The sequence below is a fragment of the Gordionus sp. m RMFG-2023 genome, chromosome 1 (genome assembly GCF_954871325.1).
Source record: "Gordionus sp. m RMFG-2023 chromosome 1, tfGorSpeb1-WG-v2, whole genome shotgun sequence".
Classification (NCBI taxonomy): domain Eukaryota; kingdom Metazoa; phylum Nematomorpha; class Gordioida; order Chordodea; family Parachordodidae; genus Gordionus; species Gordionus sp. m RMFG-2023.
The window spans coordinates 14,968,777-15,040,865 of NC_088775.1; the positions used below are offsets into that span (position 1 = coordinate 14,968,777).

Genomic DNA, 72,089 nt, shown 5'->3' on the forward strand with positions numbered 1-72,089 from the left:
TCTTTAATTTATAATACCCCTAAAATTTCTATTTATTAAATGTAATACAACCCTACCATCCTCTACTCCAATTGAAAGCTAGCAGATAAGCACTAAGCGCTCTTTGTTTAACTGATCAAAATTTTGGAAATCAATTGTTAAAAATAAATAAAAATTATTACAAAAATAATACATTATTGTTGTATTATTTTTTTTATATTATATTTAAAAATAAATATAAATAAAAAGATCTTATCATATAATATTTTTTACATAATTTTATTTATATTATATATCGGAGACATCAAGAGGTACCATTTGCACAGCCCTGTCTGGCCTGAATTTTTTTTAAAAATTTATTTTGGCCCGGTCAAGGTTTTATATTTACAGACCTGGCCCGGATTTTTTTTGAAATATTATATTTATTTTTAATTTTTATTGCTAATAATGGCGATTTAAAATATTTAGTTTTAAAATATATGATCCAGGCAGAGTATTTTTTTAAAAAATATTAAGCCTGGCATGGCCTCGGTATTTTAAAAACAATTAAAATGCCTACAGGTCTATGTTATATAAAAAAACAAATTTATATTTTAAGTAATGAGTAACGAGTTTCTTTTTTGAATAGTCAGTAACGTGTGTTCCTTTTTTGTTCCAAATCTATTGTTTTTAAATTTGAATTCCACATTATTTTTTAAATTTTAAAATCATAAACATTCCTTCAAAAATAAATGATGTATATTAATATATTTTTAGCATATTTTCAAATATTTAGTTTATTTCTAAATAATCAATTAAATATATTTTCTTAAATAGTAATAAATTTTAATTTTATTAATTATTATAGAATAATCGGTATAATAATATCTGGTGATAACCTATTTCAAAAAAGATGAATGGCAATTTGATAAAAAATATGCGTACATCCCTAGAATAAATTATTGATATTCTTGAACATAATTTTAAAATAAATATAATATTCGATTGGATTAGTAAGATGGAAGTAATATATATCAGTTCTCAACCTTATAAAATTTGATAATTAAAAAAATGGTTTGTTTAAACATAAAACGATATTTGCCAAATGAGTAATATTAATTAAGTATTTATAAAGATAATTTTAAAAAACGAATATAAGAGTGATAAATATTTCGTGTTTTTTTGTTTTTTTACCATATACTAATAAAAAATATTTTATTTAAAATTCTATCAAGTACAGTAAAATTTTCAAAAATATATCGAATGTAAATTTACAATAATTTATATTACGTTATATTTATATCAATAAATAATAAAGGTGCCTGAAAGTTCAAACTTTTCATCTGTAAATGTAAATAAGTTAATTTTAACTTTAGAGAAACATGTGTTAAAAAATGAAAATAATCTTTAAATGATAACATTATATATGAAGTATATATTATTTTATAAATTATGTTGTAAAAACTATATAATGAATTTGGATGACATTTCACTTTTCTTGCTTCTTTTTGTAGTCCAGTAAAGCTGCCCTTATTGCATCTTCCGCAAGCACTTTATTGTATTTTTTTAAAAAATAATATTTATAAATAATAATAATACTTCCTTTATAATGACAAATCATTTAATAATATATATTAATGCAATTTAAAAATATTTAAACCAATATTTTAAATGTAATTATTTGGAGAATAAAAAATAAAATTCACTTAACAATTCATAAAAGTTATTTGGTTTTTTTGAAAAGAAAAACAATTTTCTTAAATATTCATTCAAGGATATAAGTAAAATAAAATAAAAATATCAGATTGGTATATAATTAAGTAAGTAATAATATCACCATATATTGGATCAGAGAAAAATTTGTGGATTGGCATAGCACATAAATTCATAATTAAATTTGAAATTATAGTGAATTGAAATAAAATTTATAATTTAGAAAAGTAATTTTAATTGTATATTTTGATTTTTTTTGTATTATAAATGCAGTCAACCATAAGTATATAAAAATATTTCTAATGAGATAAGAAGGAAGAAAAAAAGTGTTGTCAATTTTTTTTCCTATTACTTTTTACTTTTAAAATTCAGCTAGAGAATTAACTTTATGATGAATGATAATCATATAAATTATGAGTACAAGTTTCATTAATATTGCATTTTTATGCCTTAAATGAATAATCAAAAAATATTTTTGTGGAAATTGGGAATTTTCAAATAGAAACATTTTTTATTTGGTTTATTGGCTAAAATTATATTATTTGATTTAAATATAATTGAAAATTGCATTATAAATAGTTAAAATTCAAAAGTAAGGAATGTAAATATAAACAATAAACCAGACAAATAATTAAAAAAATTTTTAAGTAGGTATTGTATTTTAATTATTTTTGATAAATAAATATTAGATAGCTAATAGATAATAAACAAAAATTAAATATAGCTGAATGTATAATTGTATATGATTGCTTATCATTAAACAAAAGTATAGTGCTTATATTATTTTATAAAAAAATCTTTATAAGTTTTTCAAGGTTTTAAAATCAGTATATTCTAAATTTAAGGCATTTGATATAATTCTTATCGCAAAGTTCTGTAACAAAATATAATAGAAAAAAATATATGTGATGTCACATTATTTATATTTTGAGGTATAGTATATTTAAGTGAATTTTTAAATTTAACTACTTGAGCAATGTAGTTTCACAGGTGGAAGACATAATTCTTTTGCAATATCAGAATTTTTAATTGTTCCAGCTTCATTAACAGATTTACCTTTAATCCATTCTGTGGCTAAAGAGCTTGATGCTATAGCTGATCCACACCCAAATGTTTTAAATTTTGCATCAACAATTTTTCCATTTTCATCTACTTTGATCTAAAATTAAATTATGAAAGATAATTTTTATGCTATTACTTGTAATTTCATAACATCTCCACAAGCTGGAGCTCCAACTAAACCTGTCCCAACATTTTTTTCACTTTTATCAAGTGAACCCACATTTCTTGGATTTTCATAATGATCAATTACCTACAATAAAAATGTTTAGCAAGTAAAATTAATATTTATACATTTTTATGATATAAATTAGCTATTATCCTAGAAGTATTAATTATATTTAAAGAAGAAGATCTTGAAATTTTTTTCAGCATTTTACATTAAAAAATGGGTAATGAATGAATGAAAATAAATTCGAGTGCCAAAAATTGTTTTGATAAGCTGCTATTTAAATTAATTGATATTATTCTTGTATTGGTGTCATTATAATTGTTTAATCTAATATTCTTGCTTTAGATTTCTTCTAATCAGCATTTACAATGATAATATAATTTAATTTTAACCTTACCAACACCTTTCTACATTATTACCTTTATCTAATCAGGTATGAACCTTTACCTAATTTTTTCATTTCATGGGCGCTTAAATAAATAGCTTTGCCTCTTACGCACCCAGGTAACTGCAATCTGCCTAATAATATATGGATGCTTTTTCTCTTAAGTTATCCCCAATTACTTAACGTAATTAGATGGGATTTGAGGATTCTAAGCGTAGCTCTGCTATTTCACACAGCGAAAATGGCGATGCGCTTAATATCACGTAATTTTGACTATGCGATATTTAACATAAATCTATTATGATAGTTGGAAATATATTATTCTTTTTTAAATTTATTAAGGGAGTACCAATTGCAATTACTAAACAACGGCCAATTTTTATTAAAATGTAATAAGACCTATTTTTTAAATATTAATGGAATCACGTGGTCAAGCACGATACACTATATATCATCCTTCCAAGGACGGAACCATGGATTTAGAAAAAAACATGATCCAAATAGGATTCAAACCCGGAACCTTCGGATCGAGATACACGTCTTCATCCAAAGCTTTAGTTTTCATATAGTCAACATATTGCAATTACTAAACAACGACCATATTTTTTTAAAAATGTAATAAGGCCATTTATTTTTTATGAAATTACGTGATCGAATCCAATCAAGACGCTCTTCGAAAATGACTATATTTTAAATAAAAATATTATAAATAAACATTGGTTATTCGGTCGTATCACATTTTGGTTCGCCATACGATATTTAAAATTAACCCTTATAATAGGCTTTTATACTTTAAGACTTGATGATTATCGGTTTTCAACACACTCGCATTTATAGCCATATAAATAATTTAATAAAATTTTAGATATTTCTAAAACTAAGGCTACATTAGTTTCATTATGAACTTCTTATTACCAAAATCAAATCTTAGACTTGATTTCCTTTTTGGGGATATTTCTATGACATTTCCTATATTCTTGTTTTTTTTCCCAATACATTTTTTGATTAATATTTTTGTAGTTATAGGGAGGGATGTGTACCCTTCGAGAAAAAAGTGTCCAGGTCCGGGTACAGTAAATTTAAAAAGGGTCCGGGTTCAGAGAACTAAAAAAATGAATTAAAATAAGACTTTTTTTTCATTCATTTATTATTATACTGCAATATATATACATTCATAATTTACAAATAAAAAATTTGAAAATAAAATAAATTATATTTTAAATGCTTTATTCAATCGCACAATCATAATATCTTCTAATAAATCATCCTTGAGATTTCCACGTAAATTAGAAAATATATATTTCAAAGAAGAAAATTTACGTTCTACGCTTACTTAAAATAGATAGTTTTCTTAATAATACATAAAATATTGTACTCATGTCACCGGTACAACCATGACGATTTTAGATAAGATTTATAATTCTGGATATATTGAAGAATTTTTATCCCAGAATTTTAAAATATTTGTATCCTTATTTATTCTCTTAACTTCTGAGAACTTTCTATTAAAGATGTAATGGGCATTTTTTGATCCTCCTTTCTATCTGATGATTATTTTTTTTTCTCTATCTAAAAGTAAAATTTTAAGATCATCAATGTTGCTACAATTATTATTATTATAACTACAACCAATAGGTATTGTCGTAGCCTCCGATATATTGTAAATAATGGAGTTTTGCTTATGCCATAAATCCTTAAGATGGTCTTTAGCCATTTGTTTTTGCTCAATACTCAATAAAACTTGATATCGAGGGTCTAAATATATAGAAACGTATACACCACTATTTTGCAAATATTGTTGCTCTCGAATCTTCATGTTTTCTAATATTTCATATGAAAAGGACTAGTAAATCTTTCTAAATCTTATCGGCATCTAATCCATATGCCATAAAAATCAGATAAACATAATTGTTCTGATTGTAATCATAATGTTGTTATTTATAAAGGAACTAATAAACTAGTGAGATCCTTTAATGGCACCAATCTCTTCCCAGAAAATGACTTCACATGCTCCTATAATAAAATCATTACAGAAATGTTTCAAACTAATCTTCTAGCATCATACAAATTGAGGACCAACGTGTTGTGCAATCTAATATTGCCATTGACCTTTTCATTGATTTTAATATTCTTACAATTCTGGGAGTTCTTAATATTTTACAATATTCATTGCTTTATCAATGTAAAGATTTATAAGAATAAATCAATGTTACGAGTTAAATTTTATTTAATTTATTTTTTAAAATTTTACATCTATTTTAAAACTAAAAATATAATGCTTATATAGCATGTTACAAACAAAAAAATCAATTTACATATTAATATAATAATTTATATACAAAAATCAATCACAATTTATAAAAAAAAATCAATTTATATAAACACAAAAAAACAATTTAAAGGTTAGTATTAATCGGTCATATCAACACAATGATAGCTTTAAAATATTATTTTTTAGGCTTTTATAATATTTTTAAAAATATAATTTTTATATTATTTTTTTTAAATAAATTTGTAAAAATTTTTTATGACACCTAGAACCCTTAAACCCTCCACTTTAAAAAAGGTTCAGGGTTCAGGTACAGCCAAAATACGAGGCTTTAGGGTCCGGGTTCACATCCCTGGTTATAGGTTTAAATGTAAAAAATTTATGCTTTTAAAAGCAAATAAAATATTATAATCATTTTCTTTGATTCAAATATATAAATTTTTAAAAAAATATAATTTTGTTTTGTGTACTTTATATTAAAAAAATTAAAATCAAAGAAAAGGCTAAGAAGTGGTCTTATTTTATAAATTTGGATAGGGGAGTCAACTCATGAGGTCGGTTGTAAAATCTTTTGACCCAAAAATTTTTTTAAAAAAATTCCCGGGCCGTATATTTTAAAACCAAATATTTAAATCGCCATTATTAGGTATAAAAATTAATATAGTATATTTTAAAAATACTCTGCAACTCTCTGATATATATACGTGAAATCTTTAATCTATTTCTTATAATTAATTTTTGCCATAATTAAAATAATGGGTTGACCACAATTTAGTACTTTTCTTACCCTCAAATATATAGAAAATTAATTTTAATAATCTAATTTTACAAAGTGTCAAATTTCTTTTTTAATACAATTTTAAGAATATTATTTGATTATAATTAAAATAATATGTTGATAGAAAGTAGGTCTACATCGAAGAAATGCCTTTATTCTCATAATTATGTTAACTGGTAAAATTTAACAGACCATATATTTTACCCGTGAGATAGCGTTATATTTATTATCTTTATTTATTTTATTTTTTTAAAATAATTTATTCTTTTTTTCAATTAAACGTTATAAGAATGTTTTTTTTAGATTAATTTTTTTATGATAAATTTATTTTATACTAAATGTGTGATGTTAATTAGAAGGCAAAAAAAAATAAAAATGAATAATTACTATTATTATCAAGGAAGTATTATGTTGTTGTATTGATTATATTAAATGATAATACACGTGCCATAACGATAAAGGGCATTTCGAAATAGGCATATTTAAATTTGTTTTAATTAGAATTTATATAAAATGAACAATAACTAAAATCTCCATATTTTCATCATGATGTTGGGTGTAGCATAAATTAATAAAAAATTTCAATTTTATTTTGGAGCTTGATGTATATGGGAAAACTGGAAAGGTATGACATAAATTAGACGTTGTATCAGCCCTTCTTTTCTTTCTCTATTATCTGGGGCCTTGAATTTAACCCCATTCAAGCTTGAAAAATGGGTAGAGGAGCCTGGTAATTATTACATACTCCTTATCATGCATTGATTCTCAGCTTCATTATCATAAATATCAAAAGTTGCAAAGGAGTAAGAAATTATTTTCTTCATCCGAAGTTTCATCTTCATCTCTTGTTTCATTCTTATCACTGAAAACTCTAAAAGGATTTATTTTATACATTAAAATGGAATGATAAAAAAAATACTTAAAAAGCTAAAGGAAGATGGACACATAGTCTGTTATTATATTGGTTATTTTGTTTCAAAAAGCTATAAAAACTTCAATTCTTTAGCTATCTTATGAAAGGCACGTCTTCCTTTAATTTCGTAATGGGTCGCGAAATAATTCTTTTCAAAATGAAAATTACGAAGAAAATAATTTGTAAAAATAACTGATGATTGTTATGTATAATATAAACATAAATATTTTTCCATTCCTTATGTTGCCTAGTAGAAAAGATTGCTAAACTAATATATCAAAACAAAAATAATAATAAAGTAAAAAAAAAAGATATTTATTTCTTAATATCTTCCTTCAAATAAGTCACCTTTAAACTTGACAATTTCAGTCTAGGGACCTATCTCAAACGTTATAGAAATGAAATTGACAATACTGGAGGTGGTTCAAAAGAATATTTTTACCCCTGTGGGCTGGAAGATATATAGATATAATTTACTCCTAATTCACGGATTCATGCTATTCCCTACCTCTTAGATAATTTTTTTTATCCTATATGTTAAAACAAATTAAAAATGTAAATAAAGATTAAAATAAATTACTGATAAAATTACTATTATAAATGATGGATAATAAGCAGCATGGAGCCATGAATTGATAAGAAATTTGAACAACAAATTTCTAAGCCAGTATTCTGGAGAATATAGATATATTCTTTAGAATCACATGTTTTCTTTATTAATTATATTGTGCTTATTTCATATTGAATTAAGTGAATCTTGTATTATAAAAATAATTCGCGAAATATGGAATTCATTTCTAAGCCCCCTCCCCCTTCTGAAATTTGTCTTTTCTAGTATATATAAATATATATTAATTTAAGCTAATAAATATATCACCCCTCCCCCTCCCACCCTCCTCTCTCCAAAAATATATACAATATATCACTATAAACAAGAATAAGAATACTATTTTGTCTAATATAAGAGAGAACATATCAACCTTTGACAAAAATGGTGCTAACACTTTATAAAATGAAAAACCGTTCTTCCATCACATATTTTATCAAAATCCAAAATGATCTCTCATAAAATAACCAGGTGATAAGAAAGTAACTCTTCGCATCTTGACTTCAAACAAAACCTTAACTCCTTACAATGAATCAACTTTCAATGCATTGGTTGATAAAATATTGTCACCTTTCTGTATTTTAGTTGACTAAAAAAATAAATATTAGTGGATTCGGAATCTCTCGATTTTAAATCATTTACTAAGGGCGATTGATCAAAAATGTATTGCAGCATGTAGAGTACGCATATGGTGAATTTCAAACAATTTCGCTATGAACTTAAGAATTCCTCTTAGTTTTATGGATTTTTTATGTAAATTACAAAATACACAATAGAATTAAGGAAAAAGAACTATCTGAAATTCATGGAAACTTTACACATGCTGGGTTAAATCAAATTTAAATTTTTTTTAAAAAATCTTCCTCTACAAAATGATTTAAAAGAGAATCCAAATTTCCATGAATTCCATATCCCAAAAAGACATTATATATAATTTATTTATAAAGATAGTGTCAAAAAATATTAGCTTGATATAATCACTTATACTGTTTATTTATTTACTATATAAATATTTAAAAAATGTATAAAACAAAAATAAAGTAATATAAAAATACAATATTATATATGGTATGTAATTAAAACGTAATAAACGGAATAGTAAAAAATAAAATTATATTTGAGCAGCTATATTAAATATAAATAATAATTAATTGTGTGCTTTGAAATTTAATTTATTGTTAAAAAAGTGAGATAGTATAACAAATATAGAACTAAATGAGGGTTTATTTAGGATAAACAAATTTAAATCAACTTAATATTTGTAATAAGCAATGATTAAACTATTTACATAAAAATATATCTAATTTAAATTACTTATGTTAAATGTATTAAATGCAATAATAATAATACTGTATATCAAAAGTATTAATTCTTTTGTTAATTGTTGAATGGATTAACCTGCAAAAACACGACGCCTGGCTTTGAGATTTTTAGCATTTTGTGGTTATTAGGCTGCATAACCCATTTGTCTTTCCCCGTAATATCTAAATTATAAATAAATAACATAAATAGCAGAAAAAAAATTTGTATCTAAATAACCATTCAAACTATGGCGTAAGCCACTGAAGCGTGATATTAAAAACAAATCTTCTGCCTCGTGAGACCTAAGCTTTGATCAACAAAATCAACTAACTTATAGGCTCACTCGGCTAATTCTCTAGTAGTTTTATTTTTTTAAATTTCGTAATAATATAGTTAATAAATAAAAAAAGCATTTTAAACGTGATTTGATATTCAGTGATAAATTTAATTCAAAAAAATGATATTGTCAAGTGATAATCTTTTAAAAAGTAATAGCTAAAAAAATATATAGCATATATAGACCCGGTCGCAAATGCAAAAAAAATAAAAGGTATTGTAAAAAATATTCCAAAAAAGAAACAGTCAATTTTTTGATGAGCCTACCCAATGCAATAAATCGATATAAAGGATTCTGATAATTATTTAAGTGTTCAGATTAAAGATTTTATCCCTATATTAATAATCTTCATTTAAACAAATCCAGTGCATAAATTAATGCATAAAAATATTTTTATTACTAATAGAAGAATGCCCTTTTAGCAAAATCTTTGAAAATGTATTTAAAAACAGATAAAAATGGTATTAAATTTAAAATGTGTTTTTCGAGTAAATATATATTAAGGCCGTTCCGATCTATAAATATAACTAATACCGATGCGATATTTATTGATTTTTATTTACCATTGATCTTTAAAACAATGTCATACATATAAATCAATATTTTCTTTTTTTTTAAAAAGGTCAACTAACTTTCAAGCATGAATGAGGATATTTTATTGTTATTATTTTAAAGTTAATCATCTTATTTAAAATGTTTGTGGCTGAATGTAATTTTGTTAAAAAGTTTGAGCCAATTTTAAAAAAAGGACTAAATCAACATTTTAGTCGAAATATACAACGATTTGACCAATAAATGTCCAGAGCTTTCTGTCATCTTCCGAACTTGGGTTAATTACTTTTGGCTAAAATCTTGAGTTAGCTGTTTTCACGGCATGTGACTCGTTAGATATTATTTAAATTATTTTCTTGTTGCAGATAATGTAACAAAAAAAATACAGCCTCAATTTTAGCTACCCTGTCTTTTAAAATGATTTAATTTTTTAAATATTACAAAAAAAATTGATTTTGGTTTCATTTTATTAATTGGTTATTATTGAAATTATGTATAAAATAGAAATATATTATATAATTTCATATTATAAAACCATAAAATAACCAAAAACAATAAAAAATACCGAACCATATCGGTTTCTTAAAAAAACCCGATCCATAGGCGTGATGAGGGGGGGGGGCAAGAGAAAATTCCCCACCTTCGGAGTTCTCGTGAATGTAATTTTAAGTTAATAAAAATTTTACCCTTACACACCCCCATCTCCCCCAAAATTGTATACAATATATTACTATATATAATAATTTGAAAGAAAAATAAGTAAAAGTTAATAATTTTTTTTTAAAATAATGACAATAATTTATAATTTACAGGAAAAAAAGCATTTTTACTAAAAAAAGTGACAAGCCAAAATTATTTTCATAAATATATGGTGGAAAAAAGTAACCTAATAGAAAAATCCTGATTACACCTAAGGCACCGATGTTTTTTAAAAGTGCTAAATATCGGCCCCGATTTATTAATAATAACGGCGTAGCGCAAATATATGTCGTATTGGGATATATGATTCATGGGAATTTGAAATCTCTCTATTTTAAATCATTTATGGCAGGGTGATTTTTCTAACGATAGTCTTTCGTAATTTACATATCATCTTAGCTTCATTGTTAGTTCTCCCATGGATTACCTTTATCTCTTTTGTTTGTGCGCAAGTTATATTCAATATTGGCCTCATATAGCTTATGTGTTATGTCATTATCTACCATTAGCCCTTAATCTACATATCATCACTCTCTCTTTCTCCCTTGTCTTCCATTTTTTCTTTATTTTCATCTATCTTTTAAAATATATTTTATATTCGAAATTATATAACCCTTTTTTATGATTTCTATTAGTTACTGTTACCGCAAATCGGAATTTTTTTTTGTTAATAAACATTTCTGTATACCTCCGAATATTTCATCATCTTTAAATTGACATCATCTCTACATAATCTACTAAGTTCGTTATTATATTGTTATATTCGAGCTAAAAAATGGCCCTCAGTAAATGATTCAAAATTAAAGATTACGAATCCCCAAGGATTCCATATCCCAAAACGATGTATATATAGTTTTTATAATATGTCTTTGTATGAAATCGGTCTAGTTACTTTTAAAATGTTTCGTCGACACAGCCCTGATGATGTTATGCATTCTAACACTCATAATTAATATCAAAAATACAGTTTAGGTGTTCATATGTCATATCCTGCTTTTCCTAAATTCACATCTGATTCTAATTGTTAAAATTAAAAGTCATTTTTATTAAATTAATAAAAGGGCAAAATTTATATTTTTCTCAATGAAATCTCAAATTCGGCCAATGATGGTAAATTGGCCGAGAAAAATTACCGTAGACATTGTAGAACACGTAACCAGATTCGTTGTTCAGCCCTAAAAGAATGGGCTGAAGATCGAAATTATGCATTTTAGGTATCAAGCCATCGCCATTTTCGCTCGGACCAGTTATTATATCGTTATTCACAGCGAATTCGTCCTGAAATGGGTAAAGCAATGCTAAAGCGTAAGAACCTCGGGGCAATATGGGTCGAATCCAAACTTGGACCAAATTTTTCTGTGATTTTAAAATTATAAAAAAACTTACAAGGAGTTATTGCGAAATATATATATTTGGGTGGAATTAACAAAAAACAAATTAATAACCTGAAAAAGTAATCTGCCCTGCTTACCGAGAGGATCCTGATTTATGGCGATTAGTCGTTTATTGAGTAATATTTCGTGTTTTATCCGGTGAGGAATGCGAGTTAAATCGTTCGACATTATGAGAGGAGCGGCAAGAATGGCCCATATAGCCATGTGTGCTTTGCTTTGCTCAAAAGAAAGACCGGGGGCTCCAACCATCACCTTTTTATATGTTGTGTGAAGAGGTTAATTGGAACCAGAACCCTTTCTTATAAAATTTATAGGGAAAATTGGTTCTACCAAAAGTGCAAGTAATTTAATTATTTGATTCTTTTGTTTTTATTTGATTTGGAACCAGAAACAGATGCTGAAACCCTCAAAAGCGCGTCTAAAAAACAGGAAATAATCCCACTTTTCATAATTTTAGGAACAAAATCAGGTTCCAATTAATGTTATTAATACATGTATATTATCGGCAATGCGTTATTTTTTCAACTCTAAATCTTTTTTGAGATTTTTTAAAATTTAAAAATCTGATTTTACCGAAAAGTATTCTATCATGTTTGGAATATCTACCCTCTAAATTTCGAGGATTTTGCCATCAATTTTATTAGTTTTTTCAAAGAATTTTTAAATATAAATTATAAATGAATGACTCAAAGATTAACGGTAAAAGCGTCTACAATTCATAGTTGGAATATATTTCTAATCAGATTTTTAAATATAAGCACTCAAGTTGAAAAATAGCATATTGCGGTTAACATATACATATTTTTAAATAGATTAAAAAATTTATTCGATTTATAATAAGCAAAAAATTTAATTTATGTTTTTAAAAACTTACCCCGTTCATATCTAATAAAAAAATATTTAATGTTACTTGATCCGGATCATTCCAGGCGCCAGGAGATGCGCTCGATATCAACGATTCTTGTTTATAGGCGTAGTAGGATATTATGTCTTTGATTAAATTCCAATCATCTCTTATATCCCAATAATTTCTCCACAAGTTGCAATGCTTGGCGATGTATCTGTAATTTGGCTAAAGATACGTATTTTTAAAAATAAAAATTAAGCATCCTTTATTTTGTAACTGAGAGTCGGGGGGGGGGGCAACTATGGGTATAATAAATACTCATTTTAAAAAATCGAATAAATTAAAATTAATTAAATAACAAGAGAACCTTTAAATATTGAATTTGGAAATAAAAAAATAACAAAATTTTATACAAATTGATTAGTTCGCAATAAATCCATTTTGGATGACATTGAAAATAGCATCGTCGCCAGATATTAAAAAATAGAATATAAATTATGATGATGTTAATAATTATCAATCAATTATTATTTTTTCTATTATACTAGTTCTTTATTCGATTTCTAATTTCAAAAAAAAAATAGTCCTAAACAGTGATACCGATCAAACGGTTTCCTTAGGTACTTTATCATAATGTCGCTAACCACCAAACTTAACTTTGGTCCAACGGTCAAGCTTTTAGACTACATTTGACTTGACTAAGCTCAGTCTCAGCTTAAAGAGTGAGAGTTGGCCAAAGTTAGGAGATTTAAAAACGTAACCCAATTGTGGAACCTAAGAAATCCCGTAGCCACTGGGAATGGGATTTATCATGACATTTAGCTATGACTAAGAAAAAGATATCCGAAATGCCAGTGTCCACTCAGAGAAACCTAGATTTTGCAATATATCCAAATTAGTGATGCAAAATAGCTCCAATTTGTGTCGATTTTTAAAAACGACTAATTCAGTATTTTATATAGAAAAATATTAAGCAAGCCTGAAAATCTTTCCCAAAAATGGCACAAAGGTTTGGACAGCTATTAGCGTCATTTCAATGCTTAGGCAATATTATTCTGGCTAAAAAATTGAGATGGTCGTTTTAAAAAATTGGCTCAAATGAAGCGATTTTCCATCAAAAATCCGAATAATTTTTTTTTAATATTATGAATGTGATCACGTTAGTAATTGGTAATAAATCACCTCACCAATATTATAACCCTCGTTTATTTTGCCTGTACATTTAAAATTAAAAATTGCAATTTATATTTTTCCATAATGTTTCTGAATAAAATCAAAATATTATTGGAAAAATTTCGGTTTTTTTTCTCGAAATTTTCCTTAGATTACCTCCGTGTTAAACTATACTTTCATATTTTGTATTTCGAGAGATAATTAGATACGAAAATGAAATAGAAATTTAATAACAATATATATCGTCACTTGAGAATTAGGTAATTCCATATCCATTTTATGTCAAAAATGACTTCTTTTTTTTACATAAATCAATTTTTTATAATTATAATATACTATTTACACAAAAAAAATCCGAAAAATATTTATAAAATAAGTTAAATTATAGACAATATAATGTAACAGGATCCTTGAAAACAATAGTTAATTTTAAAAAATTGCACTCTTCTGTAAAATTAAAGTGAGATGGAATAATCCAATTCTCAGGGGACGATATTAAAAGATATTTCGTTTCAATAAAGGATGAATAATCATTATTTCCTTACATATGATGCGATTATAAGTTATAAAGAGTTTGATTTTAAACCTCGATACCGATGTATCTTTGGTAATAAGGCCAACTGCACGAATATATCATGGCTCTATTGGTCTTGTTTAAGAAGTATCCGAACATAGGATAACCTTTAAAAGAAAAAAAATATATATCATGTCAGGAGAAGAAAAAAACTAATAAGAAAAATTTAGGTTTTACCTACCTAATATATTTATCATTAGAAAAATAAACTAGCACCAAAAAATTTTCGCGTTTCTCTTTCAATTAAATTAACCCATCCCCTACTCCCCCCCCCCCTCTCAAAAAAATGTTTCCCTTGTTTTTATTAAGAGTTTTTGGAACGTTTCGGAAAGTTGTAGTCCTAGCTCGACTAAATTATTTACGAATTGTAATAATTTTATTAAGTATAAGTGTCCAAGTCGCATAAATAATATCAGTAACAAATTTTTAAAATAAATTTTTGAAATCAAGTTATTCGTATAGTGTAATATTTTAAATGAACATGTATTAGTTATGGACATTATGATTATTTAGTTTATTAATATTCGTGACTAATATAGTCGAGCTTAAGATAGGTATTTTTGATCAATCAGCAAAGTGTATATCTGTCTTCTAAATTTAGTGGTTTAATTCTGTTTTTTTAATACACTGAGCAGTCAAATTATAATATTTTTAAACATCTAGGATATTTTTTCGCACACGAACTTAACTATAAAAACTAAAAGACAAATAATTTTGGGTTAAAACTTCCAGCAGGATGTTGCGTAAGTCTGCAGTCGAAATTTGGTATAAACTTCTAAAGAAACTAGAAAAGGCATAAATCAAGAATTTAGCCAATAATATAATATCTTAGAAGTTTTGATATATCCACAAAATAGAGCCAAGCAATTCTCCCATCTTTTGGTTAAATTTTTTGGTTAAAGTCTTGATTAGACATATTTTTTAAAAAAATTGACTAAACAGCAATAATAACATGAAAAATCGTATTTTATAAAATATTAAATTTCTTATAAAACGGTAGAAATCAGTTAAAATTTGATCTTAAAATATTTGCTTTTATAATCTTAATCACATAAATGGTATGATAAATGGAATGGTACTGGTGTTGTTAAACGGCCTGATTATGCCGATTCTTAAAAGCGAAGTCAAAATTAAAGCCAAAATAATATTGCCTAACCCCCGAGATAAATATCTAAATCTTTTCTGCCATCTATGATGCAATCTCCAAGCGTGGGTAATATTTTTTTGGCTAAAATCCTGAGTTAGCCGTTTTTATAAAATCAGAAATATGGTACATAGATTTTTGAAAAAATGATCAATTAAATCGAGGGCTGTGCCGATATTAAAAATCGGATCGGAGCCGATATTTTTAAAAACCAATATTTTTATTGTTTTACCATGACTTTTCTGATTTTCATTTTATTCCAATAATTATTTCTACCAATGGGTCCCTAGGCCCCCTAGGCTATAATTTTTTAAGATTATTGGTAAAAAAAATTTCAAAAATCTATAGTGATGATGGATCCTCTTTTAAAATGTTACAATCAACTCAAATCGCCGTGTTCTGGGGCAATATCTTAGTTTCCTCGGATCTCAATGAGAGGCTTTTGCTCCCGCTCTTTTATGATTTTTTTTAAAATTGTTTACATAATTTTTTTTACATGTTATTTTAGTATAGTTTCAGTGATCCAAACTAACACGAATATCGGCTCGGTTCAGGTTCGGATAAAAATAACGGTTCAAGGTTGTTCGGTTCGTAAAAAATAAAAATATCAGTTCTTCGAACCTCTAAAACCCGGTTTGAACACTTTTGTATTCATACATTCAAATTCTATAAGGGAAGAATTTTTTTTTTATTTCATCAAAATAAAAAACACATACATAAAATAAATATCAATGATTAATTTTAATATGAACAATATTTCATTTTATTTAATTAAAATTTTTTTATTAAGTCGCACAATTAATATATTTTCATGATTCGTCTCACTCAAATTACATCTATAAGGAGATAGTATAAATTTAACTGTTGAAAAATATCTTTCCACGCTAACTTGGGTAGCCGGCACTGCCAGTATGATATCAGACAATTTACATAATTCTGGGTATAGATTACTCTGATTTCTCCAATAGTCTAAAATATTCATATTTTAACCTAGGTTCTTTAGAAAAATTAACTAAAATATTTCTACTATTCTCCGATTTTTGTAACAGGTAATGTTTGTTACCATCTTTTTTTAAAGAAGACTATCTACTAAATCCTCTTCAGATGAAGATACATTAACCGGCGTTGATTCACTTCCACTAAAATACTCCCCTCTTATAACAAAGTATAATTCCATGTTATACTATATTTTAATAATATGCTTTCTAGCCTTGGTTTTTTCTTTTTCAGTCAGAAGCATTTGATATCTATATAATAAAAATTAAAAATATCATTAAAAAAATCATATTATTTTTTATGAATAGATAGAAAAATATAAAGTAAAATAAAATTATTAATTAAATTTATATAAGATATAATATAATATTTTTAAAACATACCTTAAATCTAGATATAGGCATGACAAAAAGGCATTGTTGTTTAAAAGTTGCTTCTCTCGAAAATTCATAACATCTATTATTGAGCCAGCAAAGGGTGAAGGAAAAATAGAAATTTCTTTAGCTTTTAGCCAAATGCCATAAAAATCCCCTAGTTAGATCAAGTTGTAAATTCTTGGTAGCTATTTTAATTGGTTTTAGGATATTTATCAACCCTATAATTACTTCCCACTCCAAAGCTGTAAAATAAAGTTCACTGAATACTGAAAATTTCTCAAACATATCCTTTAATTCATTCAATCTCTCTATCATGCCATAGGTTGATAGCCATCTGTGACATTCCAATATAGATCTTTTTAAGTTTAATTTATTTTGGTATGATTGATATCGATTTTGTTAGTTTCTTGCAGGAAGTACGAGCTAGGCTGATTTCAAAGTGGTGACGGATCCGTTTTTTACATCCGTTCCGTCAAAAGTCAATCTCATTAAAAATGATATATATGTTCAAAGTGCGTCCGTTCCGATACATTCAGTCTTAAAAACGGATCCGGCAAATTTTGAAGTCAAAACATTTTGACTTTTTGATACGGCAAATTTTATAGAGCATCATAACATTATTTATAATTTTTTAAAAATGAAAATCAATATATATATATCATTTTTAATGAGATTGACTTTTGACGGAACGGATGTAAAAAAAACGGATCCGCCTCCAGAATGCAGCCTTAATTATAATATTAATTAACTGAGCAATTTTTTATTGCATGATCTACCACAAGTTGTAAGGTATGAGAAGCACATTTTATATTATAATTGTTAGCTTTGGTAAGACTCTACACTGGTTTCTAAACCAGGGGCCAACATTTGGTTAGATTGGAAAATAATTGTATATTGAGAATCATTAAGATTGATTGTTAATTCATCAGGTATATATTGTGAAACTAATAGAAACATTATTTAAAATATCTATATTTTGTATTTTTTTTCCTCATCATTTTCAGACATTTGATCGTCATCATCACTATCCTCCATAAATAATTTTACTATCTTAATAAGATATGCCCCATTGTCAGTTGTTATAGTGTATATTTGTGATGATTTGATTTCATAATTATTTAATACTTCTTTTAAAAGGAGTTTTAAATTCTGCAGTGGGCCGTTCAAAAATTTCTTTCATTGCTAGTCTCAGAACAATTTTTACTTTCTGAATATTCTGAAGATTAATTAATCCCAATAATGGACCTGTCTAGACGAGTAACATAATCAATTTTTAAAGATAATAACTTACCATTTATTTCTTTGATTATATTTTGCCGAATACTTAAGGCTAATTCTGCAACATTAGATTGATTATTTTGAGAATTAACCTTAATATTACCCATGCCTTCTAATATAGGATCAATAATTTTTTTAAAACCGCTATCATTAATTTGAATGGTCTGCCATTATGTTTTACTGATATTGTTTGTTCTTTTAATGCTTCTTCTAGTCTGTTGGCTTGATGACATCTTAAACTTTTTTATTTTATTAGGCTTTTGTTGTAATATTTTGTTAATTTTATCGAATTCTAGAGGGTGGTTTCTTTTTATGTGACGCTCAAGATTTGCACCATGATGGCCTTTCACTTATATTTGACAATATATTACATTTTGATGTGACATTTATCCCATAAGGTCTTAAATCCAGATTAATTTTTACCATACTATATATAAATAATTAATATATTGGATTTAATTTTTCTATAGGCATTATAATTTATAAGCTTAAAATATTTAAAAAATGTTGAAAGATGGCAATATACTAAAGTTTATAAAAATTATGACTGACTCTTATCAATCAAATGTGATTGATATTTAAAACATTTCGAATATAATTAAAAATTTTGCAATATACTAGTAATAACTTACACATTATTTTATAAGCATAAAATCATGAGGCTCGAACCGGTTCAGAGGCATTTTAGCGGTTCGGTGCAGGTTCGGCTAGAATTTTTTAGTGGTTTAGGTTTGGTTTAGTTTCGATAAAAAAATACCGGTTTTTAGCGATTTAATGGTTTGATTTGGATTTTTGAATATAATATATATAATTACATAATATTTTTTATTAATATTAATAACAAAATAAAAGTCACCAAATAATTTAAGTAATTTATTTGTAATGTTTAAAAAAAGTCGAATTATTTTTAAAAGATAGAGTAGCTAAAAATATGATGTTATATTATCTGTATCATTAAAATGATTTACAAACATTTAACAAGTAATATTCAAAATAGTGTTCTTAAATAACTATATCTAGTGGATCATTAAAAACGTCTAGCTCAAGATTTTGGCCAAATTAAATGACCCATTAGAAATTTTGCACAAAAAGGGTAGGTTTGGTCATTTATTGGTGAAATTTCAAGAGACAAATGATATTTTGGCTAAAATTTTGATTTAATCATTTTTAAAAATCGGCTAAAGTGGCTTAGCAACACTACTCAACCAAACATGCCCACATTTTAAGTGAGATGTTTAACTTTTGCAGAATTTAAAAAAAAAACTTAATCATTCATGAAAGTTAGTTAGTTTGTTTTTAAAATAGAAAATATTGATATTTTATGACATTTGTTCAAAGATAGATGGTAAATAAAAATTAACATAAATATCGGATATCATCAGATTAAGTATAGAATTCATGATAATTTTGTGTGGGCGTATAATTTTTTATACAAATTCCCTTTTACAAATTATTATTTTTATATATAATAAACTAGTTTGAGTATATTAAATATTTATTTTTCATAATTTTATCCCGTTTCGCGAATGTTACAAAAATAACTTTTATAGTGCGTTCAAATTGCGCAATATTGACATTGCATTTATTTGCAAATGATAAATTTCAAATGATATCGTTCACATCGGTGCGGTTCCATCGTTGCGTCAAATATCAAAAAATCGTAAACGTTCGATTTGCAAACATTACTATTCTAGTTCCATAATTTCCCTCTCAAGTTCCTAGGTCTCTGATTTCAATTTTAATCATCTTTAAAAATAATATTAATTACGACGAAATGTTGAATTTATTATAAGCGTGAAAATAGGGCGCGAAATCTTCCTCTAAGCAAATTCTAGATATAAAAATCATATATAAGAGTCATTCCATTTATTTTAATTTTTTTTCTTCAAAAAACGAATTCCTCTTTTATTGCTAACCTACATCCATATCTTCGGGTTGAGCAAAACAACCGTCCATTTTAACGTAATCCACCCCCCATTGAGCAAAAGTGTAGGCGTCGGCTTCTAAATTATTGATGGATCCAGGGTTATAACCCGTACAACTCCTATTACCGAAATCTGCGTATATCCCTAATTTCATCCCCTTTTTGTGAGCCTTTTATAAAAGATGAGAGTAATAGCATACTCAAGTTTAATATTTCACAGAAGCATATAAAAGGTATCTGATATAGCCTCTATTTTCTAGTCATTTTAAACCTAAATTAATTCTTATTAATCGAAATTTTATGTCATCATATAATAATACATATTTTTTTGGGGTATATCGTTACATGATCTAAAAAAATGAATATGCAGATAATCATGAACTTACATAATCGGTCAAATATTTAATGCCACTAGGAAAACGTTTACGATCAGCCACTAACGAATAATAAAAATTTGTGGAGTCCTTAGAATCTATATAAACCTTTTCCCTATCGAACTCAGCCCAGCAATCGTCTATTATCACGTATTCGTATCCGGCATCTTTATAGCCTTCGTCGACCAATATATCGATAGTCATTTTAATAAGATTTTCACTAATGTAAAAAAATATTCGTAAATTCAATAAATAATATAATATAAAATACTATTTTATGTTTATAAATGTCAAAATTTTTGAGACTTTCTCTGTCTTAGACTCGGTGGCGTAGAAGGGATAGGAAATAGGGAAGTGGGGATTGCACCATGCAATTTTTTTAAAAATGCATCCCCATAAGGATATTTGGGAAAATGTAGACTGATTTGGGAACCAATAGTAAAAACCCAATATTAACAAAATATTGTATTGGTATTGGGTTTAAAATATTGGTATTGGTTTAAACAATATTTTCTATTTCTTGTATTGGTATTGCTATTGGTTTATATTGGTAACTATTGGTTTATATTGGTATTGGTTTAAAATTCAAATTACTAATTAAAAGAATAGATATAGTGATTTTAAAACCCTTAATTTCTAATTTTAAATAAACATGGGAAAAAAAATCATGATACCATAAAATCAGGGCTAAGAGCCAACTCTCAAAATTTTACTGAATTCAAATTCTTTTTTTAAACTAGGAATTTATTAGGTGATGTGAGTGAATATAAAAAATTTTGATTTAATCAGGTATTTTTTGTATCAACAATAATAAACGTATTGATTTTGAACCATTTTATTTATCACAAAGAACATAGCAAAATAAGTAAACTAAAAATGATAACTGTCTATTTATACAAAATATAATGCAAAAGAATGATATAATTTTAATATAAGAAGAGGAAATAATTTTATGTATTTAAGAAGAATCTTGCATGTGCATCCAACTTTTTAGGCACAGGCAAGCTTGTATAGTATGCTCATCTAGTGAACAACCTTGGTCTGTTATAACATACCGTCCTTCTGAAAAAGCCCTTTCAGAGCTAGATGAGGTGGCCGGAATTGCTAGATAATCTCTGGCAATTTTTGATAATACTGGATATCTATTTTTATTTAATTTCCACCAATCTAATGGATTTGTATCATTGGAAATTGTGGCTTCATCTACGTATTTACTTATTTCTAAGTTGTTATTATTATGAGGTTTCACCTGATAAATTTTGTCATAAAAGGATAATTTTTTGTTATTTTGTGCTTCATTTGTAAGTTCCGCTGAATTGTTATTATTTATTTTATAAATATTGTATTCATTAGTAAGATATTCAATAAGAGTTTCCATATTATTATGCTTTAATAAATGACTTGATAGTTTAAATCTTGGGCCAATCATTGTTAAGAGGTGTTTATTATTATTATAGTATTTATTAAGTTTTGTTAAGGCAGCTAAAGAAGCTGTCTTTAAAATAGCATTAGGATTATTATTATAACTCTCCACATGCTCAAAAATACTATAAAGGATTAATTGTTGAAATTGTTGGAGTATTAGCACATGAGGCCATCTCTGTAGCAAAATTAAATGGTTCCAGAAATTCTCGGTATATTTCTATATTATTCCAGGCTAAGGCACTAATATAATTTTCTTGATTGGTATTTTTGTAAATGATTGGTATATGTTGTCAAATAGGGTTTGAGCAATATTGTTCTTTCAAGCATTTGGTATGTTGAATTCCAACGTGTTGGTATATCCAAAATTGGGTGAGGAAATTTTAAGTGTGGATTTTTTTAAAGATATATTTTTTCGAGTTTATTAAATTTAGATATAGAAAGTTTAAAAATTTTTTAAAAATTTTTTATTTTTTTTAAAGTTGTATTTAAGGGTTCCAATGCAGCCATGACAGCCAAATGTATAATATGGCAAAAGCATTTGCACACATTATCAAAATTTTTGTTTTAAAATTTTTAGAAATGCTAAATTATTACTTGCATTGTCTAATGTAATGCAAAAAAAATCAATTTCAAATTTTACTTTTAATACAGAATTAAAAATATTAATAGAATTATGTGCTGATTTAAAAGGAATAAAATCTAATAAATGATTATTTAATTTAAAATCATTATCAATATAATGAATTGTTATGCCCATAAAGGGTATTTTATTTGGAGGACCAAATGTCCATTGCTAAATTTAGATGTAATGTTAGAAAGTACAGATTTTAAATTGATAAAAGAACTATGATAATGTTTCATAATTTCTATTTTTAGTATTTTTCTAGAAACTAATGTTAGTGAAGGGTTAAAATATGCTATTAAATTTTTAAAAGTGATATCCTCAACTATTGAAAAGGCTAAATTATTTTGAATGAAGAAGTTTATAATTAAATTATTTAAATTAGCTTTATTATTTATATTATTAAGTAAAAATGATTTTGCTTAATTTTATTACTGCCAATATTTATTTGCTCACATTTCTTATATAATGTTGGGTGGATGGATTTAAGATGTGTCCATAATCCTGAGGTTCCAAAATTGGGAAGTGATATTTTTTTTTACATTTATTACAAATTGCTTTTTTTTATTATCACAAGTAGTATAAAATTCCCAGATTTTTGCTGAATTTCGTCTTTTATTAGATATTGATAATTCTTGTTCCTTTTCGCTATTATTATTAGTACCAACAGCATCTATATTTATTAACTCTATTTGGTCTTCATTTATTATAATATCCTAAATAAATAGATATAATTGATAGATATCATGTAAAAAATTTACTTCCATAATAAAAATAAACTATAATTATAAATAACAGAAATATTGATATCACAGTAGTATTTGGAAGAAATAACAGATGTAATCAGTTTTTGCAATGAAAGTAAAAAAAATACCACGATATAATTATCCACGATAAACCCAAATAATTATGTTATTTTTAATATTGGTATTGGTATTGGTTAAAATTGTATTTAAACAATATATCAAAACCAATATAGTTAGGTAATTGGTATTGGTTGTAAAAGCAATACCAATATTTAAATATATATTGGTTTATATTGGTATTGGTATTGTAAACCAATATTATATTGGTATTGGTCCCACCCCTACTAATAACTTAAAGGCGCTAATTTTACCTTGAGGGTAAAGTATAAAGGCGTGTATCTAGTGTTGCTAGAAAGTTCGATTTGAGTCCGATTAAAAATATTAAGCAAGCCTGACAATTTGCTCATAGATGGCATAAAGGTTTGGACATCTATTAATGAAATTTAGAGGCTTAGGTAATATCTCTCTGGCTAAAATATTTAGTTGGCCCTTTTTATAAATCGACTCAAATCGAGCCATTTAATAACACTACTTATATATCACTATTTTCATGTTTTAATATTAGTCTGCTATTATTGTAAATTTATATATATTTTATTCTTTCATTCATTTATCAAGTTGGTCTACGCCCCGTCCTGAAATGAAAGCACGTTGGTCTAAGTCCTGTACTGAAATGAAAGCACGTTGGTCTAAGCCCTGTACTGAAATGAAAGAACGTGAATTTGGATGTCGGTTTTTTATTAGCAAGAAAGGAGACAAGGCCTTATTACCCAAAATATCAGGGGTGGTATTCATTTTATTGATTGATTACGTGACGTTATCCAACTCCTAAGAATCAAAAATTCCAAATCCTCGGATTTGCTAAAGATTTAAGAGATCCAAAAATATTTCTATCTAAAAATTCTCAGCGAAAATGAGGTTTAGTAATGTCACAACTCCAAGAGATTTGAGAGAATAATTATGAAAAATAGACATTCATGCCACCAGTCATATCATATCCAAATAAAATTAATCGCTCGAAAAGTATAATTTTATTAGTAACGCAATAGAAAGATCTATTTTATTGATTTTAAAAGGTACCTTTAATATTAAAAAATTCTTTATATAATTCCCATTTTTAAGGCTTCTTTTTTTGGCATATTAGCAAAAGCAAAAACTAAATGTGCGAAAGAACACCAGTCATGGGATTAGTTTAAATAGATGGTGATAATTTTTACTCATATGAAAGCAGATTTGAGCATGAGTACTCAAATATGAAGAATTTTACGATACGTATTCCAGATAAATCTTTAAATCTGACTGTCTGAACTCTCAAAATCCTCAAAATGGGTTATGTTGAGGAGTTGTATGGCGGGAAAGTCTAGGAAATATGTGTTTTGCTGAAGAAATGTGAATTAACTCAAATATGAGAAAGAAAGAGCGAATAGTTAGTTCCCGTTTCCGCAAATGGATTTTTTTAAAGACAATGCGTCATGTCACACATTTTTATGACCAAGAATTTTTTTAAACTCTAGTTTTACTGGATGGGAGACTACATTACCTTGTATTCATAGGTAGCACGAATTCATGGCGAAATATGCTAAATATGCTGTATTTTTGTTTACATCGCTGCGAATTCGAGGTAACTGTGAATGAGCCTCGATTTAAATCCAATAGAAAAAGTCTAGACTTTAGGCAAATATACATTTTATAAAATGCGTCTTTATGAATAGTATCATGTAATTGTGGTTTGCGAGTAAAACCTTGATTTGAACTATGTTTGACAGAATTATGGATGTCAATTACGTGCAAGGTGACGTAAGTATTAAAACTAAAAATAACAACTTATTTTAATTTTTAGAGTTAAAGAAATACATTTTAATTAAAATACTACTTAATGTATCCTCATAAGAGCCCAGCATTAGCCCGGCTCATGGACTGGGGGTAAGTTCGTCAATAAAATATAGGCCTGTCCCAGCCCTTGGCCATGCGTGATTGAATATTACAATTAAGCAAAATCTAAAAAAAGTCAGGAGTTGGGAAATATCTTAAGGTCCATTTTCATATCATATTTTGCAGAGTTGTTAAAAGATATTTCTCAAATGGATCTTGAATAGATACATCGTCTAAAATGAATCTGCTACAGATCATTTTTGTATCTAGAAATACATATAGTTTAATAACTATGATATTTTGTAATAACCGAATAAAACATCATTAAATTATCATAATTATTGCTAAATTTTGAAATATAGAATAAAATGAAAGTAATGAAGGAAGGAAGAAAGAAATAATAATTTTAAAAACATAAAAAGGTAAAAATTTTTATAAAATTTTTACAATGTGAAAAGTTAGGTCTTATAAAAAAAAAGAATCGTAGTTATAAGCGTAATTAGGGACAATGCATAAAACATGTTGAATGATAATATAGTAAAGAAAAAGTGGAGCAAATTTAAATATTTTAAAATTAATTCTTTTTCTCCATTAAAAAAGGATCCAAGTGCGGTTTGACAGAAAACAACTTAAAAAGATAGTATTTAAGCATATTTAATTCGATGGTAATGAATTCTGTAAAATTTATGAAGAAATGAAAAAATTTACCAAAATGTTATAAATATCTGTCTCTAAAGATCTTTTTAAGATACTAATTTAGAACAAAAAATCGTTTTGTATTGTAGTAACAATCATCAAACATATCAAATTGTGTTAAACAGTGATGAGCAAACCTTACTTTAATGATTAAATACCAAATCAAACCAGGGTTGGGTATTTGACCGTTTAAATACGATTCGATTAACCGATATTTAACTGGTCAAATTCAATTAAATGATTTTATGACAGTATTCACTTAATTAGGTATATGTATTAACAAATACACAAAATAAATGCATATATTAAATTTTAATATTTCGATTCATTCTAGAAATATTGTTAAATCTTGACTTTCTGTGACAGCGTCGTTTTCTGGTTCAACTGAATAGTCGTTTTCTGGTTCAACTTAATATTCTTTTAATCGTAAGTTATGATAAGCGCTAACTAATTTTTCCCATAGTCATGGTTTTCACACAATTCTTTGAATGAATATTAAGCAAAAGGGCTAATTACTTTCGGAAGAATAAGTTGAACCTGGAACGGATAATAAGGTATTTGATATTTCCATTAAAGGGCAAGGTGGAAATGGTTTCTTATACCAGCTTGATGCCAGATCTAATCAATGGTTATAAATTCTACGACATTCCCCGTATTTTGTTTATCAAAAATACCGCGTTTACAGTTAAAAGTTATTATATCGCCTAAGATGGTTTGATTATCCACTTTGTAGAATTCCTAGTTCTTTTATTATAATGAGCTTCTACGATTCATTTTTCGTGAGATGTCTTGATATTGTGTATCTAATAAATAGACAGCATTATGAACACTTGTATTTAGATCCAAATATATTTATAAATTTTTTCCCTTCTAAGTGAGAAAATATTCATTCTTCTTGGCTTGATTGAATAATATGTTGTTCTAAAGATAACATCTCATTCTTTACTTGGGTAGAGTGCATTTGGCCTTAGTGTTTGCAGTGATCCGGTCCGGCCCAGTTTGGTCTCATCTGACTATTGGGTCCGACTAAATGGTCCGATCTAACAACACGGTCCAATGGTATGGTCCAACCGAAGGCAAATTAAAAATGATAAAAGTTTACTATGAATTACTTTTTAGTTGATGTACATGTTCATGAACACATAAAATATGATTATTAATGCCTAACACTTTATAATATCTCATCATTGTTTACTTTTTAATTCTTCCGTTTCATTCATTCGTCAAGTAATTTAATTTATTAGAAATGGAAATCATAGAAGTTGATAATATTATTGAATCACCACCCTCAGCCAAATAATAACTATTGATTTAGAAAATAGCAGAGTTGTTAAAAGATACTTTTTAAATGGATCTAGATACAGATACCACATTTTTATATCTAGATACAGGATCTAGAAACTTGTATCTAGATCCTTTAACAACTCTGGAAAATAGTGATAGTAGTGCAAATAAAAAAAATCGATCAAATTCAAATTTGGAAATATGTTAAAGAATTATATAAATTTTTTGAAGGATAATTCGGGGAAAACATGTAAAATATGTCTCCAGATATTCTTCAAATACAAATAAATTATCCATATATATCAAATTAAAGTTCAAAATTTAAAATAAATGAATAAAAATATCATCAAATAAATCTACTTATAATGGTTAAGGCTGTGAAAAATAAAAACCCAAGATTAACGAAATATTGTATTGGTATTGGATGGGTAAAAAATGGAATAATTTTTGATTTTTTAGAAGATAATTATAATATTTATTTATAAATCAGTAATATTTTATAACCAAATATCTATCACATTAAAAAACAAACTAATTAAATATGTTAATCAAATTGATTTAAATTATATTCAATAAATTTGTATTGGTTTAATCTTTTTGTATAAATAATATAATAAAAAATGATCTGATGATATAAATAAAATATTAGTAATTTAACACATCTCATTTTTAATAAATTTCATGCAGAATAAAACTTTTATAGGTTATCAAAAAAAACCTTTTTTAGACGGGACCGGACTGGACCGACGGTCCCACGGTCTGGTCTCACTTGACTTAACGGTCCATCGGATTAGTCTCATTTTCGAAAAAAAGACCGGACGAAACCGGACCGTTGCAAACACTATTTGGCCCCTTGTATTCTCAACAAAAAGATAGCTAGCTGTTTAAAAAACTATAATTTTTTTTATCCAAAATTGTTTATCGTCTAAGATATGATCACTCATTTCTCTTGGGCATATCACAGTCTCTTCAAAGCGGACGCTTTTAAAGCTCTTTTGCAAATTTGTATTTGTTGCATGCATTTTATTGAAGAAGCTCACCTCGTTAATCGAATTTTATTTAATGTTGATGTTATGACATGATGATTTCTGTAGTGGGAAAATAATGCGCTTACTTTTAAAAAAATTTATTTTTATTAATGAATACATGTAAATTAAATAACTTCGTTAAAGATATAACATTTTAAAGTATTTGACCGGTCAAATATACTTTCAGTCAATTGACCAGTGCACCTTGAATCAAACGAAACGTTTAGTAAATAATATTTTCGCCTTGCATATAAAATAAAATCTCCAATCTGAGTGGTGGAGATCATAAAATATTTGTTAATAATATTACATAAATAATCCTAATCAACAAGAAAGATTTCCTCTTTTGTCCTATACAAACAAAATTTCAAAATTAGTTTAAAAAAGAAAAAGCTGAAAAATTATTTTATCTTTTAAAATATTTTAATGACAAAATTTTATATTGTCAATGTTGACATTTACATTTAAAAAGAAATATTAATTATATAACTATTTGGGTATGGTTAATTTATGTTACCAATATTAGATTAAATTGATAAAAAAAAGGCCACTAAACAATTTTCACTTGTTAAACTAAAATAAAAATAATATAGGTTTAGTATAATGTCAGGTGATTAATAGGTAATGCATTTTAATAATTATCAAATTTGATATCAAGTCATTATTGTTTCCTAACACCCTGCTTCTATAAGCGATTTTAATTTGGACTGCAAGCTCAAGTGGGCCTAGATCTAAAGAAAATTTTTTATGAGGCCGTGGGCAAGCTCTGACCAAAAAAAATCGATTTTGCAGGTCTCTTATTATAATATTTAGGGTTGTTAAAAAGCCAGATTTGGGTCGATTTTTAAAAACAACCTGATTAAGATTCTATCTAAAATAATATTCTGTAAGCCTGGAGATTTTGCTCATAGATGACTGAAATGTTTGGATCTCTATATGCCAAATCTCAAGACTTACATAATATTATTTTGGTTAAAATTTTAATCAGGTCATTTTTAAAAATCAACCAGAATCAGGCTTCTTAACAACCCTCATATATTGATAAATATTAATAAATACTGAACATTTTTTAAAAGTTTATTATATTATATAAATGTTAAATAATTTATATTATTCTGATTAATTTTCTTTCAAAAATTATTTGCAGAAAAAATAGTCTGGGAATTTTAATGGCTTAAAAAAAATTTAATGATCATTTTTTTTTGTCTACTGCTTAGTTAAATAAAGCTATAGCTTAACTGTTTTCATCAATAACTGTGTACAAAGTGACAATGATATTAACAAATGATCATAGAGAACCATCATTTGAGAAAGGTATATCAAAAATACCCCAGTTGTTTTAGGTAAAAATTTTAATTTCTTTGCAGGGATGGTATTTGACATCTAAATATTATTCAAAATGTTAAATAAAATAGACACACAATATTTAGTATTAAAATATGAGCTTATAATTTAACCATATTAATTCAATCCCATAAGTTATGTTAAGTAACACAGGATGATTTTTATATTTAAGTAATGTTGTTGAAAACCTTGATTTAGTTAATTTTAAAAAAATGATTACTTAACCCTCTATATTTTGCCGGAAGAATTTCGATTTATCCATTTTTAAAAAATATGCTAAATCAAAGTTTTTGACAACACTATTTATGGGTATAGAGGACAATCATTTAAATTGTATCAAAAACAACCAATCAAATTCTAAGTTGGGAATTTGAACTTGTAAGATTTGAAAATTTAGAGTCCATTGGTATAGAAACTTGCACCAATAAGTTTTCCTTTCATAGTGCTATCTAAGACTATATCTTAAACTTTATATACCAATTTATCTAAACTTATGCATATAATGGTGTAAAAATAAAGCATTTATCCGTAAAAAAAAATGAGTAGTACAAGACCTATTTGATTAACTGGTATAAAAAATATCCTTTTTTCAAAATATAGTGCACAAAAGAGAATTCCTGGAAGCTAATTTTATTTAGCTACAAAAATCTTATATAGCATGTGAAATCAAATTTAAAAAATGTCATAAAAAAGTCTACTATTATTATAGATTAAAGGAGAATCATGTTATTTGCTGGCCCAGATGGAAAATAAATTCTGTGGCTCTTTAAATCCCCCCCCCCCCTAATCTATTTAAGCTCTAGGCAAAGAAAATTAAAATCTAAAGCATCTAATATGTAGCATAGCGAATATTTAAATCTAACTAAGTCAAGAATTAAAAAATGATATACTTTATGCATTTTTGATCTTTGTTGGAGTTATCACGACATGATATGTTGCACATAAAATAGCCCCAAGACATCCAACCCATTGGAGGGGTTAATGCCAGCCCATTATTTAGGCTATAAATATGGTTGAAAACTAAATATAATATTAGAAATAGTTCAATCAATACCCAATAAAACATTTTTATATTTATGCAAACATGTGTAAAAAATGGTTATATATGCATATATCAAATGTCAATCATTCAATTCTTTTAAATATCTACTTCTTACATAGGCATAGCCATGAGAGAGGAAAAGAATCCCCCCTTGCCTGTTCTCGTAAATATCATTTTAAAATAATTTTTTAGATCTCTTACACTCCCATTTGCCCTCCCCCAAGGATGTAATCAGTATAAACGGTATGAGCAGAGCACGATAAACGAAGCAGCGTAAATTTGGGAATCTTGCTTATATCTTTTAGAGAATTATTAAATTAGAAATTGATATTAATTGATAAAGGAAAACACATCTATTTAAATTGAACTCTAAAAATGGACGAAATATCATTTTTGCTTTCCAATTCGCCCCCCCCCCCAATTTTATAATAAAGTGAGAATAAAATTAGGAGAAAAGATAATATTTCCTCTCTTTTTAGAATTTTTTTAAAAATTTTATTAAAATAGTTGTGTTTACTTCCCTCTTATCTATTAAAATTAATTCAAATTTACTTAAAGAACTTTCTTCTGAGATATAAGCGAGATTCCCATTTTTCGCTGTTTCTTTCTTCGCGAATTAGGAGAGGAACCGTATAAACAATGAATTGAAAGTAAAATAAATCAAGGTTAAATATTTTTTAAAAATAATGACTATAATACAAAATATTTTGAAAATAAACACTTTTATAATTTAAAAAGTGCAAAATCAATTATTCTTTAAAAAATGTACATATATGTACACATAAAGACCTCTAATAATATTTTTGTGGAAACAATCAACTTAATACCTCCCCCCCCCCTTATTATTTTGGCTACGCCTATGAGTTCTCAAGTATGTAGCATAAATTGTTAAAACAATCCCACAAAAATGGGAACTTAGTCATATAATATCGAACGAATTTTTACAGGTCATGTTGAAATCGTTTTATCTTATTTTTGTTTTGGTACTTATTTTATTTCTCTAAACTTTAATTTTTTTTTTTAATTTTCATCTTAGTATCTATTAACTTAAGCGAGATTTATAAATAAACGGAATTCATCTTTGTTTTAGGTAAAATTTTGATTGCTATTTTGAGAATTCTATTATATTTTCAATTCGATTTTTGTCAATGTTTTTATTTGAATATTCTACTGCAAGTCAGCGGTTTATTTTTCATGCCATTTAACTGTCTTTTCTATCATACTTTTTCTTTGGGGTAGATATGCATACAAAATAGAAAGTTAGAAAATTAACATCCAACGACCACTCATATTTGTCGTTAGAAAAATTACGAATGCAATTTGATTCTGACTGTAGCAGCCATGATCCCAACACCTATCTCTTCTTTAGTTCATTCTAGAACTCTCAAAAAGAAGAAATTTTTTATTAAAAAGAAAATTTTTTTAAATAAACGTTCTTTTATTTGCTTCCCCCACTCAGCGTCTACATGGCCGGGGAGTGTAGGAGACAAATGCCTCCAAAATATTTTGGCATTTTTGGGGGTAGGTATTGATTTTTGGGGGTTGATATTGATTTTTTGGGGGTAGGCATTAATTTTTTGGGGGTAGGTATTGATTTTTGGGGGGTAATTTTTGATTTGAATTATAATCTTTTTAAATCCATTAATTGATACAATTATGATGGTTATCGTTGATTTTCTGACAAATGTCAATTAAAGTAAAGATATTTTTCAATTAATAAATAATATAAACTTTCTTTATGAACCATTTTATTTACCATTTTATCAAGTTAATATTTACACATTTCATATATGGTACTTTTCTTAGAGGTTAATATATTTATATTATGTTTTTTAATAAATTTATAGATTTTTTTAGCAGGATAAATTTTGGAGGTAATTTTTTTAGTCATGCTTAAAAACATATATCAACAAGCAAAGAATAATAAAAAATAAAATATGTAAAAAATAATTAATTATTTCATTTTAGATGCCAAGTAGCAGAACCTTATTTAAAGTGAAATGTGATTATATTAATTGTAAAACTTCTAAAATAAGAAGTGACAAGATACATGAACATTATAAACATCCTCATGTAAAGTCAGCTGATATGAAATTTACAAAGGTAGCCATCAAAAGAGATAGTAGTAATTGGGTATCCCCAAATTGTGATATTCCATATAATATAACAAATGGACTTGAAATCCAGTTGTAAAAAAATACAATAACATCTTACTTCCGAGAAGTAATATTTTTAATTTATTATTGTAACTAAAGACAATAAATATTATTGAAAATATATCTTAAATTTGTGAATTAATAGAAACTAATTTTTTATTAAAAATTTTACCAATATATTAAAATAAAATTATAGTAGGCAGGGTATAGAGAAAATAAATTATATAAACTGTTTATCACACTATTTTTATATCTATATATACTTTATAAAGTTCAATTTAACAATATGTTTAATAGTTTAATTAATAATAATAATTTAAAACCAAAGTATTAAAAAACTTATTAAGTTAATATAATGTAGTAAAATAATAAATGTAAGGTAATGTTAATTTTTAAGAATTTTTAAATTTAAATCTTTTCATCTTTAATTCAATTAAGATGTCTTCTTTTACTTTTTTTTTATATAAATTTTGGTTAGGGTCCACTAAATCGTATGAACATTTATGAAAAAACGTCAAATGACCTAAAATGGCCACAAATATTTTTGAAGCGATTATAATATTTGTATAATTTTAAAACGTTGTAACAGATTTGACAAATAAATTAAAAAATGCTTTTTATTTTATATTAAATTTAAATAGCTAAATGGTAATTAATATTTATATTAATACAAGGCCAGTATATACTAAAGAATAAATTGCAGATAATTTACAATATTTTAGCAAACTCTTAATACTATTGTATTATAAATATATCTTTGATATAATATTAATAAAATTTATCAAATATCTCATAATAAAAATTTAAATTAATATATAAAAATGCAATCTCCTTTTTTTTTGCATGATAATGTATAAATTGAATTAAATATTTGTTAGAATAGATAATATTTTTGTTGTATTTTGATTTAATCAAGCTATATTGAACCATTTGATTGCTAAAATTGTTTTGAATAATAGCTTTGTTTAAAAATGATATAAATATCTAAAAGTTACTATTTACTTGGAGTAATGGTATTTCTGTTATGGGCATCTATTTCCTACAAAACTTCTTGGTTCATAACTTTGTTAAAAAATAGTTATACCAATATAATTAAAATTTACTTGGACTATTTGTGTTATCCAAAACTGGACCTTGTAAATTAATAGCTTTGAAAAATTATTGTAAATATTAATTTGACATTTTACTTTGGCATTCTAAGGATATAATTTAAGATTAAATATTAATCAAAATTATTTACTTAGGATTGGTTTGCAAGTTTCTAAATGTTTTATGGTGATGTATATAAAAATGCAATCTCTTTTTTTTGCATGATAATATATAAATTGAATTTGTTAGAATAGATAATATTATTGCTGTATTTTGACTTAATAAAACTATATTTTCTAAAAAAATTAATTATTATATGCAAATTAAATAATATATACTTTAATTTCCAATTTTCTTATTGATAATTGTTGCGATTTAGCTTTAATATCTTGGATTTTCATAATTATTTTGGGAACAAACTAATTTGGGAACGAACTATTGCAAATTGGCTTTTTTTTGGGAACGAACTATTGCAATACGACAAAAAACCTATTTCCTAAATTTTCATACGAATTAGAGGGACGATACCTAAATTTTATCCTTAAAATATGAATTGGATTCAACTATTTTCAAAATGTTATATGTGTTTTCATCCCCTTTATTTACATTATGTAATAGATATGTTTATATTATTATCATTGTTTATTTAGCTATTAGAATTTCTTTAGATAATATACTTTCATAATGAATTTCACAATTTTATTTATACTAATTTTTATTTATAAGATTACAATTGTTTTTACAGTCATTATAATATCTTTTATGATTTCTTCATGTGATCGCAGTTTTATATTAATCTGCATCTATTATGCCTATGAATCTTTCAAGTTCTTCCATTGCCGATCGATTATTATCTAGAAGTAAGGATGGATATATTAAGTCTATTTATTTTGAAAGAAATATTGTAATGTACACATGACGCTTGTATTGAAATGCAGGCAGTTGGTAATGATTTGGCTATGGTAAACAAATTAATACAACATACAAAAAATAAATTACAAAGACTAAAAGGTTAATATTAGTTACCATTTCTATAAATAATTTTAAAATATAGCTAATGGAGACAATATTTTTTTTAAATTACATTCCTATCTACTAGTTTTTTGAAGAAGAATAATGTAATAACTGATTTGTATAATATGAAATCAATATTCAAATTGGATCAAACAGAATTCAATAATTATGTTGAACAATAAAAACACGTTGAATAAATTAAAAATTTTAAATTATTATTTATTCTTATAGATAAAAAACGGAAATATTTTTCCCTGTGCTAGATGCAATAATTAACCACCTAAATGATCGATTTAATTATGATTGTTTAAATTTTTTATCACAAATATCCATTTTTACTCCCGCTAGAATTATGGATAATGAAAAAATAGAAGGATGGCAAATATCCGAAATTTGTCATACTTATCAATTGGATGTCCAAAACATTGTTGATGAATATAATGATTTTCGCTCTTTATATTTGGAGTCTCAATCAATCATTTTTTGCGAAGATCTTTTGAAAGTTAAAAAGAATGACGCCTTATATATTGATGAAAGTAATTTATTGATATTTTATTTGTAATTGTATATAATTAAAGGTATTGGAAACGATCAACCTGCCGAATAAAAAATCAATAGCGAAATCATGACCAAAATAAAAAAATGGATAAAATATTCTTTTATATTACCATACCGACTTTTAAATCAATTAAATTCTTATTCTAATTCTAATTTAAATTTATATAAATATTTATTAACCCTTCCTACAACTTCCTATTCATCCAAAAGAGCCGTGAGTATAGTAAAAATAAACAAAACTGGAATGCGGAATAAAATTTCGGACCTATTTTTAGAAAATTTACTGTTAATATCCAGCGAAATTGATGTTTTTGAAAAATTTACTGTTAATATCCAGCGAAATTGATGTTTTTGAAAAATTTATAATTGATGATATTATAACACAATTTGCATTAACATCTATAAGGTTATCTAAATTATTAATAAAATAAGTAATGTATCTTTTTCACAGCGAATATATTACGCTTTTAAAAAATGTAAATTTAATTTAACATTTTATAATTTCTATGCAAAATACACTATAATTCATTTTATTCTAATATTTTATATAATAACTCTATTTACATTATATGTTTTTAATTAATAAAAAGGTAATATAGGTATGTGGAATCAAGCTAGATATACCTCTTTAAAATTACTCGTCTTATATTTTACAATATTTCAGATCTTTTTTATAGAAATATTAATATGTTGTCTCATTTAATTCACTTATATATATTTTATGAAAATAAAGTGAATATCAATCAAATTATGAAAAGATTGCATTATTTAAATATAAGTTGATTACCATCTACAAATTTAAAAAATTTTTTTTTCCCTAAATAGGCTTGAAAGATTATAAATAGAATTATGTTGTAAGGTTATAAATGGTGGCTTATTATAAGATTTTTTAAATAAAATCACTATAACATCGTAGGTCTGTAAATTTCGCGGACGAAGGGCGCGTTATTTTTTAAGGTGGGTATGGGTAGATTTTGGAGGGGGTTTGCCTCCATCAAATTTTCTGCTATGAAGACGCTGCCCCCATTCATATTTTTTAATGTAAAATTACAAAATACATTTGCATGCTTTTCTCTTTATATATTACCGTTTACAAAGTTTATAGACAATATTTAATGCTAAAGATTACCATTGACGATATATCGTTATTCTATATTAGATATAAAAGGTCTGAGTTTTGTTATTGCAACTAGTTATCTTTTTTAAGAAACTATAGTTAATAATTACATTTTGAAAAAATAACTTAAACCTGTAACTAGTATATTTTATAAATGTATAACCACTTACATTTTAACTTTTTTTATAATGTATTTTAAAAAAGAAGTTAGATTATATTTAAAAATATGTTAATTTTATTTTTGAAGCTTAACATAAATGATGCCTGTAAATCTTTCCCGCTATGTGCGTGCAGCCTGCCACTTGCGGGGGATCCTCTCATAATGTATTTTTTTATATACCAACAGATGAGGAAGCTATACCTAGCATAACTATATTATATCTTCAACATTAGATGGCCATAGATTTTATCACGTATCGCTTAATTTGTGATGGTATTGTTTAAATTTTAATAAACAGCTTAGCAATTTAAGATAAGTAATTTTAAAAGAAAAATTTAATCTAGATTTAAATTTATCACACTTCTTGTATTAATTACCACATTTAACACAAAATAGTATATATACATAGGGTGTAAAATATCATCTATAAAACTTTATAATATATATAATTATTGGTTCATATATGATAAATTATAAATATATCGGTCGAGGAGTTTAGCAAATCTGTGATTTTAGTAAATCTTGAAATTTTAAATAATTTAAAGCTGGCGGTTCTTATATGCTATAATTATATTCTACCACAAATACCTACCCTGTAAATATAAAAGAATGCTGTCATAAACCTTAGAACCAATTAATTTATATATTTAGTTTTATTATAAAATATAGAAAAATACATGGTAAATATTTCTGGAATGTTCATGGTAAGCACATACATGTTGGATGGAATACGATTTCAGCAAAATATGGTCTTTAAAAAAATTAAAAAACGTGCGTTGTCGATGTTTTAAATTTTAAAGATCATACAAAAACCTTGGTCTATGACGCATAGCCATTAATTTGCCAAACTCTTCCGATACATGCAATAAATAATTTTTTCCCTAAATCTGCGTAAATAAGTCATTATCTTCATATCTGACCGGGCCCTTTGCTAAAGCCGGACTGGATAACGTCTAAATATTTTTTAAAATTTGTCAAAAAAAAAACTTTAACTTTGTATATATATTTGTTGGATTCTAATATTTCATAAAAGTGATAATCCATAAAGTATTGTGTTCTTAGTTTAACCCATACCCTAGATTATAAATAGCTCTTTATTTTAGTGTTCAACAGCATTCATTTTGGTTCAGGCCTTGTATTTAAAAAAAATTAAAATCCGGACCGGGGTATCTTAGTAAAAAATTAAAAATGAACCGGGTTGGGCAAAAACATTTCTAAGCCGAAAAAACTAATTTCCTAAAGGAACGGACAGGGCCTGATAATTTTGTCAATAGACCCCTGAGTCATATAACTATCATAATATTTTGAAAACAAACAAGGTGACTATACTATAACTATTAGATTTAAGTCAATATAACTTGTTAGATTTTAAGTTAAATAACTATGCTAGGTATAGGTAACTAGTTATGTTTTTTGATAAGGTAACTTTTAAAGTAGCGTTACCAACACAATTCTAATCATTTTATGATTTTTAAAATTTCTAATTTATTTTGCACTACTCCCCCTTAGCAACGAAAGTTAGAAAATAATTATACTTTTATTTTATTGACGTCTAGATAATTTAAGCTTATTGTTATATATTTCTGAAGAATTTAATCCAAATTATTGGTTTAAATTAACCCTCGATAAGGGGCAATTAAAATTAACAAGAGAGGTATATTAGGGTCTTTCCTACTATATATTTTAATTGCATGTTTTTATTACTTTTAGGTACTTCTCATTTTTTGTGTCGGCCTCGTTTGCTCTTAGCCCATAGCTTAGATGGCCTAGAACTTCTATTTTTTCTATTATCTTTATATCAAATCTTGTACTATAGGTATCTATCTGCCAATTATGATATGCTCTTCTTTAATCCTGAGTAATTTTGTTTTATTTCGACAGAAATTTGATTACATACCGCGATTTACCACTCACTAACTTTTGCTTGTATATGCAGTCCCGACCTATTTGCTTACTTTGTTTGGGCTCTGTCATAGACCACCCTAGCATGGAATATCTTATTCTCGTCCTTAGCAACATCAACTCGTCTGCGTTAAATTTATTTTGCCTATGCATCTTTTCCTTCATCATCATAACTATTCCAGCATTATAGTGATACACGCACCCTTCTGATAACTCCCGTTTTTTATTACTTGCAAAATATAAATTAAGAATAAATGGGGCTTAAAGGATAATGTTGTTACCTGTTATTTTCTGACATCCTGTTTCATCAAATGTAATAGATGCCATATGTTGACTGTCAATTACATTATGCTATTTTTTTTTATCTTGCGATTCTATCTTAAATTCAGTATAACTTCTGTTCACTCAAAAATAATTTGGATAAGTATATTCATTCTTTGCATTGCACCAGATTAATCCAGAAAAAAAACATTTTAAAGGGAAAGGGGGATATTTTCAAAACAAAATAATTTTTATCATTTTTTGATTGGAATGATTCTTAAAAATTACAAAATTCTAAAAAAACAAGAAAAATGGATATATATAGTATATATAGATTTAGGATAAAATTATAATATTCAGACCCCTATTTATCTAAACACTGGGTAAAATAAATTTCCGATATATTCATCTAAATTTTAGAGAAAATAAATATCCGATAGTAAAATGTTTGTTTTAAGACTTAACTAATGTCGGTTCATAGTAAAAAATAATCAGAATAAATATGTAATTTATGCTGCTTAAAGCTATATAAAAGAAGCCCACCCCCATTTTCTGCCAGAAATCTTATTAATCTCTACTGAGTTATGGGATAATATAAAAATATATTCAACTATTTCAATTATGTTACGTGTCTAGATTGTCATATAATATAATATACTATATTTGAAATTATATTTTTTTAATTGACATATGTTATATGATGACAATATTATTTTAGACTTTCTATATGACATGAAAAAATAATTCATGATAATTTAGTTAATAATAGTTATGTCAATTAATGTAGCTGGCATTGAAGTTCCTTATGATATATGGGAAATAATATTTACCCATTTAGATTTGAATTCAGCATTAGCCTTCCGAGGCATTAATGTAGGTTCCAAAACTCTCAGTGATGAAATTTTGACTAGAAATCATAAATTTTGGCTAAGTTATTGTCTTGATAAATTTCCATTGGTATGCATACTCGATATTCTCCCGCATCCAATCTTAGATACCATTCTCAAGCTGACGGGAGGAAAATTCCGTTGGAAAGATTCACAAGCTAAGTACAATATAAGGAATATAATGATAAACAGTATTGCGCCAGTACAATGGCGTGACATATTCAGAAAACTTGAATGCACGAGTAAAATCGGGAGCCTATCACCCTTTATATCCTTTAAAAAGTTGGTTATAGAAGACGAGAATTCTAATATTAGTTGCGTGCATATCTGTGATGATTATATTTTCACGGGACATGAAAACGGAAAGGTTTACTTAATAAATATAGAGGGAAAATCTCGTTCGTATCTTGTTTGCGAACATGGTTTAGAAATAGAGAGAGTGCACTTATTTGATAAAATGAACTATGGCCATAATTTCCAATCTTATAATTTCATTTTATCCTGTTCATTAGATGGCTTAATACTATTGAATAGTTGGAAATTTAAAGAGAATCAAGACAATTTTCCCGAATACAATTTCATGTGTAACATTCTATACCGTGTTCCATTAGCTTTCACATTTTTGAATTCCAGTATAAGCTACAAATCTTTACTATTGGTAAATAAATATCAATGCATCATATTTGAAAATTTGGCTCAATGCGTTCATGAAAACAAAGTGATCTATCCAAGCGATCTCAATATAAATTTGGGCGGGGAAATTAATAACACTCAGCTAATTATTTATGTTGACAATTTTTGTCATTTATCATTTAAAATTTACAACAGAGAAAAATATTCCTTAATCAAAATCATATCCATATCCCCGTTGATTCAAGAACAGTCGATTCCATTCAAGGCCATGATCCGTTATAAAGACAGTCACACTCTGATTTTAACTAGAGAAGAGTTGATCCTGTATAACCAACATAAAAATTCTTTGATAATTGGCAAAATTAATTCCGATCATAATCGTTCCTCTTTCATAATCGACATAACGGTATGGCTGACCGCTGTTATACTGATAATTGGATCTGTGATCAATAGCGAATCCACAAAATTAATAATAATTAACGCACTAAATGGTGATGAATTAATAGACAAGTTATCAAAGCTGAACAAATATGATAGTACAAAATACATGCACACAATTCAGAGCTCTTATCATAATTATAAATACACTAAAGTAAACTTCAAGGGAAATGAAGTGATAATTTGGATATATTTCATCGAGGGTGCTAAAAAATTTCGTTTTTCTATGGACCATCGAAAAAAAGTTTTAAAATTCACAAATAAGTATTATGTGCCTTTCATCCAATGGGAATTGCCTTAAAAATTGTGCGAAATTTAATTTTTTATTTTATTTTAAATGTTTTTATATCAAAGATGAATAATGTTATCTAAATCTAAATGACAAAGATTTAATTAATAATTCATTTAAACATTTAGTGCAATAAATTTAATGTGTGTTCATGAAATATCTTTTAAAAAAGCAACTCACTATAATCCAAATAATGAAGGCCCTGATTATTATGAAGCTACCTATAAGATAGAAATCCTTGCAGTTATATAAAAATAGCTCAAAATTTATGACCACATTTGAAATATAATGTTAGTAGTAATCGAAATTGGTGTCAGAAATAATTCTTGCAATTGATTTTTCTTTTATTTCATATCAAAAAATTATACCCTTTTTCTTATTCAAATTCATATAATAATGAAAATAAACATTTACAAAAAATACAAAAATAACAACATAAACAATTCAATACATATCATTTATCCCCAAATCTAATTGGTGTCGTTCGTATTCTTTTCGGTCGATCTTGACTTGTAGTTTCTAACATTTGTGTTCAGCTTTTTGACTTGAATCATTTTGCCCCCTCTCCTTTAAGTTCAGTTAATCGTTATTGTTTAATATCTCTTCGGGTTTTACTTCTACTTCGTATTCTTCAGTTAATATATTTTCTTCTTTTCCTTAATTGATCAGTATGATGCATAATTGTTTTATCCTCTATACTCACTTCATATCGTAGTGATCCGAGTATGCTTTTAATAATGGGTTTTTCCCATTTTTTAACAATAATCCTCTAGGTTAAATTTTTAATAGTATTTCGACAGGACTTTCCTCATTTTCTGCCCCTGGGTTATTCTGGTAATTGTAGAGAAAAATAGCTAGACTGGTTTCTAAATCCCCCTCGTTTCTTTTATAAATGCTCTGTTTAGTACGAACTAAATGTTCGGCCATGCCGCTAGTCTGAGGATGATATGGATTTCCGTGCACTAATTTTTAAGCAAAAATTATTAAATTCTTTACTAATGAATTGGGGCGTTATCAGGAATGATTATTTTAAGAAATCCGAATCTAGCAAATATTTTTCTTAATATTTTTATCGTGCTTTCGGTTGTAGTACTAGTCATGGGAACTATTTCTGTCCAGCGAGCAAACATCTATCACTACCAACCAATAATGATTTTGAAATGATCCAGCATATCAATATGTACTATTTATATTATCATTATGTTCCTCTTCTAACTGATCGATTTTAGGTTCATCATTTTGTGTATTAATTTTATATTTTTTATATCTGTTTCTACTGCAGTAGTTATTTGAATAGCTTTATTTATGTCTATATCATCCTCAAAAAATAGTCTATAAAATTTTAGGATTTTTTGTTTCGAATATAAATTTATCTCTTAATGTTGTATTTAAATATTCCCCAAATTCACAAGTTGTTGCTAATTTTCGAAGATTTTGTACATAGTCGAATACATTTTTTTGATTATATTGATAAAAATTATATCTCTACAATTTATTAAGTTTGGGATGAAAAAATTTGATTAAAATATTATGTATTTATAATACCTTTGTTTTCTGGACTATTAGGTTCACATAAATTTACCAGTAATTTGCAAGTATCACATCCTATTGTTAACAACAATGATTTTTCTTGGGATGATGTTAAACTTGGTTGTGTGTTTTTAAATTTTTTAAATCAGTCATACCAATCTTTGTAACACAAGTTTGAATCGGTTAGACTTTTTATCGATTGTCTTGAAATGTAATGTTAGTAGTAATCGAAATTAAATGTTAGAAATAATTCTTGCAATTGATTTTTCTTTTATTTCATAACAAAAAATTATACCTTTTTTCTTATTCGAATTCATATAATAATATAATGAAAATAAACATTTTACAAAAAATACAAACAACATAAACAAACAATCCAATACATATCAACATTTATTGAATAGGTATTTCAAAAAATATACCAAAACACATCTCGATTTGGCGGCTTAAAACGGCAAAATCTAGTTATTAAAATAAATATTACCTAAGCCTCGCGATTTTACCAAAAGAGGGTCAAAGCTCTCTAGCATCATTTGGCGAAATATCGAGGCATAAGTAATATTATTCTGGCTAAAATAAAAAACAGCTAAATTGCATATTGTCAACAATAATATATATTATTCAAAATGTTCTGGTTATTAAATAAAAAACTATGATTGAAATTTTTATTTATATTCATAAGCAATTTAATGAAAAATGTGATTTATTTTTTACAAATACATTATTTTTAGAATATTGCAATCATCCAAACTTGTTATAACAATTTGATTTGACTGGTATCTCATTTCCACTCTCGAAGATTGATCATCGTCTCAAATATGTAAAGATAGGATGAATATATCTAATTTCGGGCAGTATCACCTTGGTATTTATAGAAATTATTTCTTCAAGGCTAGCATTGTCGTGGTTTACAGTAATAGTGGCCAAGCCCAAGAAAAGTAAAATAAATAAAATCCAACTATATAGGATTGCGCATTAAGTAAGCAAGAATTGGCTTAAATGTGACCGTTATCTGGTGAGATGAAGAAATAACTTAACAATTTTTTCCTAATCTCTCTCACTCATGGTCGTAAGTACGGAAGGGGCAGTTTGGGCTCAATTTTTACCCTAATAAACTTAACCCCCTCTCCTCAACATAAATTTTTGAAAATTTAAAAAGTTGTTTTTTAGTTTTAATTTTCTAAGAGCTTTGTATAAGATGGTTTCACGTTTTGATTCTTAGACTTAATAAATAAAAGTATTACAAAAAAAAAATTAAATAAATTTAAAAACGAACATGAAAATATATAATATTATGTTGAATTTATCTGTAAAGTAATTTCAAAATTAAAATAAACTAGAGATATACAGTGCTTTGACCAGGGCTATTTATTTATAAAAATTATAAAAAAATTAGGTTATTGTTGGATTGGGCTTTATATTTTAAAAATTCGTGCTGGGCCGGGTTTAAATTTCGAAATTTAATATCATCCAATTTTATGAAATAAGTTGATATATTTTGAAACTTTTATTCAAGAAACAAATCGTCAATATTTTTTATTTGTAGAATTATATCTTTTTTAACAATTAAAAAAAATAAATCCGGGCCCAAATGGACAAATTCTGGATAGGGTTTATTGGGACAAATAAAGAAAATTGATCTAGTAGGGCTGTACAATTTTTTTTTAAATTTCGGATCGTATTCAAAACTAGGCCGATGCAAATGTACTATTTCAAACCTGTAAAATATCAATTTAAAACTGATCTACCTATTTAAAATTGAAAACTTATAAATGCTTTAACATAATTATCTAATCTGAATATAGAAAATAATTAGCAGTTTTTTTTGCTTTCTTTTGCATAGTGACAGCAGCTTACTGAGTTTTTTTTGCATAGAAAGATTAGTCAGAGCCGGAACTGAGTTAAAAACAATCTTATAGCTTTATAACTCAATTAGATTTCAACACCCAAAAACTTCTTATGCACTACTGTATAAGATCCTAAATACAGGTTTTGAAATTACAATTAAATCCAAAAATTAAAATCCAACATCTCAAAAATTCCACAAATATATATTACCTCAAATCATATAAATAAATTACACAAATTTTGTTCCCGAAATCTTCTTGGCATCCACACATTGCGCAAAAATTTATCCTACATGCTTAAATACACATTCGAAAGAATAGTTTTTAAACTTCTTTTTGGATATTCAAACTCCCACTTCATTTTATTCACAGGGTATGTGGATAACTATTTAAGAATATATGGTATATATATTTATGAAACGATATGAATATAAAATATTTTCCAAAGTATAAATGCCATAAATGACCTAGGCAAGAGGGAGGGGGGGGGGGTAGGGGTTAGTCAATAAAATAATTAATCTAAGCAATAAAAGACAAGTTTCCATTCTCCAACAAATCCTTATATAGTAATTTAAATATTTCTATTCCTGGCTTTTGTATTTAAAAATAAGATTTTATGTCAGAACAAGCTAAATTTAACGACGATGCAATGTCATTATAGATTGAAAATTAGGGATATGATCTTGCGCCATACAAAATCTTAAGTAAGTCTGAATTGACTCTTGAGTATTGTATTCAGCCGATGCGTCGGTAATTGAAATAGTTAAAATAATTCCCAAAACAATGGATATATTTGGCAGAATTTGGCATATTAGTGTAAATATCGCACAAAATAGTGGTTTCCTATGCTTTATTTGTATAACATATTATTTACTTTTTAAATTCAGTTAATAAATCTAGCATATTAATATTGCTTTTCAGCAAATCTTGATCATAAATATTTAATTGATTTAGCTTCGTTTCAGTCGCATTTACCAATTAAGGTATATTGAATAAAAACCCAAAATGATCCTTAAATTTTTTAAATTAAAACTTTCTTCCGTTGAAATCCTCGTTAATTAAATCTGATATCTTTTGAGGATCATAGAGGCTAGTCATTTCCTTCCTAAGAAAATTGCTAGACGTATTCCAATTCATATTATTGAGAGGAACACTGCTTTTCTAATTCTTTCACAAGCTCTTTCGAAGACAGAGATGAACTCATTTCCCAAAACGACTAAACAATCTTACACATCTTCGATAAGCTTAATGAGTCTTTACAATTTATATTAGCATTTTATACGGACTTGTTTACTAAATTCACCTGCGTTTATACATCAAACCAAATTACAAGCTACTATAAAAGATTATTTTAATTCTTTCAATAAAATTATTTCTATGCAACATTTGGGATTATAAGTCTATCCGGATATGTTTATTAGTGCATCATATATTCATCAATATTTTTGATGACCTTTATACTTTCAACCTTACACTCCTACGTTTCAGATATCGGTTTTTATGAAAAATTATTCATATGATCCTTCAAAATTTGCCACCTAAATCAAAACCCAAAAAAATTATTTTGCTACTAATAATGATCGTATTATGTAACTCGCAAGGCATTAAAAACGTTCAATTTATTTGAAATGTTCGAGCTTGAACCCCTTTATAGCACTCTCTCATATTTGATCCATTGTCATAACCTTGTCCATTACATTTTTTTTAATTTCTAAACCTCTTTTTTATATAGTATTAATTTCTAGCAAGGCCTGACCGGTATTGCAATCGATCTTAAGAAGGCCAACATTATTTATTTTAACAAAGCCATTTTTGGTAAGTTCTACATTCTTATATTACAGGTAATTACTCCTTAGCTTTATCTGATGTACAATATATTATAAAAAATATGGTGGGTTAGTATAAACACTCTTTTTCACAATTTTATTCCCATCATATAAATAAGTATATATTGAATACGATTTCCTAGGTGATTCTGAGAATTCTCTCAACGCATTTTGCCAAATGTGGTCAAATTAGATCATATCAAATTTTGATAATTAATTGATTAGACCTAAAAAAATCCATTTTTCTATAATTAAGTTTTTCTTTACTAAAAGGCAAAAAATTTTGCCTTAAAAAATTAATGATTGTGATGATTCAATCGCAAGCCATCACTTTTTACTATCCACTAGTAATTGTTCGTATTCCTTATCAATGGTTTGAATTTTGCCTGCGATTTTTCATCTCGACCTGCACAGGCTTTCAAAGTGTTTTTGAGAGGATTCATGGTCCTATATATATGCTATCTGAAAAAATTTTCCAATCATTGTAGCTTTCGTTTGAAAATTCATTTCTAATTTGCAAAGAATTTACAATAAAAACAATAAATTGTTCTTTCTTTATCGAGAACATCAGCCAACAACGTTTTAGCATTGAAACGAGGGGAAATTGTTTTCCATTAGTTTAGTGAAAAATTGAAATTCTCAATTTACTAAAAACATTCCCAGATGATCAGTTATCCACATTAGCCATTTGTATTCAAATTTATGCTAAAACCTTTAGAAAACTTTAACTATGGTATTCTGTTATGGATTCCCAAATATCAGGGATCCAAACCGAACCTGAACCGAACCATTAAACCGCTAAAAACCGGTATTTTTTATCGAACCCAAACCGAACGTAAAATTTCTAACCGAACCTGTACCGAACCGTTAAAATGTCTCTGAACTGGTTCGAGCGTCATGATTTCATGCTTATAAAATAATGTGTAAATTATTACTTATTACAAACATTTTAATTATATTTGAATTGTTTAAAGATGACTATCAATCACATTTGATTGATAAGTGTCAGTCATAATTTTTATAAACTTTACTATATTGCCATTTTACAACATTCATTTTTTAAATATTTTAAGCTTATAAATTATAATGGCTATGAAAAATTAAATCCATTATATAAATTATTTACATATAGTTTTGTAAATGACACATACTGGCAGTGCCGGCTACCTAAGTTAGTGTTCTCAACAATAAATTTATACTATCTCCTTATAGATGTAATTTGAGTGAGAAGAATTCTGAAAATATTAATTGTGGGACTTAATATAAAACTTTTGAAGTAAATAGAGTTAAATATTGTTCTTATTAAAATTAATCATTGTATTTTATAATGTGCAATTAATAAAAATGAAGGTTTTATGTTTTTTATTTATGATGAAATAAAAAAATATTCTTCTCTATACATAATTCAAATGTAGGTTTAAATACAAAAAATGTTAACCGGATTTAAGAGGTTCATACCGAACGGATATTTTTATTATTTAAGAACCGAACCTGAACCTTTATTTTTATCCGAACCTGAATCGATATTCGTTTCGGTTTGGATCCCTGCCAAATATTATGAAAAAAAATGTTAACTATCAGCTTCTATAGAATCGTGATGATTGGCCAAAGGAATATCAACATACTCATTATAGATATCGAGTATTTCTCGCATTTTAGACATGGCAACTATATCTTTTTTTTAAATGTTTTACAAAAGCTCCTTTATGATATTTAATAAATTTGTTTCTGGCTTTTCTTGTATCAGTACTAGAATCTAATTCCCATTTTTTCAAAACTACGAAATAAAAGATATTACAGTGCACTAATCTTAACTAAAATTATAGCTCAATTTAGATGCGTGTAATTTAAAGTATATCAAGCAAGTCTATGTATCAAATGAAGGCTCTATTAATAACATTTTTTGTATCTTATAGGCAAACTAATCATAATAACCAAAAGTTATTTGAATAGTTAACATAAATTTCTTTATAATATTACATTTAGATTTTTTTTGATAATTTTGTTAAGTAGAGAGCGAGAAGCTAAAGATAAATTCTATTTAAAATAAAATTTGTTCTCCAAAACAAAATTTATCTGCCACACCTAATCCACTGTTTGCATGGGCCTGATTATGAAGCTACCTAAAAACTTAATATGCAATTACTAGCAAGATATAAAAATAAATGTCAACTTTAATTTTATGAAATTTTTTTAAAAAAATCACGTTTCTTAAGGGAAAAAAATAAAGTAGAAATAATTTATTTCACGTTATACAGTTTTGAAATTAATATCCTCAGAAATAGCACCCTTCTGCCCTATTTTATATATTATTTCCTTCTTTTTTAACAAAAGTTTGTAGTAACAATTGAAAAATCACTAAGGCTCTGCTAAACCAACAGAATAACCACTCAAGGGTTAATATTAATCCTTTGTCAGACTGCAGTGATACCATTTGCATGACCCAGCCCAAATTTGTTTAAGTATATTTTATTCATTTTTTATAAATGACAATTTAAAATATTCAGCCTGACCTTGGTACTTTTTTAAAAAAAGTATATTTAAGCCTAACCCAGGTATAAAAAAATTTTTATGGCTTGGTATATTTAAAAAATTAAAATATAGCCCAGTCCAAGTACACAATGAAGGTCTCTAATATATATTTACTATTAAATTAATTTAAAACTAATATCAAGGTTCAATATAAAAAGATAAGATAAGTTATTCTTCACATTATTCTTTTCCACCTTACCATCAAGGTGTAATTAAATTAATTTTAAGCAATAATAATCTAATATATATAATCTCCTTAATCAAAACATGATCGTTTTCGTATCTTCCTAATGTATTTAAAATTTAAGGAGACTATATAGTGTAATGTTATTTTTTTTGCTCTCTACGAGAGTTGAACCACAAACCTCCCGTTTCAAAGGCGTATGTTTTAAGCATCCACCAACTTGAATATAATTAAATTTAAAATATTAATTATATATAAATTAATTAATAACTGATATTTTTTAAATTTTGCCGTTTATTACCATACTAGCTGACGGGGTTGAAGGGTAATTATTTAGTTTGTGTTTATGGTACTAAATATACTTTATTAATAATTTTAGGGCATGACTAAAATACGCGCCCCCGAAAACCACGCGCCCCCTATTAAAGAAGCTTAATTTAAATTATTTTATTTTAGAATCGTATTTAGCTTCATAAGATAAGGCAGAAAATGTTTTATTTTATTTTTTTTAAAAATGGTAACATAGTAAAATTTTTAAAAAATTATTTTTTTAAATGACTAAAATACGCGCCCCCTATCAAAGAAGCTTAATTTATAAAAAATGAACGTAGAATCCTATAGAGCTTATTAAAAGGTATTAAAAATGGTTAATATTATATTTTAAAACTTTTTATAACCTAGTGGGCTTTTGAAAAAACAAAAAAAATTTTTTGACTAAACTACGCGCCCCTTATCAAACAAGCTTAATTCATAAATAATTAAAGCATAATCGTATTAAGCTCATTAAAAGGAATCAAAAAATGTTAATATTAAGTTTATAAATTGAGATTTGGAAAAAACACTTAATTTCTCCTTTTTTTGACTAAACTACGCGCTCCCGTTAAATATACATTATTTTTAAAAATGAATACAGAATCATGTATAACTTTTCAAGGAGATACAGAAAATGGTATTATTTATTTTTTTTAAAAAAATATTTTTATTATCAAAAAATTTTTTTTTGACTAAATAACGCGCCCCCTATCAAAAAAGCTTATTTCATAAAATTTTAAAGCATACTCGTATTAAGCTCATTAAAAGAAATAAAAAAATGTTAATATTAAGTTTATAAATCATTTATAACTTATTGAGATTTGGAAAAAACACTTAATTTCTCATTTTTTTGACTAAACTACGCGCCCCCGTTAAATATACATTATTTTTAAAAAATGAATACAGAATCATGTATAACTTTTCAAGGAGATTCAGAAAATGGTATTATTTATTTTTTTTAAAAAAATATTTTTATTATCAAAAAATTTTTTTTTGACTAAATAACGCGCCCCCTATCGAAAAAGCTTATTTCATAAAATTTTAAAGCATACTCGTATTAAGCTCATTAAAAGAAATAAAAAAATGTTAATATTAAGTTTATAAATCATTTATAACTTATTGAGATTTGGAAAAAACACTTAATTTCTCATTTTTTTGACTAAACTACGCGCCCCCGTTAAATATACATTATTTTTAAAAAATGAATACAAAATCATGTATAACTTTTAAAGGAGATTCAGAAAATGGTATTTTTTTTTTATTTTTTTTTAAATTTAAATTATCAAAAATAATTTTATTGACTTAACTACGCGCCCCCTATCAAAGAAGCTTAATTCATAAAAAATTAAAGCATAATCGTATTAAGCTCATTAAAAGAAATCAAAAAATGTTAATATTAAGTTTATAAATTATTTATAACTTATTGAGATTTGGAAAAAACACTTAATTTCTCCTTTTTTTGACTAAATTACGCGCCCCCGTTAAATATACATTATTTTTTAAAAATGAATACAGATTCATGTATAACTTTTTAAGGAGATTTATAAAATGGTATTATTTATTTATTTAAAAAAAATAATTAGAAATATGGAATTTTTTTGTTAAATATAACACTATCTATTCGGAATTTGCAATTTCATTAACTATTTCCAATAAGCTATAAATTGATACGAGCCCTCGTTATTTGTTATAAGTTTTTAAAAGAGGGGATCACCAACTTACAGTTTTGTGATGATTTAATGAAACATATTGAGGAATAAATTAAAAACCATCCATGTATAAGTATAATGCTTGCAGAAATTATTAAAATAACACATTTGTATTTTAAAACAATTCTTTTTCTTTAAAATTTTTTCCAAAACTTATAAATTATTTTTTAAAACTTTTTTAAACTTATTTATTATGAATAATTTCACTATCCCCCGTATCTTAGACCTCGGAATAAAGCAGCAGGAACCTATTTAAAACGTGCTTATTTTAGTGTATCTTTGTTAAAAATAATTAATTTTTATTAAAATGTTTATTAGAAATTTAAGAATAAATAGTTAACATTATTGCAATTTTCTCCTAAAAAGATATGTATTTTTTTGTAAATTACTTCCATTTATAAAATATATTTCATTACTGGGATAACGCGCTCTCATCCTAGCTATCATATATCTCACCCCTTATATGGAACCAGAAAATTGTATTAAGATGTTAAGATAGGCAGGGATAAAAACAAAACTAAGAAAGTTTTAATTTTATTTATTTAAAAACATCTAAATATACTTTACAAAAATCATTTAATTAATCGGTTAGTATAAAATCATTTTAAACGAAACTATTAAGTTAATATTATAAAATCAGTCCGTAAGGTTAATTAGGAGGTCTATTTATTTAATATTCTCATAATTTTTTAATGAATTTTCTTTTGATAAAGTTGAAAAAAATTTGTTAAAATTTTACAAAAAACCCATCTTTAAATAACGAGGGCTCGTATCGATTCATAGCTTGATTAGGAAAAATCAATTTCATTGACTAGATCCTCTCGATAATCTAAGCTAAATTCTGCATAAGTAGCGTTATATTTTACCAAAAATTTTCGATATTTCTAATTATATTTTTAATTGGCAAAATGGCAATTCTGCATTCATTGCTAAAAAATAATATATATTTAACGGGGGCGCTTGGTTTAGTCAAAAAAGAAGAAATAAAGTGTTTTTCCCAACTCTCAATAAGTTATAAATAATTTATAAACTTAATATTAACATTTTTGATTCCTTTTAATGAGCTTAATACGATTATGCTTTAATTTTTTATGAAATAAGCTTCTTTGATAGGGGACGCGTAGTTTAGTCAAAAAATTTTTTTTTTGATAATATAAATAATACCATTTTCTGAATCTCCTTGAGAAGTTATACATGATTCTGTATTCATTTTTTAAAAATAATGTATATTTAACGGGGGCGCGTAGTTTAGTCAAAAAAAATTGTTTTTTCAAAAGCCCACTAGGTATAAAAAGTTTCAAAATATAATATAAATATTCTTTTTATACCTTTTAATTAGCTCTATATGATTCTACGTTCATTTTTTATAAATTAAGCTTCTTTAATAGGGGGCGTGTATTTTAGTCATTAAAAAAAATAATTTTTTTAAAATTTCACTGTTATCATTTTTATTTAAATAAAAAAAACATTTTCTGCCTTATCTTATGAAGGTAAATACGATTCTAAAATAATATAATTTAAATTAAGCTTCTTTCATATGGGGCGCGTATTTTAGTCATACCCATAATTTTATATAAATATTAAAATTTAGGAGAAAAAGAGGTAAAATTGTTGCTTTGTATACCGTGAGCATGTATTAGAAATATCATAATTTAAATTTGTGATGGTGAATAAAATTTAAAATAGAGATGCTTTAAGATTTTTGAATTTTAAATATGGGTTATACATTGGCCTGAAAATTTTTTTTTTGCAGAAATCGCCAGGATTGATTAAAAAACCAAGCCCATGCAACTTTCATATTCTGATTTTATTTTAAAATGAATGACTTTTATTTCAGTTCTCAGCTAACAAAATTATAATGGTCTTTAGCTGGCTTGAGAAAATTTTCCCAACAATATGGTTTTCAGAGATTTACCTATCTCCAGGCTTGGGAAAAAATTACAAAATTATTATAAGTTGGCCAGGTTTGAGAAAAAAAATTCCAGGCCAATGATTGGTCCATATTTAAAAATTTTCAACCATATCTATTTTAAATTTTACCCTGATTTCTATCACAGATTTAAATTTTATTCTAAATATAAAATTAAATTTAAGATATTGTTATTAAATTACAATAGAAATAAATGGCAAAATTTTATAAAAGTTGCATGGGACTTGGTTTTTTGATCAGGCCTGGCTATGTCTGCAAAAAAATTTCAGGCTAATGTCTACACCATATTTAAAATTAAAAAATTTCCAAGCATCTCTATTTTAAATATTATTCAATATGATTTCTATCACAAATTTAAATTTTGATATTTCTAATACCCTTAATGCTCACAGGTTACATTGCAACAATTTTACTCTTTTTCTCCTAAATTTTAATATAAAGCATATTTAGTACTATATACACAAACTAATTAATTAACCATCAACCCCGTCATTCTTGACGGGTTTTTGCTAGTAATTTAATAAATGAAAACCTTTTAATTATTAAAAATACAATTAAATAGTTCAGCAGTGCAGCTAAATAAATTTGCAATTTTTGGAAGAAATGTTCTAAAAAGAAACAAGGCTCAGAATATGGCTTTGCCCTACATAATACTTTAGCTTTCATTTTCTCAAATTTAATTAAATATTTGTATGGCAAGTTAAAAGCATATTGTTGTCTAAATAAATATTTAATATTTTATTATCTGATATTGTATAAATATTAAAAATATATCATATAATATAAACTTTATAGAACATATATGAAAGATAATAACTAAATAATATTTACAGATTTATAAAAATAACATTTTGTTTATTCAATTATTCTATACTATCTTCCTTCAACTAAAATAAAACATATTATTTGTTTAATAGTTTAATTTTACTATATGTAGAAATGTCTATTTCATCAGGGAGTTCAGTAATATTAACATCAAATCTTTCTTGAACTTGATTAAGGATTTTTGCATCATTAGGATCAGATACAAATGTAATAGATAAGCCTTTAGTACCAAATCTTCCAGCCCTAGCAACCTATGTTTAATTAGTTTGATGTATATTTAAGTTAACTAAATTACCCTATGAAGGTACATATCAGAACTATCTGGCATATCATAATTAAAAACAATGTTGACTCTTTCTATATCCATCCCTCTGCCAAATAAATCTGTGGCTACTAGTATCCTTTTCTGAAAATCTTTAAATTGTTTGTATCGAGATAATCTATATCATAAAATATATAAGATAAAATAAAAATGTGAAACCAACCTTTCTTGCTGGGTCATAGCTCTATGAATTGCAATTGCAGGAAAATTTTGTTCACCTAGAAGATCTGCTAGTGCCATGCATCGTTGAATGGATTTGACAAATATAACAACCTAATTATATTTTAAAATCAGTTCTAAAATTTATTTTTTAAAACTTGGTTAAACTCCAAAAGATCTAAAAGTTCGAAAAGCTTTCGATTTTTTTCATTATCCTTTAATTTAACATAATGTTGCCTTAATCCATGAAGTGTCAGCTTGGAGTCATCATCAACATATATTTCTAAAGGCTGGAAAAAAACAATATTAATATGTTAAGCTTACATTATATCTGAATAATTATGTAGCTTTTTATTATTGTAGCAGTCTTAATAAATTTGTCTCAAAAGTAGGTCATTAGATGGATCAATTATTATCACAAAATTTCCAAAATAGTTGTTTTTTAGTTATAAAGATATATAAAATTTAAAAATGTTTATGATTGTCAACATTGGTATGGAATTTTTTGCAATCATTTCTGGACATAGAAAATGAGATAAGATTACGTAAAATTATTATTATTATTTCTTTGGATTGTAAGAAGTTTCATCGTAAGAAGGAAAATAACGTATTGCTAATCATATTCTTATCAACCAACGTAGGCATATCAATTCTGAGTCAGACTAATCAATATATCAGATAATTTTCAGTCTCCCAATTTTTATGTTCATTTAGTATCATGTATTAAATAGCATTTTACATCTTGCATAAATTTTTTGCAGATTGGTCGTATGTCCTTGCTTAGGGTAGCACTAAACATCATCACTTGTTTAGAATGTGGTGTTTGGCGGAAAATATCTTGGACATCTTTTCGCATGTCTAATTATTAACTATAATAAAAATTATTAATTTAATAATTTACCTAACTCCTCAAGCATTTTATCACATTCATCCAATACAAAATGCTTAGTATGCTTAAGGTTTAACGCTCTTGATTTGCACAATGCCAAAATTCTACCAGGAGTTCCAACCACTATATGAGGGGATGTTGACGCACTTTTTAAAGTTGTTTCATCAGTTTGAACAGGTACACCACCAAAAAAGACAGCCACCCTAACACCAGGAAGGTACTTACTAAATCGTTCATACTCTTTTCCTATCTGAAAGGCAAGTTCTCTAGTATGACACATGACCAATACTGATACCTATAAATGCATTTTTAAATTATATACCATTTATAAGAAAGAATACTTGATTATCTATGGGTTCTATTTGTTGCAATGTGGCAAGTACAAAAACAGCAGTTTTGCCCATACCTGATTTAGCCTGACAAATTACATCCATACCCAAAATTGCCTGAGGTATACACTCATGTTGAACTAAATTTAATTTAAAATTTGATAAATAAATAAATGTTTACCTTCAGATGGATGTTCAAACCCACAATCTTGTATAGCCCTAAGTAACTCTGGTTTAAGCAAGAAATCTTTGAAACTCGAACTATGTATGGATACATAGGTACCTTTCAGATCCTTTTTCTTTATATCACCATTAATTGCACTAGCGGCATTACTTGGAACTTTTCCTGGACCTATAAGTCCAGTTGTATTGTTTTGACTTACTACGACTTGTTCTTCCTCTTCATAATCTAATAATTCATTTTCATCAGCCATTGTAAGATGTTCTTTTATATAATGGCGTTATTTAACAAATAATATTACGTGAAATTAAGATACAAATGCTACTAATAAACGTTAACTTTTAAAATATTAATTTATTGAAAATAGCGTAAGAATATGAAATTAATTATCTTTTAATGTTTAGAAAAGCAGAGTAAAAAAATTTATATTTGTACTGATGAGAGATTTAATTTGTATTTTTATTCTAATTATATAATATAATTAAAATATAGAAACTTAGTGTTATAAAAATTTTAAATCACAGATAAAATGGAAAAACAAGATAAAATAAAAAAAATATATATAAAGTTTATATAAAATGAGAGGGTTCAAGAAAAACTTAAATTGATTCCCAAAAAACAATATTTATATTTAAAAATTTCTATTTATCTGGATTAGGATAAGCCAAATTTTTAGCAAAAAGAAGATGTTAGGGTTTATGTGCGCAGATGTACCTATTGTGGTAAAAATAAAGTTATTCAAAGTTTATTATTTATTTTTTTGTCTCTGCTTGTGTAAATAGGTCACTATTAACATTTGTGAGGGTTAGAAAAATGGAAACATGAAGTGTTTTATTAAATAAGTAAAATAAGTAAAAGTATTTAATACAAAATATCACGTATATATATATAATGAATTCAATCCTTCAGGTTATGTAATTTACAAACAAAAAGTTAATATTATATTCAATTTAAATTCAATTTACAATTACATTTATATTACAGTTCTCCCCACTATAAATTGAATTCATCGTGATAACGTAGTGGGGGTTTCGAAACTCTTTTTTCAAGAGTTGTATTCTCATGTTCTGCCTTTTCCACTTCTTCGGTCAACGTAACGGGTATTTCCTTCTCTTGTGTATGTACACCCCTTAATTAATCTGCATGCTTGTTTTTAACGATCCCCTCTGATTCCACATCGTACAATATTGCGCTTTTTCGTTGTAACACTTTTCCTTCATGCCACCCTGCTGTCCTTTCGTTTGCTATCCAAACTTTTTGCTGCTCTTCAAACTCCCGAGGTTCAACACTTCTATCTTTGTAGTACTTTTGTTTCCATAGAGCGTTTTCCGTCTTTTCTCTCGTTGATAATTTCCACTGATCTAATGTCGTCCTAAGGGACCTTCCAAACATCATCTCGGCAGGGGATTTACCAGTAGTTGCATTGGGAGTATTACGGTGAGTAATTAAAACATTCGCTAAATTTAACTGGTCCGGAGTCCCACATCTCCTTCCAGCATAGAAACGCGTCTTTATCGTCCGTATATATCGTTCAGCCAAACCATTCGATTTGGGGCTATAAGGGGCCGATCTTAAATGTTTTATATTGTTTTTAAAAAGAAACGTTTTGAATTCAGATCCAGTAAACTGAGTACCGTTATCTGAGACAATGTAGCGAGGTAACCCAAATCTAGCGAAATAATTACGCAGATTATTTATTACACTCGCCGAATTGATATATGTTAAAATTGCAACTTCAACCCATTTGGTAAAAGCGTCTACGCAAATTAACCAATATTTTCCAGATACGGGGCCTGTCAATTCAATGTGTAATCGTTCCCAAGGTCCGGTAGGAATGTTCCAATTGTATAATGGCACTTATTTAGCTCCCGGCCTTCCTTCTTGACAACTCTTATAACATTTAACAAAGTCTACAACATCAGTATCGAGATTTGTCCAAAACACGTAATATCTACACAATGATTTTATCCCCACTATCACAGGATGTCCTCGATGAATCACATATAAAACCTCCTTTTTTAAAATATCTGGAATAATAATTCTATCATTATAAAATAATAATCCTTCTTCGAACGAAATATTATCTTTAATCGAAATATATTTTCTTACAATCTCCGAATAATTATTTATATTATCAATATACCAATGATTTTTTATTAATTTAATAATCTCTTTTAGGTTTATATCATTGCTCGTTTCACTTACGACTTTAATGCGAGTGAAAGATAAATCTTCTATTAAATTAATTTTTAATCCTTTGATTTCTTCTTCGAATTTTTTTGTAACATCATTGGTTTTTGCTTTCTCTACCCCCAAACGGGACAGAGCATCGGCACATTTGTTATGATTACCTGGTCTATATATTATCTCATAATCATAATTTAATAGTTTCGTCGCCCACCGTATTAAACGGTTATTTGTTATTTTGTTAAGATCTCTTTTATCACCTAAAATATATTGTAATGGTTTATGATCAGTAACCAAGATAAAATGTCTTCCAAAAATATATTGATGAAACTTCTCGATAGCGAACATGATCGCCGAAGCCTCCCGATCAATTGTGGCATAATTCTTTTCAGCTGCCGAAAGTGTCCTTGATGCGTAAGCAATCGGTTTCTCCTGGCCAGTAAGAAATCTGTGTGCAATAACAGCTCCTAGACCATCTTCGGAAGCGTCACAAGATATCACGACAGGGATATCGGCTGAATAAGGAATTATTGTATCTTCTTTTGACAATATATTTTTAACTTTAGTAAATATTTCATTTTCTTTAGCTGACCAAAACCAACCAACATTTTTACTCGTTAGTCGGTGTAAAGGAGCACAAATAGAATGCAAATTTTTAATAAATTCCTCATGATAATTCACTATTCCAAGAAATGAACGTAGTTCTTTTACATTGGAAGGTGTTTTAAAATTTTTTATAGCGCTAATCTTATCTTCTGTAGGGTGAATTCCGAAACTGTCAATAACATGACCTAAATAAGTGACTGACTTTTCTCCGATTTTAATTTTATCGGTCGTCGTGGTCAGTCCAGCCTTCTCAAATCTTCTTAATACTTCTTCCAAATTAACTATGTGATCGGAATTATTCTCACCTGCAATAATTATGTCGTCTAAAAATACACTAACCATAGGAATTCCCTTTAATAGGTTTTTCATAAAGCGTTGGAATATTATCGGAGCGCTAGTCAAACCAAATGGAATTCTTTGGTATCGGTAATAACCGACATGTGTCGAAATTACTAAAAGGTCCCTACATTCTGGACTAACTCCGAATTGTAATAATGCATCTCTTAAATCTATTGTTGAAAATATTTTACCACCCGCGATCTTATTTGTTAGGTCGACGAAAGTTGGTAGTAAATCGTTATCGATCGCTAGATATTTGTTGATTGTTAAACGAAAATCTCCGCATATCCGTACGGCACCGGATTTCTTTAAGATATTAACCGTTGGCGTAGCCCAAGTGATTGGAGTTATTGTTGGATCTACCTTCTCGATAACGCCTTCGTCTAAAAGTCTGTCCAACTCAGCTTCAATGGTTCGACGCAACGGAAAAGGCAGTTTGATTTCACCTAACTTTTTTTTAAAAACTTGAGGGAATTTTGAAGCAATCGTATTTAAAGAGGGAAATTTCATATTTATTTTATTAATACGAACTTCTTCCGGTAGTTTTATATCAAATTCTCTAATGAAAGGCATCCCAAAAATAAGGGAATTCCCCCCTTTAACTACCCAAATAAGTAAAAATTTCGAAATATTTTTTACTTTGACTTCTACGGTACATTTACCTAGTACTTCGATTTGGATATGATTATATCCCACTAATTTATACGCCGGTGATAGTTGTGGTCTGCCAATACTATTTCAGGTGACCTCATCAATCACACTACACGCGGCGCCGGTATCAAACTCCATAGCTAGCTGCAACCCATTTATCTTCGCATCGATGGTTGCTTTATTTGAAAATGACAGGCGAGGTGTCCGTGGCAGAATCATTTGTATGGCATGGGTTCTACAATCTTTCGCTATGTGGTTTGCCTTACCGCAACGAAAGCATATCACTTTCTTTTGAATAGAGTTAGGTTTGATACTAGGTCTATAATTATTATTAGGAATATAATTGTTACTAAAGTGTTTATTATTATTGAATCTATTGACGTTTGTATAATTATTATTTCTAAAATAATTATTTTTCGAACCCTGTGTTGGCTTATTTTTAATTATTTTAACTTCAGTCTGGGTTTCATTTTCCAACGAAGACAGCGCGATCGCTAAACGCACGGTCTCTTCAAAAGTAATATTGCCTTCGATATACTTTGACCGAAGTTCTTTGTCCAACTCAGGTAAGCCTACTCCTAGGATAAATATATCTCTTAAAAGTTCATCAAAGGGCGGTTTAAAATTACAAAGAGAACAGACAGTTTTAACCCTAATTGAAAAGTCAATAATCGTCTCACTGCATCTTTTTAACGTAAAAAAATTTTCCTATTTACGAAAATGCTCGAACTATCCTTGAACACCAAATTTAAACTTTTTATTTAAGTATCATAATTTATCATCTCTAAATTTATTGGAAAGTGAAAGTTCTTAATTTTGATAAGATTGTCTGTTCCGATATAGGCTAAAAGCAGGTCTTTTTTTGTATTTAAATCTATAATATTTCTTACTTTATAAATTAACTCCAAGTTAAATAAGTAGTCCTGTATATTTACTTTTTCTTTGACGAATTCTGGAATATGGAATTTAATAGGAACTAATTCCATTGAGTCTTTAACTTTAATAGGAACTACTTCCATTGAATCTTCAACTTTAATAGGAACTACTTCCATTGAGTCTTTTACTTTAAATTTAATAAATCAAATAAATCTTCTCTAAAAATATCGTCGCCAATGAAGTGTTTTATTAAATAAGTAAAATAAGTAAAGTAAGTAAAAGTATTTAATACAAAATATCACGTATATATATAATGAATTCAATCCTTCAGGTTATGTAATTTACAAACGAAAAGTTAATATTATATTCAATTTAAATTCAATTTACAATTACATTTCAAATGGAAAGCTATCCAAAGCAGACTGTGTAGCTGAGAAGCCATTTCCAACTCAAAAAACTAGGTTAAGTTATGTCTCAGCCAATTTAAGTTACCTCTTAATTATAAATTGTAAGACGTTCCATAATTCTTTACTAAGCAAGGTTTCCTCGTGTCCAATTATTATATCATTATTTTGTAAGAATTGCATATCTTCAAGAAATGAAGTTGTTGATAAAATGGAATAAAGTAGCATCACTATGGTGGTAGGGCGTAAGGGCTCGAGCCTCCTGATATATATGAAGAAGGCATGCCCGTAACCAATGGGGGGAAGGGGAATTCCCTCCATATCTATTTGACTGTTTTCATAAATAAAATTTTTAGCTAATAACCCCCTCCCCCTTAAGTAAATTTGAATATCAATTTTCCAACATAAATTTTTTTTTTTAAATCAATTTTATTAAAATTTCCTTTCTTTGAGTTTATTGATGATAAAAAATTTATACATTATAGGTGATATACAAATATTAGAAGAATTTTTAAGTTTATACCAGTTGTGAGTATGAGAAAAGAGGCCCTCGCCATAACTATTTTGTTAAATTTAGAGAAATATAAGCTAAATGTAAATTTAATGCGAGGGCAAGGTTATGATTGTTAAAGCACATATTTTAAAAAAATATCCATCCGCTATATATGTTCACTGGGAATCTCATTAGTTGAATTAGCAATATCCGATTCATGTGCTCTACCTTATATTCGCAATGTCCTGTGTATTTTAACTAATTAAATGAAATAAATATAATATGCAAAATTTATGATTTTTTTAAATATCCGAAGCGGTCAGATGTTTTAAATAACTATATCAATGAATGAGCCGAAACCTATCATCAAAAATTAAAAAATATGTGTCCTACACGATGGGTTATATCTCATGATTCAGTTTCGGCATTAATAGAACTGGAAGGGATAATCAGAATATTTTTACAAGAAATTACTAAATAGCAAGATAGTAATGTGTCTTCAGAAGAGATATCATTATTAAATTCAAAAGTTGCATTAATAAATTATTTTCCTATAAGCTCACTACTTTGTAGAAATTTATAAAACCAAATTTAGATTTGCCTCAGGTTATTTATTTGGCGGAAAATGTATATGAACAGATAAGTACAATAAGAATGAATGTAGATGAATATTTTAATAATATTTAACTAGATGTTGAATGGAAAAATAATTCTTTAAATATAACACTAATTAAACCAGATCTAACACCTAGGCAATTATTGAGATGTAATACAAATGTTGATTCAACTGAAGAATATTATAAATATCCATTTTCATCCCATTCTTAGATTATTTTTTATCGCAAATAAAATTATGGTTTCTTAGACCCTTCACCATTGGTAAAATTAAATATTTAACAAAATTTTATTCATTTGATATTGATATTGAAATCAATTTAACCAGTGAATTCGAATTGTGGTATAAATATTTCCTACGTTTGGTTATTTTACCTGGGCATGCTACTGATGCGCGAACTCGGTGTAAGAAAACCTTAGTTTAATTTACAAATATTTTGAAGTTATTTTATATTCTTACATGCCCGCCTATTACAACATGTACATATGAAAAAAAACTTTTTTACTAAATACTACTTCCGAATCTCGGCTAAATGGGTTAGCTCTATTAAATATCCACAGAGATTTGGCTTCATCGGCAAAAAATTCTTGATGAATTGGCAAATTTCCCACGAAATTAAAATTCACGTTATAATTATAATATTTAATTTTTTGTATAATATTGTATTTTATAAGAAGTTATAAAACTTGATTTTTAAATTTATAGTAAATATTTTATACACACTACAATCAGTATTTTTAATAAAAAAAAATTTATTCTACTTATAGTTTGAGAATTTAAGCAAAGGCGAGTTTTTAAATTTAATTGAATAGCTCAAACATATGACCCGGCCGAAGGGCGGGAAAAGATGACTGAAAACCAGCTAAGGGAGGTTTATGGGGCCAAGTCCCCCCCAAAAAATTCTACCCCTAAGAAAATTATCCATTATAATTTTTGAAATCTTTTTCTAATACTAAAAAAGGTAATTTAAAATAATCAGTGATAAAAAAGAGGTAATTTTGGATAATGTTAGTTTTAAAAAAAAAACTGAAAATGTTATCTAAAAAAATAAAGTAATTTTGAAAATAATTTTAAAAAAATTTTGAGCCCCAAATTTTTAAAGACTAGTGTGAAATTAAGGAAAAGAAATATTTCTCTAAATTTTATTTCCGACGGTTATATCGATTGGTTGATGTTAATACGAATAAATGTCGATATGAAACGAATATATGAATTTTTTAAAAGAAGTATGTTTAAAATGTTCAAGCTGAAGATGTTAAAAATTTGACTAGATTTTTGCAGGAAGATGAATGTTAGAAAAAATGGATAGTATTTTATTCCAATAAAGCTAATATTTTATTATCTAAAAAAGTTTCGGATTAAGCCTACATAAAAATTTAAAGCTCTTATATCTCTAGGTAGCGGGCCATAAATAATGCCCTCATAAGGATATTAAATGAACAAATCAAATAAAATTTTGGATATGGTCATGTATACCTAAAAAAAATGAGAAGGGATCTAAGTGGATCTCCATATTAGATACCATTATCTAAGGCTATAATATGAAAGCTGATTAGGAGTGATATTTTTATGCTATAGCATGTGTATAAGAATTTAGAATAATAAAGGAATAATTGTAGAAACATTTAAAAAAATGTGTTACATGGTAAGCTGTTAGGTATATTATTGAAAACTAATTGGATAATAGACTATTGGGAAGGGGATTGTGAAATATTTGAGGCAACGGCCGTGGGCAGTACAACCATTGGGGAGGCTGGGTTTAATGGTCAGGTTTCTGAGAGGATGACTGGAGGACCAGATTTTGCGGACATCTTGGTCATCGTACTAAACTTTAGCAGGTCGTCCGGATCGTTTTGAAGAAAGTAAATAAAATATTTTTACTCTCGGAGTTTATATAGAAAAATTAAGAATTTATTGAATTTAGAATTTGTGTCGTAGTGTAAATACAATAAAATATTCATTCTAATTATGCATAATAAGATTTGACTAAAAAAAAAATTCCATTTTTCTCCAAATTGCAAAATTTTCACCTATTATATACTAAGAATCGGTTGACAATAACTTTTGTTATTGTCATAAAAAAAATATAAAATATTATTATAAAGATTCTATCATGTTGGCCACCCTTTAAATTTGGCTTAATCCAGTTTCAAGTTAAGAAAATTTCCATGTTTTATAAATTGTTATGTCGTAAAAATAAAATGTACAAACAATGATATACACATAAAAAAAATAAAGGGGATAAATTATGGCAATAACAACGGGTTTCTTTAAAACACAATAAATTATATAGGTATTTTGAACTGCATTAGATGCTATTAACCTTCTTATATCCTAAATCCTGATTGTCAAGTGCTTAGCATATTATTTGATTCAATTTTAATATAAAGCATATTTTGCCTAATAATCATAGAACTTATGCCTCTGGTTCGAATTCCTCTACAGGTTTTGCAAGGCGATGAGATTAGTTCCGCAAAAATTTTGATCGAGTATGGGCAATCTTTAACTAATAGACCTTTCAAAAGTGTTCTAAGAATGTTCAGGAATGTCTCCATAAGGCGGGAAATGGGCTTTAGAAGAAATTGCATTTAAGTTGGTTTTTTAAATATATGAAGGTAATATCATTACAATTAACATTTTGTAGCGATTTTTTTTAAGGGAGTAGGTATAGTTTTAAAGGGGGTTTGCTTCCAAGAATATTTTGCCATGTATAACGCTGCTTGATGCAATGACGTTTGGTATAACATTCATCATGATATCTATTAAATAGGTAATCAGTAATATGAAGTTATAATTATCAAAGTTGTGTGTGAAAGGGTTAAAAAGGGAGATATTTTTAGGTTTGGTATATAGCATTTATAGGCAAACGTTAATAAATTATCCCATAATTTGATGTTATTAAAATTATTGTTTACATCTGAGAACAGTTAAGGTATTGTAATATATAATTTCCCTTGAGAAAGTGTTTACGGGACCTTTTTTATTTTGAAAATCTGTTGGAAAGGCTATTATTATCATGATTAATATAGTTTTCTTTAAGAAATTACGATTTTATCGATAAAATAAGCAATTAGAGAGATATTTATAAAAAAAATAAAATGATAAGTAAAATGAATATATGTGAAGATTTAATTTTATTAATTGATTTTAATATTGCAATAAAATTATCACGATCAAAAAATTTTTATCAAACCTCAATTTAAGTCGGAGAAAGCTTTTATTTATTTTAAAAAAAATGTACATTAAAAAAATTTACATAATTGACCGGAGGGGTATTTGAACCTGGTCAAGAAAAAAATCAAAAATTTGTTTGAAAAAAGATAATATGATATAAATATCTATGATAAAAATGCTTATTTATTGAGTCCCAAAATATCTAGAAGAGCAACTTACTAGTAGTAAATTTAATGAAGTATGTGATATAATACAAGATCTAAGCATTTTACAAAAGGTGTTGATGATCAAAATATTTCAAATGACCTTATAAATTGTAGAAGTAAAGGCGCCATTTTAATAGCAAAATATGTTTCTTCAGAAAAAATTGTTTGATTTGGTTTAATATTCTTAATAAAACAGTCATGAAGATCTCGACAAGAAAAAAGTGATTAACATATTTGACCGTATTTGGTCATATTTACCGGTCAAATATTAGTCGATGCCAAATCGTATTTGACCTGTCAAATACACAACCCTGAAAAAACATTTTAAAAATTAAAATGTTTTTTTTAAAAAAGTGGTATTAAACATTTTCGCCATCACAATATATTTTAAATAAATTAAATTTAAGTATTACCCTAATGCTTATTTTTTGTATAATTTTAAATGATCTTAAGATGAGATCTTGGATTAATTGCTTCTTTGATCTATAAGTTTGAAAATAAATTTGGTCTCATATTCCAAAGAACAGGAAGTTGTTACAACTAATGGGATGAAAATATTAACAGAAATGTACTAATTTTCAGGCTATTTGCTTACTCAGCAATTCAGGATCGTAATTGCTATGAGAGAGGGGAAAAAATATCTATAAAGCCACAGTACATATGTTTGCCTTGGTTCCATGGTATAAGTGTATATCCATTCTGCCGTTAATGATTGAAGAATCACGCGGTTCGAGCTGTGTTGGAATATTAGCCCTATGTAGAGCTTTCTGAATAATTTTATTAATTTTTATGCTTTATGTATTTATATCTATTAAAATGGAAGGGATGTCTTGCTACTTGTGCCACACATTTTCAGTAGCATAGTGTTGGTATATTTCTATCCCTAACCTAACCATTGATTGAATGTTTTTTATAAGAGGCATATTCTACCTAGACCTGTGCGCCGATGTATCAATCGAAGGAAGCGTAATTTTTTAATTTTTTCATCGGCGTTCGACGGCGCGCCGATTTCGCCACCGCCTACTAAATTGTAGGCAGCAGCGCGATATTTATTTAAAAAAATTTTAATCAATGTATTTTTTTAATAAATTTAATATATAAATCAACATTTTTTTATAATTAATTTGGGCGCTCTTTTCTAACACATTGTTAACAAAGTTTAATTCATTTCTTAAATTATTTCCTGTCTCAATCCAATTTAAATTTATGTATTTTCTCATTCTCAGAAATAAACTATGGAATTGCATTTTTACTCGGATCAGAAGAACATAAACAACACATATTAGTAATATTCTATTGATTTTTATTATAAATTAAAATATAAATTTGGAATGCAAGCAAAATATAAAGTATGAAATATAATAAATCACAATTCAGATTCAGAAAAATTATAATTGTCATGAATAAATAGTATTTTATCAAGATTCGTGGGACATAAAGAAGTCCTTTTTGCATTGAGTATTAATCCAGTAATGGAAAATTTCTTTTGTGAACCTTCCTATCTAAATTAGCAAGCCTAGGAAGTTCCCGTCGCTTTTTCTTCCAAAAGGTTAATGTGCATCCTCTTCTGGGATATTATGTTGGCTGAGCAAAATATGACATTCTTGTTCTAGATTACTAATGTTGTTATAATCGTTTCTTAGAAGGGAATGTTCACGAGCTATTAGCTATATAAGAACTGGATCCTTGCCCATTATCTTCACCTTGAATCTCATTCTGTGCAATTCTATCATATAAAAGTTTTAAATGTCTAATTAAAAATTGCAATGATGTCGTAAAATTCGAATTTAAATATTCTGAAACAATTTCAAGATTTTGAAATCTGGGATCATATAGAGTCGCTAATATCTAATGTTTAAAATATAATTTTATTAATAAAAATATAAAATAACATGAAGTTCAGTAATGGGAAACCTATGGTCAATTTTTTTTTATATATTTTCTTTTAAGCAGATAATATCTGAGCAATCAGATCTATTGCTTTAGGGTTTCTATTTCACTGCGAAATAATAACCCTAAGTTTAATGTCGATCCCTTTTGGGAGGAAAGAAATTTCACCCACTCTCAGAGATTTAATATTGCGTAAAACTCATCAATCATATCCCATTCATTAATAAAGAGTTTTAAAATTGTTTTCCTATTTTATTTACAACATTATTTATAGGAATTTTGTTTACAATACGAACACTTTCTAGCATAATTAATATACTTCGCCAGTGGGTAGGGCAATTTAATTTTAAAGTTTTTATATTAATTAGATTGGTTGGTGCAATGTCATTTCTATATCCGATTCATCAGACATATCAAAATGGTCACAAAGTATGGATCAGAATCATCAATATCCAAGATATGAACTGTCTCATAAATTTACTGCAGACATTTACGATGCTCTTCCTCAATTTCACATTCCAAATGATCTACTCGATATCTGAGGGCTGAAATAATTTCTCTAATTTTTTTAATGAGAATATCCATAAAATGGATTATGTTTATCCGAATCTTCCTCATCATTTTTCTCCAATTTTAGGCATATTCACAATAAATATAATCAAGCATTATTGTGCTTTTCTTATTTTCATTCTTCAAAAAGATTTCCAAATTACTTCCAGACATAACTTGATTTATGATTAGTAGAGAGAGTTGTTATTTCAGAATTGTATATAGGGTAGTTTAAAACGTGCAAGTCCATAAAAATAATTAATATATATTGTTTGTGGAAATGAAATATGATATATGAATGTATGTAAATGATATACACTATTCTATTATATATAGCAATAGAATACAATTCCTATGTTGATTTTATTAATTTTAATATTCAAATTTAAATAATAATAATTTAATATATATATATATAATTAAACGGCATTCTAAAAATTATACATGCCGTGCCGCCGCCACAAAAAAAATAGGCGGCGAGCCGGCTCGCGCCGTTGCAACGGCAGCTGTTCCGGAGTGAATAAAATTGCCGGCGGCGCACAGGTCCAATCCTACCACCTATAAAAATATTTATAACAGCGATTAAGTGTTCATACAGAGTTTGAAAAAATCGTAACGTTATATCTTTAATAACTGATTATATGATTAACATATTTCTTAAATAACTGTTTTTATGATTAAAATATTAATGGTGAAATCTTTTTGCTGAGTGATCAAACATAAGCTTAAAGTTTATTTTAAAATTATTTGTTAAAATAAACGGAGAACCGCTTAATTGTTTGCATGTATGATGCAGTTTCTTTATTGGAATTAGAGATCTGCAAAGTTAGGCCTGGCCCGTACCCGACCCGAGCCTGGCCCGGACCGAACGGGCTTCGGCCAGGCTCGGGCCTAATTCTATTTAAAATAATTGGGTTTGGGCAGGGCTGGGCCTAATATTTTAAAAAAAAATCGCCGGATCGGGTCGGACCTTGAGATTTTTTTAAAATATATCTAAATTTATCAAGTTTATATTAAAATTTTTATGTAAAATAAAAATATTTTATTTTATTTATTGAAACTAAACGACATATAACATGTCTTTTATTTTGAGTATTTATAAAAATGAATTTCAATATTTAAATAAATTCGGGTCGGGTCTGTAAATTTTTTTAAAAAAAATTTCGGGCCGGGCCGGGCTTGAAAAATTAGGCCCGTTGCAGATCACTAATTGGAATCATGGGGTGGGAGTTAGTTTGATTTATGAAAAAAAAAATTAGGGTGAAATTTTTTTCTTAGAATTAAAATCATTTTTAAGATTAATTTATCCTATAAAATATTAATATCCATTCAGCCCCTCTACACTTCTCTATAATTTAGAAATCAGCCATGACCGGTCGGGTAATGTCAAAAGTTTTGTTATTTGGGCCGGGCAAAAAATTAACCGCCCTGGCTTTCGAAAGGTAGAGATGCTCGGCCCGCTTAATATAGAATATAAGTCTAATTTTGTTAAAATAATATCTTTTTTGCTTATTATTTTATTGCTAAGGTTGTGGCTTGTTACTATGATCATTTCATAAATACGATTTCTTTCTCTTTTCTTACATTTTGTTTTTACTTTATGAGTGCGTCCAAAGTCAAATTTTTTTTAAGAAATCGAATGTGGACGTATAATGTATAAATGCGAGAATCATTTTTTAAAAAAATTTAACTTTGGATACACCTAGACATGTGTGCCGCCGGTCAAATGCGCCGCCGCCGGTGATTCTGATCACGCCGTAGCCGCGCGCCAATAAGTGCACCGATGTAAAAATTCGGCGGCGTGATACATATTTTTTATTATTTATTTATTTTATATGTTATTTATGAATTGTAATTAGAAGAAAAATATTAAATATTTTTTGAATTATTAAAAAATGCGATTTTAATTAATAAATATTATTTGCTAGATTTCCACATTCGCTCACTTTGGGCATGTTTGTGACCAACATGCTAGATAAAATAGGATTAGGACATTAAATTTGAAAAGGTAATTCTATATTTTATTCTTTTAATTTTTGATGCTTCAAATAATTTACAACTCGTTATATAAAATTTATTTTTTATCATAATAGGAATTTTTAATTAATGATTTTTATTTTGTTGCCATTATAACATATATAAAAAAACCAGGACTAAAACAATTATAATGGATGCAGCATTGCAATACCCTGTAACAAAATATAGTATATCCTTGCAAGCAAAGCCTTCTTTTGAATGGAAACATTTTGGATCCTTAATATTAAAAACTGACACAAATAATAAGAGTACCAGTGTTACTACAGATAAAGTCTTTTGTAATATATGCTTGCAAATAGCACTTGATAAAGATGGTGACGATGAAAATAATTATTCATTTTCAGAGTAAATTTTTTGATTATTTTAAAAATATTTGTAATTTTTTTAATTAGTTATCCAATCAAATCTTTTTCAAAAAATATCAGCACATCAAATATAATAAAACATTTACTTGACAAACATGATTTATCATGTAAAGAAGAAATACCTAAACAAAATTTAAAGTTATTTTTCAAACCCATAAGATACAACTGATCCTAAAATGGATTCTGGTAAAGAATTATGTTCTCATGTGTTGCAAGGATTTAATGCCATTCATTTCTATAAATAAAATTGGAATGCAAGATTTTCTAAAGGTTATTTGTAAAATCATTATAATTTTTTATAGAGCAAGGGCAATCTTAATTTTTATTATAACAATATATTTAGTTATTATCTAACATCCCACATTTAGAATTTTTTACGACATATTTTTATTATTAACTTTTTATTATATGGAAATATAGCATTATTTCAGATACCAAAGAATTACCATATAGAACTACACTTAGCCGGAGTGGATTAGATGATGTGTATTTATCAATGAAAGCATACATATGCCAACATAATATAGGTCCTAAATTTTGTGCTATAACTATTAATACTTGGACCGACAAATATAGACAGCGAAATTATATCACCTTTACATTTCACGAAATAGATAATAATTTTAATATTATATTTAATACATTGTCGACACATCATGTCACTCAAAAACATACCGCTGAAACTATTCTTTCCGAGATGTAAATAGTTGAAAATGAATTTGATTTAGGGTCCAAGAAAATTCAAATGGTTACGGATGCAGGACCCAATATAAAGAAAAGTGTTCGTCTAGGAGAATATGACCATCATTTATGTTTGGGGCATGGATTACATAATCTAGTGACAGTCGATGGAATAAAATAGAAAATCTCATTAAAAAGTGAGAGAAGTTATAGTTGCCTTAAGATTCAAAACAGTGGATTTTGAATAAATAAACGATATAGAAAATAGAAAATGTTTTGAATCGATATCATATATATCCGATATTTTCGATTTGGATGATAATGATTCTTTTTATGAAGATCGTTTGGGTTTTGTGATGTAAATCAAAAATCATAAGAAAAAACAAAAAACCTTAAAATTAAATGTGCCCGTTGGTATAGTTGGTACATGAACTTTTAAATTTTCTTAAAACCTCCAAAAAAACTGTTGAATTTTTATCTGTCCAAAAAGGAGTAACTATAAATTTAGCCTTATAATTTCGTAGGAAAATTAATATGATAGTCCTCCCATAGCCTTAAACAAAATAGTGCTTACTAAATTTGATCATAGATTTCCAATAACCGATCTTCAGGTACTATTTTAAAATACATAAATTATTTTTATATATTATTTCTTTCTTTTATTAATTTACTTAGGTGTTAGGAGCACTTTTGGATCCTCGTTTTCGATCAATAAACATAGTAAATGAATATTTAAAGAAAAAAATATTACTCCGGTTGAATTTTTATAACACGCTAACTCTCTACGGCCTTACACGGGCGAATTAAACTAATATGAAACGACGGAAGTTGCTTCAAAACTCGATTATCTTAAGTCATTGGCTACGAAACATTCATCTATTCAAAACAATAACCTGGAACAACAACACTATTTAACTAGTTTAGAAAAAGAGTGTTATTCATTATTTTCGCCTTATAATTTGGAGATAAAAGATGTCTTAGATTTTTGGAAG

The 72,089-nt window shown here is 26.9% G+C and overlaps 3 protein-coding genes and 1 long non-coding RNA gene across 7 annotated transcripts; all 4 read right to left on the reverse strand.

Moving 5' to 3' along the window:
* Positions 1–1,159: 1,159 nt before the first annotated feature.
* Positions 1,160–3,150, reverse strand: LOC135931327 (iron-sulfur cluster assembly scaffold protein IscU-like). 2 transcript variants are annotated; one of them, XM_065468362.1, is made up of 4 exons: positions 3,025–3,150; positions 2,870–2,983; positions 2,728–2,830; positions 1,160–1,509 (listed from the first exon to the last, which is right to left on the reverse strand). In XM_065468362.1, exons 1-4 carry the CDS (start codon positions 3,103–3,105, stop codon positions 1,448–1,450), a joined length of 360 nt encoding a protein of 119 aa, XP_065324434.1. In that variant the 5' UTR covers positions 3,106–3,150; the 3' UTR covers positions 1,160–1,447. The 2 variants fall into 2 exon arrangements, with proteins under 2 accessions (XP_065324434.1, XP_065324433.1); XM_065468361.1 differs by having other exon boundaries at positions 2,641–2,830.
* Positions 3,151–8,977: 5,827 nt separating this feature from the next.
* On the reverse strand, positions 8,978–31,012 carry LOC135931240 (alpha-N-acetylgalactosaminidase-like). Of its 3 annotated transcripts, none has more exons than XM_065468216.1 (9): positions 30,957–31,012; positions 30,793–30,903; positions 20,838–21,045; positions 20,444–20,621; positions 14,745–14,839; positions 13,049–13,210; positions 12,190–12,390; positions 11,878–12,100; positions 8,981–9,338 (listed from the first exon to the last, which is right to left on the reverse strand). In XM_065468216.1, the coding sequence occupies exons 2-9, from the start codon at positions 30,870–30,872 to the stop codon at positions 9,232–9,234; spliced, it is 1,254 nt and encodes a 417-aa protein (XP_065324288.1). In that variant the 5' UTR covers positions 30,873–30,903; positions 30,957–31,012; the 3' UTR covers positions 8,981–9,231. The 3 variants fall into 3 exon arrangements, with proteins under 3 accessions (XP_065324286.1, XP_065324288.1, XP_065324289.1); XM_065468217.1 differs by having other exon boundaries at positions 30,793–30,922; positions 30,967–30,985; XM_065468214.1 differs by having other exon boundaries at positions 8,978–9,338; positions 30,793–31,006.
* A 2,919-nt stretch (positions 31,013–33,931) lies between these two features.
* Positions 33,932–34,296, reverse strand: LOC135931072 (uncharacterized). The gene is made up of 3 exons (XR_010572929.1): positions 34,204–34,296; positions 34,103–34,162; positions 33,932–34,059 (listed from the first exon to the last, which is right to left on the reverse strand). It is a non-coding gene; the product is annotated as an uncharacterized LOC135931072 (long non-coding RNA).
* Positions 34,297–54,062: 19,766 nt separating this feature from the next.
* LOC135922364 (ATP-dependent RNA helicase WM6-like) lies at positions 54,063–56,348 on the reverse strand. Its single transcript, XM_065456745.1, has 9 exons — positions 56,024–56,348; positions 55,855–55,982; positions 55,526–55,808; positions 55,364–55,482; positions 54,783–54,914; positions 54,629–54,738; positions 54,439–54,583; positions 54,247–54,394; positions 54,063–54,205 (listed from the first exon to the last, which is right to left on the reverse strand). Exons 1-9 carry the CDS (start codon positions 56,274–56,276, stop codon positions 54,192–54,194), a joined length of 1,332 nt encoding a protein of 443 aa, XP_065312817.1. The 5' UTR covers positions 56,277–56,348; the 3' UTR covers positions 54,063–54,191.
* Positions 56,349–72,089: the final 15,741 nt, after the last annotated feature.

Excerpts from the sequence above, each read along its gene's own strand:
- LOC135931327 (XM_065468361.1), bottom strand. The coding sequence starts at position 3,105 with ATGCTGAAAAAAATTTCAAGATCTTCTTCTTTAAATATAATTAATACT. Across the intron at positions 2,984-3,024 it reads CTAATTTATATCATAAAAAT|GTAATTGATCATTATGAAAA; the intron begins GTATAAATATTA and ends TTTTTATTGTAG. Across the intron at positions 2,831-2,869 it reads GAGATGTTATGAAATTACAA|ATCAAAGTAGATGAAAATGG; the intron begins GTAATAGCATAA and ends ATTTAATTTTAG.
- LOC135931240 (XM_065468214.1), bottom strand. The coding sequence starts at position 30,968 with ATGTTTTATTGGGTATTGATTGAACTATTTCTAATATTATATTTAGTT. Across the intron at positions 21,046-30,792 it reads AAAGATCAAAAATGCATAAA|TGAAAATCTTATTAAAATGA; the intron begins GTATATCATTTT and ends TTTTTACATTAG. Across the intron at positions 12,391-13,048 it reads CCTGGAATGATCCGGATCAA|GTGATGGTTGGAGCCCCCGG; the intron begins GTAACATTAAAT and ends ACATATAAAAAG.
- LOC135922364 (XM_065456745.1), bottom strand. The coding sequence starts at position 56,276 with ATGGCTGATGAAAATGAATTATTAGATTATGAAGAGGAAGAACAAGTC. Across the intron at positions 55,983-56,023 it reads GTTTGAACATCCATCTGAAG|TTCAACATGAGTGTATACCT; the intron begins GTAAACATTTAT and ends AATTAAATTTAG. Across the intron at positions 54,739-54,782 it reads ATCTTTTGGAGTTTAACCAA|GTTGTTATATTTGTCAAATC; the intron begins GTTTTAAAAAAT and ends AAATATAATTAG.